General features: G+C 53.4%; 2 protein-coding genes and 1 long non-coding RNA gene across 4 annotated transcripts; 1 reads left to right on the top strand and 2 right to left on the bottom strand.

The window, feature by feature from the left end:
• Positions 1-18,476: 18,476 nt before the first annotated feature.
• FAM43A (family with sequence similarity 43 member A) lies at positions 18,477-21,528 on the bottom strand. 2 transcript variants are annotated; one of them, XR_012661523.1, is made up of 3 exons: positions 21,432-21,528; positions 19,127-21,146; positions 18,477-19,049 (listed from the first exon to the last, which is right to left on the bottom strand). XR_012661523.1 is itself a non-coding variant. In XM_075098926.1 (2 exons), the coding sequence occupies exon 2, from the start codon at positions 20,310-20,312 to the stop codon at positions 19,224-19,226; it is 1,089 nt and encodes a 362-aa protein (XP_074955027.1). In that variant the 5' UTR covers positions 20,313-21,146; positions 21,432-21,528; the 3' UTR covers positions 18,477-19,223. The 2 variants fall into 2 exon arrangements, 1 of the variants encoding a protein (XP_074955027.1); XM_075098926.1 differs by having other exon boundaries at positions 18,477-21,146.
• A 7,767-nt stretch (positions 21,529-29,295) lies between these two features.
• On the top strand, positions 29,296-41,727 carry LSG1 (large 60S subunit nuclear export GTPase 1). The gene is made up of 14 exons (XM_075098927.1): positions 29,296-29,454; positions 29,537-29,654; positions 29,927-30,047; positions 30,641-30,727; positions 31,598-31,684; positions 33,806-33,866; positions 34,583-34,759; positions 35,684-36,109; positions 36,398-36,499; positions 37,332-37,475; positions 37,784-37,907; positions 38,540-38,619; positions 39,277-39,450; positions 40,801-41,727. The coding sequence occupies exons 1-14, from the start codon at positions 29,374-29,376 to the stop codon at positions 40,978-40,980; spliced, it is 1,962 nt and encodes a 653-aa protein (XP_074955028.1). The 5' UTR covers positions 29,296-29,373; the 3' UTR covers positions 40,981-41,727.
• On the bottom strand, positions 39,687-43,097 carry LOC142059810 (uncharacterized). The gene is made up of 2 exons (XR_012661524.1): positions 42,724-43,097; positions 39,687-40,910 (listed from the first exon to the last, which is right to left on the bottom strand). It is a non-coding gene; the product is annotated as an uncharacterized LOC142059810 (long non-coding RNA).
• Positions 43,098-60,948: the final 17,851 nt, after the last annotated feature.

Below are 60,948 nucleotides of genomic sequence, written 5' to 3' on the forward strand. Positions count from 1 at the left end.
TGCCTGCATGGGCAGGGGACCAACAGTCCCCAGGCCTTCCCCTCCCGGGGACCTGCTTATTCATCTGGCAGGGGCTGCAATGAGCTACTTGGGGCTGACTTTGCTCTTTTAGTGGAGAGGATGGAAACAGAGATGCAGGAGCAGGAGGAGGATATAGGACTGAGCATCAGGCTGTGGGGCAGGATTAGGTGTTGAGCAACAGGCTGGGTGGCGGCTGGGTGCAGGGTTGCACAGCACCCGGGCAGTGCCAGCAGCTGCGGAGCCGGCTGGGCAGCATGTGCCATGCTGGTGTCTGCTGCAGAAAGTCCTGTAATTAATGGGAATTTGTTCTGGTGGCACCAACAGATCAGGCAGCTAGGCAGGAGCCAGGCTGAGGGGTAAGGCAGGTTATCTGCCAGAGCAGCGTGGGGAAGAGCCCTGGCTTGCTCCAGCCCTGTGCCTGCGTGAGCATGATCAGCGCAAGAGCGGCAAAAGCGCAGTGGCATTTGTAAGGAGCGGCTCCTGCCAGCCGGTCCTTTCATCCTGGCTTGTCTGACATTAAACGGTGTGAACAAACCTCCTTGCTTGCTTTGATTGCTTCCCAGGGATTCCCCCTTTTGCATGATAATGAAGTGATATTTTGCTGTATGAACAAACCTGAAAGTTGACATGGGAAGGACTTATCAGCTCTAAAGGTATTTGCATGTTTACCAGAAAGAGGGAAAGAGCCACACAGGGATTAAATAGGGATAAATTTCAAGTGTTGGTGAGGACAGTGAAGATTTACAGCTCTCCTGGCGCTTTATAAGAGAAGTTGTGCCCAGGGCTGTCATGGAGCAGCAAGATGGGATGAGTGTCTTAAATGCTTGCCTGAGTCACCCCTTTCAGTAGTGGTGCTCCTCTGGCTGGGTCTGCTCCTGCCTGCACCCAAGGGTGGGATAAGGCAGTGAAAAATGTGGTTTATTCTGAGTGGGCAGTGTCAAACAAGAGTTTTTCTCGTCACACAATCTCCATTTCCCATTGACAACCCAGCTAGGTTTAGAGAGGGAAAATGTACAAAGCACTGACCACACCAGTGCCTGCTGTAGCAGACACTTTGCCATGGGTTGAGGTATGGTTTAGGTGCTCCAGGCAGGCATGTACCAATGTTTCTGGTTTTATTACTTAAGCTTTTTTTCCTTCAGCCAACACTAAGGAGAGCAGAGGAGCCAGACGGGATCAGGTCAAGCTGTGTTGCCTGGCGCAGGGGGGATGACACCACCCTCCCTTGCCTTGCAGATATGTGTGATCATCCCTCCTGCATCCCTAGTGCAGGTCAGGTTGGTGCTCGCTGGATGTGATGGCCACGCCAGCCTGCACTGGGACCCTTTTCAGGACCCTTGCCTGACTCCCACCAAGGAGTGACACCAGTGGCTTTGTGGTCAGGTTAAGACAAAGTGGTACAGCTAACACCACAAATACCTGCGTGGTTGGCGCTTGCCTGTGCTGAATCACATCACCCAAGTGATATTTTTGAGCCTCTCTGCAAGGAAAGCAGTGTGCTGGGAATGATGTCTTATAGGCATGCAGTGCCGCAGCTCTGGCTGGTGTCTGCAAAAGCCACTTCCCTGACCCACTTACTCTGCCGCTATGCATCTCACCAGAGACCAGGTCCTGCTGGTGCTGATGAACACGTGTTTAATCCATGAAAAAGCTGAATCCAACTTTTGCTAAAACACTTGACAGGACCATGGTATTGGAAAGTAATTTGCAAGCGAATCAGCAAAGTGCAACAGCACACCAGCTGCAAAATCAGGCACGTCAACAGATCACAGGGTGAGGACATAGGCACAGCTGCCCTGGCACAGCCACAGGTCCAGCCCACCTGGGTCCTGCTGCTGCCATCCTGGCTGCTGGAGACCAGCCCATGCTCATTCTGTTGTTAATCTCATGGTTTTGTGGACAAGCGGTAGGGGAAAACGTCCCTCTGCAGAGCAGGGTGCAGTGGGGAGTGAGTGTCTCCTCTTCTGGGCTGCTCCTGGCCAGCTTTGGGCTCTCCAGCTCAGGAGGAGACAGGGGAACTGGAGAGCATCCAGAGGAGAGCCGGCATACTGGTTGTGGCTGGAGCATGGGGAGGAGAGGCTGCAGGAGCTGGGCTGATCCGGGGAAGGGCAGGCTGGGGGAGTGTAGACACAGTACCAGTACTTTGCTGCAGATGGGTGGCAGAGGTCAGAGCCAGCTGCTCCAGGCAGCAAGGGGCAGCAGCCCCAAACTGGGGCTTGGGGGGGGTCCAGCCAGGCATTAGGAGAGTGTCTAGGAAACCCCTCCTCTTCCCCAAGGACCACTGCCGCCTGGCCCCATGTTGGGCTGTGCCCAGGTGACCCACATCCCTGCAGCATCCCCACCATCCCTGGCTGTCGCAGTTACACAACCCTTCTACAGCCCGCTGCCTGCACCCTACAATAGGCACTATTTTTATTTCCTTTCTGGTTGTCACAAGTAGCACAAAAGTCCTTGGGGTGGAGGCTCTCCTCCCCCGTGTTGTTATGTAGGACATTTCAGCCACTTGTCCTCGTGCCCTGCTTGTGCCTGTCCCCACCAGCCCAGCACACTGGGATCAGCAGGGGCAGGAGGCAGGGTCAATGTCCTGCAGGGAGTAAAGCCCCAGGCTTGGGCACCTCTCAGAGCCTGCCCTGCCTGCTCAGCCTGCAGACGTCAGCCCAAGAAGGCATGTATTTTTGGGGAGACAGTGCTTTCACCCCTACCCTACTCCTGTGATGGCATCACTCCCCAGAGCAGAAGGTAACAGGAGAGCACCAAGATATAGTATTTCCCAGCCATGGGCCCTGCTGGTCCAGACCTGCAGGTGGTTTTCCCACCTTGACCTCAACCATGGGGTTGCCCGGGCTGGGGCTACCCCCAGTGCCCTGCTCGGGGCAGTGGGCTGGGCCCACTGCGAGGTCCTGCCCTGCTGCCCTGGCGGGTAAAGCCCCCGGCCCCCGCAGCTCCTTTACACTGCCTGATCTTCTGGGGAAACTGCTGTCAGTGGTGGGTCTGGGCACTGGTGACAGCCAGTTACTCAGAGCATAAATTCCTCATGGGCATGATGTGGATGGAGCAATTTTCTGCACAATTACTCCAGTTTATTCAGGGTGATAAACCAGTATTAAAGGAGGAGGCGATGAGGCACGGGAGCGATGTGTCTTCCTTGTGTACCTGTTTCTTGCCATATAACACAGCCTGGACATTTCCTAATGGGGCCGGAAGAAGTGGGGACCTGCAGCATAGGGATTAGATCAGACTAGAAATAACATTCCCGTACTTCTTACAGTAGAGGTCCATGTGTTATGGTTTCAGACTTGGGCTTAAAATTATGTCTCCCTGTGTGCTTCATGCAAGTACCTGATGGGGGAAAAGCAAAAGGTGCCACTACACAAATAGGTTTGCTAAGGAGGAGGATGGGGAAAATGAACCTCTCCTGGCAGACGGTAGTGATGCTATGCGGTAAGCGGGAGAAGGTGCCAGGGCATGAAGATGCAGTGTGAGCAGGGACAGCAGCACATGGCCAGAGTGAGCATGCAGGCAGGCAGGGTCAGTGAGGTACCCTCCTGTTGCATGGCAGTCGCAAAGCCTGCTCCCAGATCTCCCCTGAGGAAGAGCTGATGAGGCTGTAATTCCAGCTGGCTGACACGACATCAAAGCACTTCTCCCCACCAGCGCTGCCTGCCAAGTCATGTTTTGCACGGTGTGATCCTGCACCACCACATTCACATGGTCTGGGCAGATTCTGGGGTGCTTCTTGTATCCCCGGCACGCTGCCAGGCGTGTCCAAGGGGCGATGCAGTTTCCCAAACCTGGGGCTTCCAACACCACTTGGAATAGTCCTGCTCCCCCTGGGGCTTCCCTACTCCCTGTGGAATCTCATGTTTCCCACCTCCTCTGGCTGAAAAATGGGGCCAACATGCGCCTTGGAGCGGGCAGTTTCCTGGGGGGAGCCCATGGTAAAATGCCCAGCAGGGCATGCTGAGGGAGATACGTGGCTATGATTTCATCACCAACTGGATGGACACCTTGTTGGCAAGGGAGCCAGGCGGATGTTGAGGATGAGGAGAAGGGCTGCTAAAGACAAACCCGAGTGGCTTGGTTGTCTTGTGGCTGCAGAAGCTCAGAGGCACGCTGCCAGCCTCCTGCCTGGCTTTCCCACCACTGCCACCTTGCTCTGCTTCTCTCCATGGACACCCTTCCCTGGTTTTTCTCCTCAAGCCTGTATCTGCCCCGCAGCTCCTCAGAGCTGCTCAGAGCCTCCCCTCCATAGGGCAGCAGCCTCCTACGCCTTGCCCTTGCCGGGGGCCTGTTACAGTCTCCCGTGGCATGGAGCCTTGCTGCGCTCAGCAGGAGTTATTCCTCTTTGCCCTTTGATGTGCTGCACTCCACCACTTGGGACTGCTGATGTGGACAAGGCCTGGCCAATGATCAAAGTCTCCCTGCTGAGCTCTGCTGCTGCAGCCTGGCCTGGTCCCTGGGATTTCCAGGGGGGAATCCCTCGGTGTTGCTCTGGGTGGTGGCACAGAGCACGGCACGGTGAGCTCTGGGAGCTGCCTGTGTGCCACTGGGTCCAGAGCCAGCATGGCACAGCACCTGGCTACTGATAACTGGGCACGGAACAGAAAAAAGGTTACTCAAAAAAATCATAAGCCAGAGCAGCCAAACCCAGCCACTGGAAGAAGTCCAAATATGTCAATATGTTACATCGGTGTCTACCAGGCAAACGAGCCAGGAACAGTGCGATCGGCACTTGGTTGTTTGCCGGCGTGTGCTGCTTGCTGAGGCTGGCTGCCTCTGTGCAAACCCGGCTGTGCTGCAGGCTGTTGCAGGGGCATCGGCACGGTGCAGTTCACAGCCCTCTCAGTGAAGGCCAAGTTAAACAATGACCCTGCTAATTTGTTCTACTTCCAGCACTGCATTTGGAGCCAGCCAAGAGCAACCAGCTCTAGAAACCCAGCCCTGCTGCTGTTTTTCTGGGAAAAGCGATCCCTTCGCTTACCCTTGCTGCCAATGCTGGGCTGGTGGAGGCTGATGGTGCAGTATGGGTACTGGCCCTGAGCTGTGGGCTCTGGGGCTTCCCAAGCAGCAAGCCCTGAGGGCAGGTGTGCCCTGCGATCCCCATGGAGAGGGGTGCATTGCCCTGCAGGCTGCCTTCAAGCCCAGGAGGTCCCTGGGTCCCCACAGGTCCCTGAGGCTGGCATAGGGAGCAGTACATGGCAGCTCCATGATGGTGGTGGGGCTGGTGGGACCAACGGATGTGCTCACATCCCGCTCAGCATCTCATGCTTTTCCAATGGGAGAAAACACCTGCCTAATTAAACAGCAGTAACGAGCTTGGCATCCCCAGCCGTGCCTGCACACGCTGCAAACTCCAATGACACTTAGAAGAGGAAATGTGCTGCCTTCTGGGTCTCTCTGCTAATATTTAGAAGGCTGACAGCTGTGTCCCGAGCCCAGTCAGTACACGGTATAATTAGAAAAGCTGCTTGAATAGTGTTGTTATAAAAGTGATGTTAAAATAATGATGTGGAAGGAAAAGCCGAGGCCGTATGTTTCTGGGGTGTGCGTGCTACGCTAGGCACTGTGCCCAGTACGCTGCAGTGATACATTCAAGGCAGCCTCTGCTGAGGGAAATTAGCATCTCTGTGCTGTACACAAGGTACACACTGTTCTTCAGATGCAAGCTGAGAGTCACATTTAAACCCATCCAATAGAACATTTTCCAATTTTTATTTATCAACAAGCATCTACGCATATTCCTGGAGAATGAAATATTTATCCATAGACATACGCATGCAGAATGTGAGAGTGCCAATGTATTATTTATCACTGCTTCCCTCCCATAGCTTATAAATAACTCATGAAGCCTGGTTGCCCAGCACGGCCCATGGCCAGCTACCTAAAGCATCTCCACCTGCCACTGTGTGCCAGCTCCGGGCACCTCGCCCCAGGCAGAGCATTCCCTGCCTCCAGGCCCTGCCAGGGAGAGGGCTGGCAGAGAATGGCAATGCAGGGTAGCATTGGCCTTGCCATTGGACACCTCCGTGCACATCCCTGCAAGTCCTGCTGGCTCTGCCCATGGTGGCTGGTGTGGGCCATGGTTCCCTGCCTGCAGCCGGGGTGATGGGACCCAGGAGCCAAAGGGAGAGTCTGGCAGGGTCTTTGCTGTCGTCCCGTGGAGGGAGCATGGAGGGATGTGGGTGTCAGCTCCTGGCTTAGCCACCAAGAAGGGAAACTGAGGCTGCACCAGCAGTGAGCCAAACACGCCATGCTAGGCTCTATGGAAACGCTGTCATCTCACTGCAGATATAAGATGGTGAGAGCTGTTGTGTAAACAACAGCCTCCCAATATGAGATCCATCATTTGTAATGAAGCTATGAGAGCTGCCACCAAGCAAGACGTGCTGTCTGGGAGGGAGGAAACAGACAGGGGCAACTCAATTAACTCTCTGAATGGGAGGCTGAGGCAGGGAGCCCTGCCACGGGGCTGGAGCCTGGGTCAGAAGCCAGGCTGCTTGCACAAAGCCTTCGGCTCCCTGGCCTCCGGCAGCAGTGCAGTAGGCTTTGTGGACAGCAAACTGGGAAGGGGGAAAGCACCCAGAGCCTATTCTGGTTCTCTTGAGATCAACGGGTGCAAATTGGGCCCCAATGGTGCTGATCTGGGACCTTGTATTTGAAGATACTGTTGGTGAACAAGAGCAGATGGGTGTCAGACACAGTTTATGGCTTCGCACATATAATTCCAGTTTCAATCACATTTAAAAAAAATTTACCCATCTGCTGAGCTCGAATAACACCTTTCTGCAGTGCTTAAGACGGACGCAGATAAAGCAGACACCAGGGAGCTTTTTGCTTCCACTGTAGAGTGACTGCATATGAATCAGGGCTGCTGCATGAGCCCAGGGCCATGAGCTGGGGCAGGTTATGGAGGTCAGGCTGTTCCTACTGCACTGCAGGGGACAGGTCAGGGTTTGGTGCTGAAGGAAGAAGGGGAGAGGGTCCCCTTGGCAAGGCCAAGCAGTGGCTCGCAGTGTTAACAGAGTACACAGCTCCGACTAAATGACTTGATAAATGAATTATCTTCCCTATGTTACCTGCTGACAGCAGGAGCATCCCTGTGTTCTCTGCAGAGAGAGGATGGATGGGTGGGAGCGCAGCTTTCTTGACTTTGAGCCTCCAGCGCTGCTGGTTGCTTGCTCCATGCAGAAACGCTTATGAACAGTGCTCACACAGGTGAGGACTCGCTTCGTTCATTGATAAATAGTGGCCGCTTGGGAAATGAAGTGCAGCAGCCGTTTGGCTTTGCACAGCGATCCTGCACAGCAGCTGAGAGCATGGATCTGGCTGGGCTGGCAGGAGGAACTTGGTCGGCAGATTGCAATTACCTTTGTTGTCCTCTCTCCAGGGCCGAGCAACCAGCCCACTCCTGGCAGTGGTCAGGGCTTCTCCAGCCAGTGCTGGGTGCAGGAGGACCTGGGGGTTTGGGGGCAGCTGCCCCACAGCCAGCTCAGGGCAGTGGCAGTAGCAAAGGGGGTATGTGGAGGGCTGGGAATGACACTGGAGTGGCCTCAGGTCTCATTGCTGGGGCATCGATGGAGCCCCACAGAGTCCTGTGGGGTGTGCAGCCCAAGGCTGGGCAGGACTCAGCAACACCAGGAAGGCACCAGCTGGCACTGCTATGATGCTCCTGCCAAGCACTGGTGTTTTCCCAGCTGAAGGAGCTGCCAGAGCTCAGTCCTGTCCCAGGGTCACATCTCCAAAGAGAAACAGAAACACAACCCTGGCAGCTTGGCGTGCTGAACTTGCTTATGGAGGCAGAGCCCCCAGGGAGGCCAACACACCCGGAGCATTTGCAGGACCAGAGATGTTTGCCCTCCATCCCAGGAGAGGAGCTGCTTGCCTGGCCAGCAGCGAAAAGCTCAGTGCTCATCAGACATAGGTGCTGCCGGCCCTTGAGCCAGGCCCTTGGTGCTGGTGAGCTGGGCGGGGTGGTATGGCCAGGTGGGAGCCAGATGCTGGGCTGCTGCAGAAAGTCAGCAGCACCCATCAGGTTCCTAAGAGCATTGGGTAGCACGGAGTTATTTCTAGGCCATGGCAGTTTTGGGGAAGGCATTACAGAGCTGTGAGGTACAGCATGGCTCTCAGCTGGAGGTACACTCATCGGCTTGGGAGCAGCACACACCAGCTGTCCTTTGGGGGCTTGCTGGCTTTTGACTTCACCCCACTTCAAAGCCCAGGCTCCTTATGTGTGTTTTTGCGATGTTCACACACTTCAGGTTTCTAGGCCAAGTGAGAGCTTTGATTCCATGCTGCACTCAGCAGCTCTGCGTGAAGGTAGCCTGCGGTTAAGTAAGGTGAGAGGCTGAAAGTGGTTCAATTTTGCAACAATAGCTGAGAACAAAGTACAGATTTTGCCATTTAAAACTGGGACAAAACAGAGCTGGAAGGTTTTTGCGGGTTTGTTGTTTTGTTTTTTTTTTTTTTTCTTTTAACATCCAGTAGCCTTTTTTGAGTAGAATTAAATACTCAATGTCCGTGGCCTTTACCACGCTGTAGCATTCCCATTCGCATTCAAATGGTAAAGTCAGGATGGGGCAGCAACACCTGGGAAGGAAATGAAGCAGAAGAAGAGGAAGAGAGGGACCTCAGCTTGGGCTTGCTCTCCTGGCCAGGGCTCACCCTGGTCTCTGCCTACAGCTCCTCTCAGCCCTGTGTTTTTTTTTCTTTTGTTCTCCTTCCACCCTGGGCTGACCTGCAGAGCATCTCTTCACCTTGCCAAAGAGTATTTTTATGTTAAATGGCTAAAAGTCATCATCACTGTAATGGTTCTTATGGCAACCCAGCAAACTGAGCTCTTAAAAGCTCATCTTGCTTAATGCATCTCTCTTATGTGGGCTGTTATGCTTACCTTACCCCTGGGAACACAGGCAAGCCCTGGGCTGAGCCAGCTCCTCTCTGAGCTGCCCCCCAAATGGGATAGGAGGGCTCACCCATGCCCACAGAGAGCATCCGAGTAGCAAAGCAAGCGCAATCACTGCCACCTCAGTCACCCACTGCTACATTCCTTATGGATGCCATTCGGTCCATAAGAGCCTCAGAATCATTTCCCTCCTTAAAATCTTAATTTTAAAACATCCCACAGCCTCCTCCTGAAAACCTGCCGAGCTGAAGGCGCTGCAGGTCACGTTGTGCAATTTGCTGTTGCAAGACAAAGAAAACAAGTTCTTCTTTTTCACAATTACCAAACCACTTCATCGAGCAATTTCCCTGCCTCTGCGCTTCGGTTTCAGTTAACAGTATTCCTCGGGGAGGGAAAGTCTAACTGCACCTCCGAGTGACTTACTGCTGGTTCTGCCATTACAGATGATTCTGAAAAGTTACTTAAGTGCCATAACTGTCAGCAGCAGCTTTTCCATGCCTTGCACTAGAGCCGAACCCAGACGAGGCTTGCCTGGACTGCAGGCAGATGCTGGCCAGAGGGGCCTGCACAGCCTCGCCTCAGGCGCCAGCTCTCCAGCTTTCGGCTGCCTCTCCCCAGGGTTGAACCCCATCTGCCTGCCTCAGTGTGGCTTTTGCTGGGGGCTCTGCCCTTGCATGCAAAAGCCCTGGTCCTGAAGAAATGGCTCCCACTGGAGGTCCCAGCACAGTCCCAGGTGCTTTGGGGGGGTTTGGCCAGCCCAGGAGGGGGAATGTCACCCCTACTTAAGGCCTGAGGGCAGGGAGGGGGCTGTTCCAGCGTCACACAGCCGTTACGGGGAACTGCAAGCCTTTGTATGAAGCAACTCCCTGCGGCAGCTACTCACCACCCGGGGCGTCCCCATCACCCCATGCATGGCACAGCGGGAGGAGCACGGCTCCCCACACCGGAGCAGGCAGCAATGCCAGCGGTGAAGCTTGGCTGCACTGAACCAGGGACACTGGTTTCCTCCCCATCGCCCCACAGCAGGAGCTGGCATTGGGGCTGTTCATGGCGGTGGCTATTCCCGGGTGGGCTGCCGCTGTGCCAGGAGCAGGCAGGCCAGCCCGCTGCCACCAGCTTTTAGGACTGAGTTATGCCAGGGCGTGGGGTCCGTGTCTCTGCTGCTGCCTTTCCCACGCTTCAGGGCTGCCCCACTGCTGCTTAACTGGGGATGGGGCCAGCATCGGGGCCAGGCATGGGGACTGAGAGCCAGCACCCCCCATATCAGTTCTTTTGCAGTGCGAGGGCAGCACCGCCATTTTGCGGAGGGCAGGACCATGGGTCTTGGCTCGCTGCAGCTCAGCTGCCAGCCCCCTGAAGCCCCAGCGGCCCGAGGAGCCCACGGGGGTGCCTGGGCTCCCAGCTCTGCTCCGACCCCTTCAAACTTCCTGCATTTGTTTCGCTCAAGCTATTTGGGGGAAGTAGGGTGTTGTTATGTCTTCAGCTCAGCGTCTGTTTAGAGAAGGATAATGCCGTTGTGGGGAAGGACAACAAGAAAATTAAATGCCTACAATTCTCTGTCTCTCACTATTTTGACTAATTTTTTTTTTCTAAATGGGTATTTCCTTGGAAAACTACAGTGAGATTTGATGAGGCCTGGTGCAGGGGGAAAGCATGAGTCAAGCCACCAAGATGAGCCCAGACTGATACCTGCTTTAGTCCTACTGCAGGCAGGTGAATCCTGTCTGCTGCACATTCAGAGGCAGAACAGAGGAAGGTCAGGTTATGAAAGAGAAGGGATGGCCAGTGCGGGAGCAGACTTCCCTGGGAGACCTCGGTGCAGAGGACTGCAGCCACCCCGTCCTGCCACTTTCCCAGGGCTAAGTTTAGCTCCTGGTTTGCTCAAGGAACCCAGATGAGCACCTGGGATATCTTAATGTCATTGTCCCACCAGAGCTGGCTTTAGGGGACTTTTTTACCTTGCGGGATATAACTAATTGGACCTGACATCAAGAAGAGTCATGTTGGGTTCTGAAATAGCTTTCTGCACAGTGTTACTCACAAAGGTGCCATGGGGAAGCGTGGGTGTAAGAGTCCACAGAGCCACTTCTGCAGGCACTGGGATGCTGCATGGCCATGGAGTGCACCTGAGCTCAGGTCATGTCTCACGTCCTGGCAGCCCAAACTGGGGAGCAGAACTAACGACCATCTATGTCCTGGCTGATGAACCCCAAGTCTGGCTTAGCCCAGAGGTGCAAATAGGACTCTCAAGTCATTCTACCACTGCGCAGCAGGTCCTTGCAATACCCTGTGTCTGCAGTGGTCCTCACTCTTCTGCCTTGCTCACCAGCGGCAGCCTGAAGGGTCTCAGTTCCTCAGCATTTCTCTCTTCAGTAACAGCAGTGAAAGCCAGGCAGAGGCAGTGGGTTCAACTCACTTAAAAGCAGCAGCAATCAAAAGGTGTCTATGGGCTTGGGCTGGGAGTCCAAAAAGGGAGAAGGCAGATCTTCCGGTGGCCTTTCCTAGCAATGGCTGTGTACCTCCTGGCCACCAGCTTCGGCAGATCTTGGTGGACCTTAGGGTCTCCTGCACAGCTGTACCATGCTGTATGCTCTGCTAGAAATCTGCTGAGACCTTGCTCCAGCCAGCGCTGGAGCCAGAGGTTCTTTGCAGCAAAGTCATGCGTGGGGGATAACTGTTGTACTGGGGTGTGTGGGATAACTGCTGTGCTGGTGCAGGGACCCCACTCCTTGACATGCAGAGCCTTTGCATTATGAGATGCTCTCTAAAGCCTGGACATTGCTTAAGAAAGTAAAATTAGACCAGAGCAGCACTAAAGATAAGCAGCTCAATTCTCATCCCACAACGTGCCGGAGGACTGTGGCAGGCAGGAGGGAGGATGGGACACAGTGTCACCTGCAAGGACAGTGGCAGACTGACCTGGGGCAGCTTGAGTTCATAGACCTGCCCCAGCCCTGCATTGACCAGAGCTGGATGTGTGGAGTTATTGGCGACGCTGGGGGACAGATGGTGGTGCTGCAGCTGCTGAGCCAGGGCAGAGCAGGGCAGGGACCTGTGTGTTGTTCCTCACTGGTGATCCCTCCAGGCGGGTCAGGCTACGTCCCGGACAAGGTGGATGGTGGGGCGGGGAAGGGTTCCCCATGGCCCTGGCTGCTCCTCAGGGGTCTGTGCATGATGGAGATACAGCACGTAGCCTGCTCTGCAGCTGCATCCTCCCCTTGCTTATTTGCCTCCTGGCCACAGTACCTGTCACTGCTGGGGCCACGGCAAGCTGCTTTTGGTTCGGGCTCTCCTGGGAGCCCCAGAGAAGGTGGTGGGCAGGCCATGGACCCTAGGACCAGCCTCTGCTGCTGGGAAGCCTCCATTTTGTCCCAGGTGGGTGAAGGCAGAAGCAGGCTGCAGGGCAAACAGGGTCCTGTCTATGTTCAGAAGTCATCATCACTAACGCTCAGCTTTAATTAGCTGTTGCCAATGAACGCTCCTGCCAATAGCTGCCTGGGGCCGCCTCTCCACTCCCACCGGTCTCATCTTCTGGGCCACTGTAGATGTGGACAGAGCTGCTTCTGGGAGGGTCAGCAACCACAGTGTGCACCAAAAACTTGAACTGAAGCAAGCTGCTCTCACATGACCCCACTGCGGATCCTGGAGTACAAGTTAATATCCCTGTGCCAGGCAGAGGGAATTAGGCTTCCCAATGTCCAGAACAAGGTGCTGTGGAAATACAGCCAACCCCATGGACCTGCTTCATACAGCCAAATGAGAAGTCACTTGGCTCTATTGTTTCATAATTATTAGCAGAGAGATTGAAAATATAATTATGATAATTAATCTAAATTGCAATCTTCCTACAGGAGCTATCGAATTATTTATACCAACTTTTCATCCTAATTCCCTTAACCGTTCCCTACCCAGAGGAGGAGGAACCCTTGCTGCTCCGAGCTGCCTGCACTGTGTGCCAGTGCCACCAGTCCTCTCCAGCACTTGCTGAAACAGCAGCGAGCAGCAGCTCTTACTCAGCAGGAAATTGGGATGGGAAAGGAGCTGTGAGAGACAGCAGCCCCGAGGGCTGGAGTGCTCTGGGGGCCAGGAGCCATAGCAAGAGGGAGAGCTGGAGGGGAGCATGCAGAGCTGGGAAAGGCAGTGCCTGGCTGCAGGCAGGGCTGGCTGGAAAGGGCCGAGTGATGCTGGGCAGATGTTCAGCAGGAGGTGGCTGCCAGGGCTGGATTTGGGCACTGCGTCTCCTGTCCCTCAGGACTGAGCATGTACCTGCCACCCTGATTTTTGGAGCTGGAGTGAGCTCAGAGCTCAGCATAGCAGGGCTCGAGGGCCTCGGCATGCCCAGGCCAGGCTGCTGCGGAGCCTGGCTCTGCACACAGTGTGGGTGATCTCTGTCCCCCAGCAGCAGCGGTTTTGGTGCTGTCGCTCTGCCAGCTCCCTCCAGGAATACTGTCAGCTCTAATTAATGTCACAGTTTAGCTTGCTCATGCATCCGAGCAGACCGCATGCAACTTCACCGGGCCACAGGAAGAGCAATTAATCCCATTGCACAGCCTTTTCCTTGCGTCCCCTGCGGTCTGCAGAGTGCCCGTGCCAGAGCAGCAGAGATTTCCAGATCTGGACGTGACACTGAGCGTGTCACCCCTCTGTGCAGGCTGGCAGCAGGATGAGCTGCAGGAGGCAGGCTGGGCAGCTGTCCCCCATTTCAGAGCAGGAGAGCATGGGAGGAGCTCTAAGCTCTATAGGCACAGCCCTTTGCAAGGGGCCAGTTCTCCACGACAGAGCTCACATCCTTCCCACAGAGCTGAGGACATGTTCGGGGCATGGGGACAGATTATGTGTACCATAATGTGCCACCACGGGGTCCAGGGCACCTGTGATGGAGCTGCAGGGCAGTAGCATGAAAGCCCAGATGCTTGTAGCAAGCAGTCCCTCGGCAGTCTTGCGCTATCCCATCCCAGACCTTGCCCAGCTCCTGCCACAAATGGGGCTTGGTTTAAGCCTGTAGATCGGAGCTGTGCTCTGGCTTACTGACGCTGAGCATGCAGAGCATCTCCCAGCTCAGCAAAAAGCATTTAGCAGCCTTTCTCCTGCCTCCAACCTTGAGCAGCAGCATGGAGTGCGGTGACCAAGGCCAGATCCTGGATGGTGCTGGGCAGCTGCAGCCTGGAGCTCAGCTCCTTGCAGAGCTGCCGTGTCAAGCCAAGGGCAGGATTGGGCCCGTGTCCTTCATTATATAACTGTTTCTCCAAGTGTTTTTGTAGCACTCGGCCTTCCCACTGGGCAGAGCCCCCACTGGCAAGGGGGAACATCATGTTTTTTTGAATGCATAGCTTTGATTTCATTCCGAGCTGTAGCAGTGGCCAGTTCTGCCCCCCCAGCTCATGCACCTTGCAGGGCAATAACCAAGATGCACCCCCCCATGAGCCACCAGCCAGCAAGCTGTGGGTTGCTTGTTGGGGTGGGTGATGGAGCTGTGGGGAGAAGCCCTGCAGATGAACTGACCTAGCCTGACCTATAGGACCCCATGCTGTCCGTGCCCTGCCCCAGCTGCCTGCCCTCGCATTCCTGTCCCCGCACATCATCCCCCTCCAGCTGCTGGGGAAAACAGACCCTGCTGCCACCAGCAGCTGGGGTGCAGAGGGGGAGCCGCCTTCACAGCAAGCAGGCTCTGTGGGAGCTGCGGCTGCTGCTGGCCTTGGAAATGCAGATTTTTTTCCACCTGACTCCATGAGAAGCAGGAGGTGAGGCACAGCCGACCGGCACTGTGCACCGCTTGGAGCCCTGCAGATTTTTTTCCGTCACCGATGGGACCCTGACCACCCTAACCCAGGAAACAGGTCCTCACCAGGGGCTGTGCATTGCTGTCACCCACACCCCCTTGGAAGGTATGAAGGCAGAAGACCTGGCCCCGCGCCTGCTTTGCAGGCTGAGATTTGGGGGCTTTCCCCCTAATTAATGGGGAGTTTTCGTGTGATGGCTAAAAATTGGGCAATAGGACAGTTGTGATGTCTTGGGGATGACTAACAGCAGTGGGACAGGTCAGCCTCTCTTCTCCAACACATCACTGAGGAGGAAATCCTCATACTTTCCTGCTTCCCCATGAGTTGCAGTGAGTGTGCTGAAGGTGACTTGGAACCGCCCCAGGGACTGGAGCTGTACTTGATACTGGGTAGACCCCTAGACCTCTAGACCCCAAAAAGCAAGAGGTTTTCACCACTGGCCTGGTGACATGCAACCAGACCTTGCACTATCCCCTCAGCCAACAATTCTTGCAGCATTACCCCTGGCCAAACTGGATGTCACCCGTACAGGCATGTCACCAGACTGACTGCAAATAATTCTGGATCTAAATCAGTACTGCTGTCTGGGCTAAAAGTAATTTTGTGACCTGGCTCACTCCACTTGACCACTAGCTAATTTTTCTGGTTGTAAATGCTATTTTTTCCTGTTGTGGATGAGGAAGACCTAAGGACAGGAGAAGGGCATGCTAAGGGCTGAAAAAAACCAAGAAGCTGCTCGTGGGATCCTGCAAACAGTTCCGCATTTGGGTGGCCCCCTCAGCCTCATTACCTATGTGCAGGAGCAAGTCTGGAGTACACCAGCAAATACACAAAGTCAACAAATAGTATTAGTGGCAAGTGTTCTTTTTCCCTTAATTTCTTCATATCCAGGGAATGGAATTGTTGTTGCCTGGAATGATCACATACTCTGTTCAGCTGTAACATGCTCTGGAAATCTCAGGCCCCTGGTGGGGTACCTAAGCTGACTTGCCAAAGCATCAGACCCATGTGCTGGATTTGAACCAACAGCTGAAGCTTTTGGAGCAGGATCATTGTCCTTCCTAGTGTTGCAGCATGTTATGGGTATTTTCTGGCCAACTCACCACATGCTGTCTGCTAGGTCAGTGCTGTGTGGAGCTCAGTGTTTAACCTTGCTGTGCTGGAAACCTCCAAGGGCTGCCCGAGCCGAGGCAGTAGCACAGCCCGCTGAGCTGTGGCTGATGTGTTGGTGAGGAGGGCAGTGATTTGCACCAGTGGCAGATAGCAATGCTTGACTTCTAATTCTGCAAACATCTGCTCCCGCATTTGACTTCTCCCTACACAGTCCAAACCTCCCAGCAGAGCAATCAGGCTGCCTTTACTCTCCTTTGCAGCCCTGTCCCTGGAGCCAGGGGGGAAAGCAGCGGCAGGACGGAGCTGCTGACTGGAGCAGTGTTTCAGAGGCTGCACTGCTCTTTGTGCAGCCCGCGCGTCTCAGCTGCGTTGGGCTGATTCACCACTGTAGAGCTGAGTTAGCACTGATGGATGGAGCCCGATCAATGGGGGGCAACGCGTGTCTCTGCCAACAGCTGAGCAGATGCCATGCCGTGCTCAGTGGGACGCTGCACCTCAGCTGCGGGGAGCAGTCCTGGTGCAGGGGCTGGCATCAGCCCCAGTGCGGAGCAGAGACCACAGAACGGTTTGTTCTCTACCGATGGGAGCACAGCCAGAGACAGGAACAGGCTCAACTCAGTCAGCAGAGGCTGCATGTCCCACAGAGGCCTTTCCCAAAGCCCTGCTCTCCTCCCAGGCTGCCACCCCATCAGCCAGCAACAGGCTTTTCAGATCTGCAAGAAGCTACTTCTTTCAAAGGAATATCATGAGCACCTCAGCCCTTTACTTGAACCTATTGCAGAGAAGGTCTCACTCTCTCCTCCTTCTCTTATCCTAGGGAGATGCTCCTTCAAACTTGCTGTGCAGAAAATATAATGACCTTTTTCTCCTCACATGCACTTGTTCTCATTTGCAGGCCCATGCATGCTGCTACGGGGAGGACACAGCAGTTAAGCACACATGAATAACCTCGCACTACCACTGCAGACATCTGTCTGAGTTTTTTTCCTATGGTTCCAGTACCAAAATATCCCAGGCACAAAGGGGTTTGGAACCTACATTTACAGCTAATGATCTGTACTGGCCTCTAAGGAAACTGCACAGTAGCTCTGCTAATGGCTTCAAGGGGAAATGCTTCAGCCCTGGCTGCTGCTGGTGCTGCTTGGGGAATTCTGCTTTCAGCTCCGGCATGCGATAAAAACCTTTCCTTTCTGCTGCAGACGTGATGGCTCTTCTGGAGCGAGGAAAGGCATTGACAGAGCTAATGCCATTAGCTGCCTTTAAGCACACACAGAGAATGTAAAAGCAAACACTGCCCGGTCATTCAGTGACTGGGGTTAGCTCAAACCAGCTGTGCATCCCCCGGCGTGCCCTGCTTTCTGGGTGTTGTACCACTGCCCTTCTCCAAGTGCTGCCTGCTCCCCCCGCCCCAGGAGAGAGCAGTAGCAGAGCATCCTGGGTCTAGACCTGCGGCACTCGCGATCTCCAGGTGCTGCAGGTCCCCCATGCAGGCAAGGCAGCCTCACAGCCCCCACCCTGGGGAAAGCCCTGCAGGATACACTTTCCTGGGTGTTTCATTTCCCCCTCACCACCTGCCCTTCCCCTCCCCGGGAAAGGCGAGGGAAGAGCTGCAAGATGCGCTTTTTCTTTTGTGAGGTGTGTCACAGCAGTGCCAGCCTGAGCGTGCTCAAATCCAGCTGTGGCCACTGCCACCTGCTACATCTTGCTGCCCATCACGGCTGAGCGTGACCTGGGCAAGAAGGCGCCTGCTTCGAGGGGGGCTCCCTGCTCTCACCATTACCCCTTCCCAGGCAAAATGCCCCAGAGCGACTACCTCCTCAGCTTGACTCACGCTGAGGCAATGGTAGAAGATTCTCACTGGTTCGGTGGCAGATTTTGCAATCTGTTTTAATGAGATATTTGGAAGTCTGGAGGCTGGCTCCTTGCACAAGGAGCATGGCCTGGCCCTGGCAGCTGCTTGGGCTTTTCATTGACATTCCTGCAACTCACCTGATTGCAGCACAGGCACAGTGGAAGACATTTAGACATCAGAAATGCCAGATTAATTATCTCTTAATTGATACCTCCACTTGGGGACAGATGAAACCGGAACATCTCTACTACCCTGGGAGCCTGCTCTTACAAACAGATTTACAGCTAAAAATACTGCAGCAGCCCCATGGCTAATCAACTTCACTGCTTACCCCGGGTGAGGTTATGAATTTTTCTTGGGCTAATGCTGCAAGCAGTGATGGATCATCTGCAGCAGTGGTGCCACGAGGGCTGCACAGCGCTCCCTGCACCCATAAGCATGCTAGCGAGGGGCAGCTTGCCCCGCGCGAGCCACACAGCAGCCTCAGAACCATGCCGTTAGGTTTCTTGAGCCTCCAATTTAGCCAAAGCGAGCCCTGACACAAGGCTTCTCGCATGTTCCTGTCCCCGTCATTACAGGCTGCAGAGAGAAAACCTCATCCCTGTGTCTTATAAGAGATCTCAAGTGCCTGGTGTGTATCCCCACAGCGTAAGATTTCCAGCTGGCTCAGGAATCCCACTTGGTGCTTGCAAGGGCCTTTCTGCGGGGTGCCCTCCTGCAGCTACAACACATCCCAAGGGATCTCCCCCCACCCCCATCTCCTTACAGTTAAGCACACGCAGACTGGCCAAATTGCCACAGCGAGCCGTTTCTTTTAAATTAGTCATCTTTATTTTCTTCACGTTATGTGCAAACAGAGGAGATCACAATGGTGGTGTTCTTAAAAATAACAAAATGTATTTGCATACATTTCCCTATGTACAGGTGAACAGCCACAAGTAGAGTCTTCTTTTGCACAGCAAAAGATCTAGAGCATTGAGACTGGGGACAGGGCCAGGGCCCAAAAAAGGGTCTAACATAAAAATAATAATTAATAAAAAAAAAATTTCACAACAGTGCAAACCTCTCGGACACGACAGCACGATGGAGTGACTTTAATGGAGAAAACGGCGGGGGGGCCGTCTCGGATGTGAGATTTCTGTCTGTAAACAAGGCGCAACACCTCCCTCCCGCCGCCCTCCCCGGGGAAAGCTATTCCAGGAATTTGGCAGATCTTCAAGGGCTGAGCCGGAGGTAAACAGCCCGCGGCCGCCTCCCCTCCTCGGGCCACGGCGGGCTGGGGCCCGGCTCCGGCCGCCGCCGGCACCGGGAAGGGCGGCCGCTCCCCGGGATGCTGCGGGACGCGGTGGCGCCGCAGGGGTGCGATGCGCCCGGGGGGACCCTGCACGCCCGGAGGGCCCCGGTGCGACCCGGCGGGGCCGTGCATGCCCCGAGGGGACCGTGCACTCCGGGAGGGACCCGGTGCGCCGCGAAGGGAGCGTGCACGCCCGGAGGGACCCGAGCGCTGCCGGCGGGGCCGCAGCGGGGCCGCGCACGCCCGGAGGGGCCCGAGCGCTCAGCCGGTCTCGGGGTCGCCGGGGGGCGGCTGCTCGGCGCCGTTGCAGGGCGGGGCGGCGCCCTCCGGGCCATTGCTCTCCAGAGAGGACTCGCTGCCCGTGCTCTCGCCGGAGAGCAGCCGGCGGACGCGGAGGTCGGCGCGCAGCGAGCGCAGGTCGTTCCCTAGGCTGAGCTCGCCCAGGTCGCGGAGGAGCTGGCCCAGCTCCGGGCCCTCGCCGCGGCCGGCGCCGGCGCGCAGCAGCTCGCCCTCGGGCTCGCCCAGCGCCTCCAGGATGTCCTCGCAGTCGCAGTGCATGGCCCGCTCCTCCTGCTCCTCGCCCAGCAGGTCCTCCGTGATGGAGCCCAGCTTGGGCGCGCTGCGGCTCCGCTCCACCGGCGGCTTGTAGCAGCACTGCCCGTTGAGCAGCTTGCGCAGCGGCACCAGCGGGATGCTCTGCTCGCCCACCAGCTGCTGCTGCTGGTGCCGGGCGTCGTCCCGCTTCTTCAGCCGGCGGAACTCGGCCAGCGCCGTGGCCGAGGTCTGGTAGAGCAGCAGGGCCATGGCCTTCGCCTTCTCGGGCTTGGAGACGAGCACGGCGTGGCAGCGCAGCATCACCGCTTTGTGCTTCAGCTCGTGGCGGTAGATCCAGGCGAAGACGCGGGGCAGGCGCGGGTCGGCCACGCAGTAGGTGACCCGGTGCAGCAGGTAGAGGTGGCCGGGCCGGCGCAGCCCCTTGTCCTCGGCGTGGGCCATGCGGATGCCCTGCGCGCTGATGGTCAGCTTCATCTTGGTGCCCTGTCGGCCCGCCTCGCTCTTGCTCCAGATCTTGCAGACGGCCAGGTCGGTGCAGCCCTCGCCCTTGGACTGGATGGTGGTGGCGTTGCCCAGGTAGAGCACGGTGTACGTGGGGTCCTCGCTGGTCACGCGGAATTTCCGCCGCTTGGAGCGGAACATGCTGCCCACGCGGTGCAGGGCGCTCTCGGGGCAGGCGCGGGCCAGCGAGGTGAGTGCCGAGTAGTGCACGCTGACCGCGTACCCCTTGGGCTTGCTCTGCCGCCGCGCCTCGCCCGCCACCAGCTCCACCTTGCTCCGCTTCCAGGGCAGCATCGCCCCGCCGAGCCGCGGCTAGGCGCCGCGCCGACGGCTCCGGGCGCGGGGGGGCATGCCACGGCGGCGGCGGCGGCTGGGCTGCCCGCCCGCCTCACATCCTTGCGGGCGACGGGCCGCCGCGGCCGTAGATATAGGCGGGCGCCGGCGCTCCGCGGGCGCGGAGAGGGGAGGCTCCGCGCACCGAGGGCGGAGCGCCCGCTGCCCGCCGAGCCGCCGCCGAGCTGCTCGCCGCGGCTCCCCGCTCCCGCTCCCGGCCCCGCTCCTGCTCCCGGCCCCGCCGCGCCGCGCCGTGGGGCGGGCGGGGGGCGGGCACGGGGCGGTACCAGCCCGGACGGGGCGGACCCCCTCGGCCCCGCTCGCTCCGGTCCGTGGCGCGGCCACCGCGGGGGGGCACCGGCCGCCGCCGGGCCGCCGTGGGTCCCCTCCCGTGGCCCGCCTGCCTCCCAGCTGGCGGGGCACGGCGTGGGGAGGACCGGCAGCTCAAAACCTCCCAAACCGACGAAAATCCCGAGTCCCCACGCCCGGGAGAACGCAAACCCCAGCAGCCTTCCCGGCCAGGGCGTGCCGTGCAGGAGTCCCACTCTTGCAACATAATCTCTTCCCTTTGATTTGGTTAGGCCGGCTCTGAGAGCTGAAGGGCCTGCAGCAAATAAAAGCTATTATGGATGAGTAATGCTTTGCTCTTTATCTGAACGCAGCAGCCGAATAACAAGAAGCTGTCTTGTAATTTCTTGCTGGGGTTGCTCGAGTACAGTCACAGACATAATGAGAGCTTTGGAAAGTTGGTCTCTGTGTCGTTGCTATAGCTTCTCGTGTCATGTATCATATCCTCTGCCAGAAAGAAGAGAAATTCCATGGTTGCAGAGAACAGCACTTCATCAGGGTTTTAGTAAACGCCCGACAAAAGGGGAGCGGTACGTACTCGTGCAGTGAAATACGTAAACACCTGCTTAAATTATTTGACAAATCATTTCTAGAGTTTGGATCAATTAAAACAAACCCGTGTATCGGTATAGGTATTTCATTATTTTTATTATTACATTATGCCATCTAGCAGATTACTTGGGAACTGCAAGTAACCACAGTGACTGGTGCCAAATTATTAAAAACACTTACCCATCTGCTTACATTTCAAAAATACCCCCTCATTGGAGGTCAGCGTCATCAACACCATCTCCTGAGGCTTCTAAGCCACAGCTGGTACCGGGGACGCCTGACTACTTCTATGGTTTCCAGAGGCCGGTGGTGGGTGTGGAGCTGTAACACGCTGCATTTCCTGTCCTCGGCAGCTCCAGCACAGCAGTTTTGCAGCGTTAGGAAGGATGTTGTTGGCCCTGAGATGTTAACGCTCCTGCTTTCCTATGGAAAAACTGCAGTTGGCGAGCTGCATGGGCCGGGGGCGCACTGGCCAGCGCACACGAGCCCTTGCATGTCCGGGGCAAGCTGGCTGGGCCCCTTGGCATAAAGCCCAGCACCCATGGCGATGCTCGTCTGGGCTCAGCACCGAGCTCTCTGCCTCCTGGGCAAAGTCCCACTGGGACTCTGCAGGACGGCAGGTGAGGGGCTGAGGTCTGCCCCAGCTGGTGGTGCCCAGCAGCAGCCCACCCCAGCCAGGGGGTCCCTGCTTTCAGCCCTGGCCGGCCTGACACAGGCTGGGGGCTGGGAGCCCCCCCAGCACTGTCAGTGCGGTGGGCAGAAGGGGCTGTGCGTCGTGCTGCAGCCCACTGCAGATAGCTCCTGCCAGCCTGCAGGACCATCCCGCTGCATAACAGGGAGAGAAAGACTTTGGTTTGTACGACTAATTGATTTCATCTCCAGAAGCATCCAATGTGCTTTTCCTTTGTCGTCTTTGTCTTGCAAGGTGAAAACAGAAGACACTGCTGTGCACATAAAATAAATCCAACGGCTTAGGGTGACATGCAACACTCAGACATGGTGTGGCACTCCCACAGCGCCCACAGAGCTGCCTTCTCCCCTTGAGGCATCTTGCTGAACCACTGCACTGAGAGCCTGCAGCTCCTGGCTTGCACCCCCAGACCCACGTGTGCCCCGTGCTCAGTGGCTGCCACCTCCCTGAACGGCGTATGTGAGCTGCGAGGCTGAGAGCAACCCCGACTGCTCCTCTGAGATGTGTGGGCGCAGCAGACACTTCACAGGAGTGGGACTTGCCTTGCCAAAGCCCTGCCTGCCTCTGCCTGTGGGCAGAGGAGTCTGTCCTGGGTCTCAGGCTGATGGGTCTGCAGGCGGGTGTTTGCTCCAGGTGGGATGGAGTGGGCAAGGAGCCCCCCACGCCTCCCTGCGGCACTGCCTCCAGAGGGAGGTTAGCGGCAGCCGGGGCTGGCACTACCACACGGACACTTGTGGTAATTACTACCGCAGAGCTGTTTGCAGAGGCGTGCTGGGCAGGTGCCTCTGCCACCTCGATTAAAGTAACCCATGTTAGAAATGAAGACCTTAAATTTTCACAGCATGGCTCGCACAGGCTGCTGAGCCCCATGTGTCTCCAACAGCCCTTGGACATATCTGTCTGCAAACCCCAGCAGCATGAAAGGTGAGGAGCAGCTCCAGTCCCCTTGACCTCCCCACCACCTCCCCAGTCCCCAGGTGAGCAGCACTTCCATTTTGGCGTTGCCTTCTTGGGGCAGAGGTTTCCTCATCAGCCCCTCTGAGGCTCCCTGGGGACTCCAGGTGGTGGCTGGCAAGCAGCAGCACCCCCAGCATAGCTGCCTCTGCGCCAGCTGGAAGTGCAGCTGCAGGAGGGTGTCTTGTGGTTACAGCCCTGCTCGAGGATAGAAGCTGTCTCAGCTCAGTTCCTCACTGTGCTTGCTCACCAGCTGGTGTGCCAGAGACCACTGCAGCCTTCCTGGCTTCACTAGTGGGCCCCATTAGCTTCAGGATCATCTCTTTCCTGCTTCATAGCAGCTACTTCAGTTCTGGGCGTGGAGAACCCCCACATGCTTCAGCAACAGAAAAGCACATTGCAAATTGTGGCCTGTGGTGGCAATTCCCGAACAAAATGCTGACCCCTTCTAGTCCCGTGCTGGGCTGAGGAGCTGTGCCACAGTGTGTGCGTGATGTCTGGCAGCAGGGAGCAGCCCAGTTAAGCTTGCAGCACCTGCCCTAAGCGTGGGGCTATTCCTGGGATGCTGGATGTCCATCTTTTGCTGCCAGGAGGAGAAGCTGAGGCACAATGAGAGGGGAGCCTGCCCCGCAGGGCCAGGGCATGCTGCCTGGTTCCCAGCGAGCACGAGGCTCCCTCCCCACCTGTGAGGCCAGCAGCACCCATACTGTGTAGGACATGGGCGCTGCGGGGGGCTTATCTGCCCGGCGCTGTAGCCCGCGGGAAGTACAGCAGCCTGCTCTCTATTTATGCAATACACCAGCAGCTACTGAGCATCACCTGCCTGCATGCACCCGCCTGGAGAGCTTGTATGAGCCGTGGGAAAGTCTGTAAGATACCATCTCTCCCCTGTGGCCCAGCCTGCCCTGTGCTGATGGCGCAGCGAGTGCTGCACTTGGCCCTTGGCAGACCCCCTCCCTGCCCCGCTCCATCCTGCTCCTCCCCTGGCTGCTCTAGTCTGCGCTGGAGCCCATGGTTGCACCCCACCACAAGCCTGTAGGCTCCAGGGTGCATGCTGCCCCGCCGGGGTGCTCGCAGGCAGGCAGCTGCCCCCTGCCTCCGTTAGAGGGGGATGCCAGACTGCCTGTGCTGGCTGCTCTGCTGTGGCATGGGGGGATGTTGGGCCTGCCTGATGGGAGAGTGTAAAACCCTGCAGAGAGCAGCCCTGTTTCAGGGATGGTTTTCACGCCCAGCAGCTGGAACTGGAGCTGATGCTGGTCCCTGGTTGGGGAGAGTAGTGGGAAAAAGGAACTGGGAAAAGCTGATATGACAAGAGCAAAATAATCAATGGGAATGTATTGATTTTGTCAGTGTATGGAAACATCCCAGCCTTTCTCCTCACAGATAGCAACAGAGCTCAGCATGCCACAGCAGCCAAAGTGACACAGTCAAAATGAAACATTTCATACCGGTGTTTCAGTGTTTTCCAAAACAGAGTATTTCAGAGGCTCTGTAAATATGCTAAACATTGAAGTTTCGACTCTTTGTTCTGAACCGGGACAAAGGAAACACTGAACTGTCAGGACTTTCCACAAAACGGAAAGGCTGAGTGGCACCTGGGCCCCATGGGCCATTGATGGGGGTAGGCAGAGTACCATGGGCCCCAGCCCCACCGGCTGCCAGCCAGGTAGGTCTCACAGGTAGAGTCTGCAGATGGCTGCCTGCTGCTGGGAGCTGGAGCAGCCTGAGAGGAGTTGGCAGGGCAGGGGACAGCATCTCCTGCTCAGGGAGAAGCATCCTAAACAGCCCTTAATGGATGCCTCATGCCAGCCCTGCTGCCATCCTGCCTCTCTGAAGGGGAGCAGCACGCCATCTTGCCGGTGGCCTGCCCTGGTGGGGCTCTGGCGGTCAGTGCTGGGGGCATAGGTGATGCCAGGATGCCCTGAGAACCACAGGGGGTCTACATGGCAATGGTCATGGATCTCCCTGGGTGCACCGAGGGCGATGCCGTTGCCGCTCAGGGTGCCACGGCCCAAGGGCAGTCCCAGGGCCAGGGCTGTGCTGCTCAGCGGGGCCGTGGTGGTGGCGGCACACCTCTGCTGCAGTTGTTTTTCAGTCACTGAGGGTGGCACACCCCACTTCCTGCGCAGGCGGCCCCGGCGCTTCCTGCGCCTGCAGCTATAATTAGAAGGGCAGCCGGCGGCCAGGGGTGCAGAGCACTCCCTCGGGGGCCACGGCACCCTCGGGGGGGCTCGCCAGGCCAGCGGGGCTGAGCCAGGCGCCCATCCACCCGCCATGCTGCCAGCCAAGGGGTGCAGAGGTGGTGTCAGGGCAGCATCCTCTGCTTGACACCCCATCCTGGGGGCTGCCACCGTGGGGCCATCCCTGCCAGTGCAGGCATCAGTGGGCAGCAGGGACAAGCCTGCCCAGGCAGAGCCAGCACGCCAGGAGCTGGAGAAATCCCCTGCCAGCTTCCCACCTGGCACTTTGCACCTTCAAAGGTGCAGGCAGCTCTCTCTAACCTTCCCCCACCCTGCCACACAGGGAGGTGATTTTATCTTCGTAGGGCTGGTGGAAGAAGTGGAGTCTAAAAAACTTGCCTAAGGGCCCCAGCGGAGTCGGTGCCTTCTCAGGGCTCAGCCTTGGCCAGGCAGCCCTGCTTCAGAACCTCCCCAGGGTGCTGCTCTTCCTAGAGGGGACCGAGACCTTCACCAAAAGGTGGGGGAGCTTGTGGAGTGGGCTCCCCTTTTCCCTACGGTGTCAGCATGCTTCTGAGCATGGCTGGAAAGAAGGGGGTTCAAGCAGCTGCAGTTGTACACAGAGCAAAACTGTCTTGGTGTTCTTGCAGGGGTGCTTTGTGGGGGGTTTCTTAGTGGGTCTGCTTGTCAGGCTGAGGCTGGCAGTACCGCTGAATTGAGCATTGTGAGCCGACATGAATAATGAATAGCTGTCACATGAATATTTTAGAGACACAGTCCTGAGATATCCCAGTGCTGCCTTAGAGGAAAATGGAGGAAAAGTTGTCCAGAAAGAACAATGTTTCCTTTAGGCAAAAATGCACTGGTGTCATTGGCTTTTAAAAAAGAGCTGCTTGCTGCTGCTAAATAATTCTCAGGATTTGCATCAAAATCTGGAGCAGTGGTTTGGCTCCAAGGCAGAAGAAGTTGGGAGGGAAGCCAGCCCTTTTGACACAAGTTGATGATTAAAATTCTCTAGAAGGACAGCAGATTTTACTTCATCTATGCAATGGTTTTGCGAGAAGTCCCAAAGCCATGGCCACCCTCCAAAGAGCCGGCAGTGCTGGCACTCAGTTAACGCACTTCAAAGGAGCGGTGAGAGGTTCAGTGATGCACAGGGGTTGCTTGCTCTCCCAGGACAGCATTGCACTCCAGCCCGAGCACTGCTGTCAAAGAGCTGAGTTGTAAGAACAAGGCCCAGCAGCAAAAATTGTGCTCATTTTGCATGCCATGGTAACTGCTACATCGTACAGGAGCAGGCTGCAAATCAACAGGTTTGTGCAACAGGAGAGCATGCCTCTCTCCTCCATGGTCTCCTTGGCTGTCCACGCTCTTGGCATGCACGCAGAGGTACCAAGCTGCCTCTGATAGCTCTTGTGACAGCATCTCCTCCTCGGTGGCCCTTTTCACTGTGTGCAATTAATCCACTCATAAATGTCTTCCAGGAGAAGCAGGTCGTTGTGTTTAGGTAAAACCAGAAGAAGCCTATCTTGGTCAGGTAGGCACAGCAGAGCAATAGAAGTGAGATGAGAGACACTGCAATTAGAAATAGGCAATTAAGACCCTAGCTGAGGCTCTGATGTCTCTGTTACTTGTATCACCCAATCTGTATCTCCTTCAGCATTGCTCTGTCTAAAGCTGTGCTGCTGGCATCAGCAGACAGAGATAATTCCTTAGTGTTCATGAAGCACCCAGAAATGTATCTGTTGCAAGAATGAGGGCAATTTGGGTATTTCTTCAGCAGCTCCCACAGAGGTGGCAGAAAATATCTGCAGTGGCTGTCCCTGGAGCGCTTCAGTCTGGAAATGGGGAATGGCTTGGGAAAAAAAGGACAACGTGTGGGGAAAACATCCCAATCAAAATGCACAGATCTTTGCTCTTCAGGTTACTCTCAAACCTCACCGCCCCCAGGATGTGCAGAGGGTTGCAGGCAGTGGAGCAAGCCTGAGTCTCCTTTTCCCACCATGCCAGCACTTCTGCCTGTCCCTGACTGTCTGTTTCCAGTTCATGCCACTGGCCATGGCTGCCTCTGTCCCACGGAGGTCCGTTGAGCTCTGTGCTCCACTGGTGGCTGTGTCACCAGCCAAGGACACTGGCAGGGCCGAGGCCACGCTTCTGGGGCTGTGCCGATAGGATTATTAAAGTGTTTCACCCCTGGTTGGGGAGCCTGGGAATGGCATTGTGCATGCCTCGGCTGTGGGGTTAGAAGTGCTGCCAGACCCAAGATGTGCAGAAAGGCCGGGCTGGCTGGCTGCTCTGGTTGATGATTATGCAGTGTAGAAGGAAGGTAACTTTTAACTGAAGTATAAAAGAAATACAATAATGAGTGCTTATATTGCTGCCTTGATGCCCACATAAAGACCTGAGATGGTTTTATTAAAGACTTGATTAAAAATGAATTTACTAAATCGCTGCGTGCTGTCTACAGCCCACCAGCCTTCCACTGAAGCACCTTTTGTAAATGAAAAGGTGAACACTGAGTCCCCTTTCATCTGTCTTATTTGCCTTTAGGAAGCAAAGGAGGGGCTAGGCCAGGCTGGCGGTGGTGGCAGAGCCTGGGATAAGCATGGCAAGGGTTCAGACGTACTTGGGAAATTATGGCGTATGGTTGCCGGCTTTGAAAAGGAGAAGAAGGGAAAAAACTGTGTCTTCCTAATGAGTGTTTATCATGGGGAGGTATCATGTAGTGCTGAGCGTGAGAAAAGACCCCTGCCCACAGGGTTTTGCACGCTGCCATGCTGCTGGCGGCCAGCACCTGAAGTTAAGCTTTGCCTACCTGTGTAGGCAGTGCCTGTGTTTTCCAGGGACTAGCTGGGTTATTCTCCGATTACAACTGATACATGTTACAGTTATGGTAAAAAATGTCTGGCCTTAACCCAACACCCATAAAGGAGAAATGGTTCATAAATCAGTTCACTGTGCAAGAACAGGTCGAGTTGTTTATTAATTTAACCTTCTCTCCCATCTTGACCCAGACTGGCCACAGTGGCTGCTGCTGAAACCCGTTTGATGGTTCCCTAGCTGGGTGGGCAACGTCTTCCATGCTGCAGATGCCCAGGCTCTGGGTAGATTTTGGCAGCTACCTCGCAGCACACCTTCCACCTCTGCATTCAGGATGCCTCTTTGTCTCCGTCATATGCACTATTTGCTGTGGCAGGATGATGGAGGCGGGGATCCTGCACTGGGCTGGGTGCCTTACAGGGTGCAGGGGCAATCTCAGCCCCCGGCAGCCAGCAGCTTCCCCCGGGGGGGATGCACAAAACCCCGGCCCCCATCACCAGCTGCCGGGACAGGGTTTCGCATGCCTCACTGCTGGCGTTGTTTGCTTCCTGGAGATAGCATCTGTGCCAGGCCGAACCGGCAAGCGAAACCGGCCCCAGCAGCTGTCGGTGCTGCTGCCGTGGGCTCTGCCGGGGCTGCTCCGTGCAGCGCCATGCGTTGCCTCTCCACCAGGGCCTCCTGCAGCAGCACAGGCCTCGGGGTGCAGCGTTCAGAGGTGTCCTGGGTTTATTGAGTGCCGTGTGTTAATGGTGGGGCTCGTGGCTGCTGTGGGAGTAAGAGGGCTGGAGCTGGGCTTGGGGAGCACTGGAGAGGCATGTGTCTGTGCTGAGAGCCATGGGGATGGATGGATGGATGGGTAGATGGATGGGTGGATGGAAGGATGGATGGACAGATGGACAGGCAGGGCAGTATGGGGGTGGATGGACAAATGGGCAGGGCAGCGTAAGGAGGGATGGATGGATGGGCAGAGCAGCATAGGGAGGGAGGGAGGGATGGACGGATGGATGGATGGATGGATGGATGGATGGATGGATGGATGGATGGATGGATGGACAGAAGGGCAGGGCAGTGTGGGGGTGGGTAGACAGATGGGCAGGGCAGCATGGAGATGGAAAGAGGGACGTGCATGGGTGCAGGTGGACAGCTGGACAGGCATGCAGTGCGTGGATGGGTGCGGAGGGACGATCCGTGGGCGCACGGGGCGATGGAGAGGCAAGCGGGATACGGGCGGCCCCGGGGCGGCCGGTCACGGAGGGGCCGGTCACGGGCGGCCCCGGTCACGGCGGGGGCGGTGCCGATGCCGCGGCGCCGCCCGGCGGCGGGCGTGGGGAGCGCGGGGCCGCCCCGGAACCCTCCTTCCCGGAACGCTGCTCCGCGGGCGCGGGGCGCGGCGGAAGAATCAGGACGGGGCCGCGGAAGTGGGGCGGCTGCCCCTGCCCCTTCCGTCTCGGGCGGCGGCGGCGGCGGCGGCGGCGGCGGCATGGGCAAGAAGCGGGGCGTGGGGCTTGGCCGGTGCCTGCAGCGGCAGCGGGGCTTGCAGCGCCGCGGTACCTCCGCGTGGGTAGGCCGGGGGGCGGCGGGAGCGCGGGGCCGGGGGCCGGCGCGGCCCGGCCCGGGCTGACGGCGGCGTCTTGTCCCGGCAGCTGCATGCCAGCGAGGTGGAGGGCGAGCGCGGCCCGGAGCTGCGGTCTGCGCCGGAGCAGAGCCCGCTGGAGGAGTTCCTGGCCACGGCCGAGCTGGCCGGCACACGCTTCGAGGCCGGTGAGGGGCCTGCGACCGTGGGGCGGGGGTCCCGGGCAGGGGTCCCGGGGCTGGGGGGCCAGGACCGGCTCCCGGAGTGCCGGGGGCGGGAGTAGGGCTGGGGCTGGCAATGGGCTTGGTCAGGTGGGGGACCCCGGGAGCGGCCCTGGGGTCCTGAGCCAGGGCTGGGGGCCGCAGGGGCAAGGTAGTGGGGGGCAGCAGCGGCCAGCGGGGCTGGTGGGGATCGGGACAGGGACAGGTGGCTTTGGGTAACCCTCTCTCCTTTCCTGCAGAGCGTCTGAACATCCAGATCGTGTCAGCGCAGAGCCGCACTGGCCTGCTGACGGCCCAGGAGGCCCACCACGTCCGACAGATGCAGGAGGAGAACCGGCAGTTCCTGCGCATCCCACGGAGGCAAGTCCTGCAGGGCCGGGCCTGGTTCCTCTTCTGCTGAGGGGGCCCGGCCCCTCGCTGGCTGCAAGCCTAGGGACAGCCCCCTGCTTTGTCAGTACCCTGTTTTTGGGAAGCCATGCCTAGCCTGCATGAGACTGCTGTAACATGCAGCACAGGCGCCTGCCTGCATGCGGGTGCTGCCAGCCCCAGTCCCTCTGTCCTGAGTGTGTGGGTTTCCTGCTCAAAGCCTGGTGCTGCTGGAGCATCCAGGCCACCTAGTAATCCTTTCCAGAGGTCTGTGTGTGGTGGACAGAGAGATGAGTCCTCCATCTTAAATGCCTTACGAATCTTATCTTGAAAAAACAGCTTTGTGAGATCTAGTGTGCATAGGGGAGCATCCTTTTAGTTTGTAGAGTTTAGAAGGAATGAGGGGAAGGGACACCCTTTTAGGTGTACTTAAAGCTGCTGAAAACAGGTGCACACACATCTGGAATATAACCATCTCAGTGTAGCTGAATATGTGGTGCTTGTGTTCTTTATGGATGTTTGCTGCAGTAGTGTAACAGGTCTAACTGCTGCTTCTGACCACTCAGTCCAAAATGTGCTTGTTACAGGCCACAGTGGAGTAGGACAACCAGTGCGGAGGACTTGAAGCAAGCTGAGAGGGAGAGCTTTCTTGAATGGAGGCGACAGCTTGCCCGGTGAGTATGCCACTTGTGTCTGGGTGAGTAGCTGGTGGTGTTTGGAGGCACAGGAAGCAGTGGGTTGTATTTATCCTTGCAGACTGATGAAACTAACGTCTTGTCAGTAGCTCCCTGTACTTGTTGTGGAAGGCTGGACATCCCAGCCACAGTTCAGACATGTCTTTGTGGTGAGCTCTGCAAAGCTGTTTTGTGTGTGCATGTTCTTGTATTGGTTACAGTTAAAATTCTTGAGGATGGAGTGTGATGCTCTGTTTTTACCTGTGAAGGTGAGGAGTGGTGAATGTCTTCTAAGAGCAACAGCGCTGCTCTGAATAGAGTGTGGTGCTGCCAGCCTGTGTACAGCAGCTTGTGCTGGTCTGGCACTGCATCTGCTGGCCTGGAGAGTTGGTGGTATCTGCTCGCACCCTGCGAACCCACGCTTGCCCTAGGTGAAGTCATTCAGGTGTGGTATACGCAAGTCAAGGGTTGTACAGAGCCGCTTCAGGTACTATCTCCAAAGTCATGATTTTTTTTTCCAGGTGGTACTTGATTGAGTAATAATTGCTGGCATTTGGGATAACTTCTCTGGTCTATTCCTGCAGCTCTGAAATTTCACGGGCAGATATTTGATGAGTTTTTGCTCTTTCTATCGTTTACCACTTTTCCAGTGGTGCGGTCAGGAGTCACTGTGTCACTGCTGAACCAGTGTCACACCAGTTTACCCAGGCACTTGGTCTATTTCTAAAACTAGCAGAAATAGGACCTACTATATGAGTCTGATTTCGTAGCGCTCTCTGAAACTAAAGCCTTCTGGATCTAAGGAAGGGCTGGTGATGTACTTACTGTCTGACATGAGTCAAATATGTCTTTTTTTCTATTTTGCCTTAGCCTTGAGGAAGAAAAAAAGTTAATTCTAACTCCGTTTGAAAGAAACTTGGAATTTTGGCGTCAGCTTTGGAGAGTCATTGAAAGAAGGTAAAATATATTAATGTATGCTTTTTAAAAGTAACATTTAATATGTTTTCCTGAATTGAAAGGTTTTGAGCTTCAGGTCTCTGAACACAGGAAAAACAATTACAGTCAATAATATTCTGTTATCAGCACTGAAGTGATTTTGAAGTGATCAAAATGTGACGTGAAGAAGGGCAGCTGCTTGGTGGTGCATGCTAGCTGTCAGCACTGTGATTCTGCAGATGGTTCGCTGTGAGACCCTGGTGATTCTTCAGATGCTGCTGCTCTTGGCTTCTTCCAGTAACTTTGTGTGGGAGGCCTCTTTTGAGAATGTGTCTCTCAGGTCTTTTGCCAAGATTTACCCTTTGCTGTCTTTGTCAACCACACAGCTGCAGCCTGATGTTCAGGGGCAGGAGGCAAGGGAGATCAACTAAATAACATTGGGAAAGAAAGAGCCTCTTGATCCTTGGCCTCTTGCCACACAGAGAAATTGCAGCAGTGCACAAAAGACAACAGCCTGTCATATCACACAAATCATTTTGTTTGCTCTGCCAAGCTGTAATACAATAGGAGTGCTATCTGCTATGTTAATCTAACTGGGGCATTTAATTTCACTACTAATTAAGTTTGAGATCATCTCATCTGATTTTCCTAAAATTGAAAAATACTTCACCAGTGAGGTCATGGTGAGCTGGTACTTTAACAGAAGTGGCTTTGTGCTGGGTGCTGCTCAGCCTTTGGCTGGGAGAGGGCTGCATAGGGAGCATCCAGCAGAGTATCATGGTGTGCAATGTGAGTGTATTGTGTGTTTTGAGGTGGCTGGAATGTGTTATTAATGCCTTTCTACTCCTGTTGGAGCTTTTTATTTCATGTAGAATGAGGATGCTGTCTCAGAATTGAATGGAGAAGTTGTCCAGTCCCTTACTTTGCCAGATAATTTGATCTGTTGCCAGCCTTTTCTTGTGTTTGCTTCAAACTAGCTCCCAGTGGTGGGGTTCAGTTACTTCTCTGTGTCCCATCCCAGCACCATGGTGTCAGCTTTCTCTTGTATTGATCTTTCAATTTCTGTAACTGTTCAGTACCTTTTTGTACCCATGTGGCTTTTAAATTAATCCCTTGGGGGGTTTATTGATCTTTTTTGTTGTTGTTCTGTTTATATGTAACCAACTGCCTAGTGAGGCATGAAATTCTTCCATTCAATTCATGGTGTTCTGAAGCTGTCCTGAGTTAACAGAAGTCCCTGTCAAACAAATAGAATCAGCACATGGCTACCAGTATTTTAAATTACCTGCCTGGAGAAATTCTAATGGAAGAGGCTGCAGTTAAATTTTCCCCTTCCTTTTGAAAAAAGAAGCATGGATGCATCTGGTGTCTGAAGCCAGTGCAGTTTAATTCACGTGTAGAACCGGTGGGCGTTGCTCATATATGTGGTAAGAGCCTGGTGTCTGGATTTGGAAAATGTTACCTAAAAGCACTCTTGCGAGGCCTTGCTTGCATGGGGGATCAACATATTTTACTGGAGTCTAAGAATATTCTTTCACTCTTCTATGCTTTTTGTGACAAGAAGAGCACAAAGGAAGTTCTGAAAATGCCTGATAGCAAACACTTATAATGTGCAGGTCATTTGTGGGAGACTTTGTACGTCTTGCTCCATGCAAAGGGGGCAACAGTGTTCTAGAATATCTCGCTGTGCAGAAAAACCACCTCTTCTTCCTCTCTGTAGGCACCCCGCTGCAGTTTGGGGATGAGACTAGAAAGAATATCAGAAATAAAATCACAGTTTTTAGTAATGTTCTAAAGGATAGAATACCACTACTCTGGTTCTTGGCTGCTGAGCATTTCTGAAGGGTAGATGGGTTGGCAGAACTCATGTGCTTCCTTTCCCCTTGCCGGCTGTACGGGATAATTAGCCAACTGAGGCAGAAATTCTGTGCAGTAGTACTGTCTTGTAGCATGAGCGTTGCTCTGTTGGGGCATGTGGGATACTGAGGTGCTTCGTTAATTCAGTAAAGGTACTTAGTAGGATAATACAGTTAAAACCATTAAAATTCCAAGCAAAACCTAAAAGCAAGTAACGTGCCTTGCTGCTTTCTTTGAGGCAAGGTAAGGAAGAGTACTTTATGGGGCTTTTTTTTATTTTTGCAGTGATATCGTAGTCCAGATAGTAGATGCTAGAAATCCCCTTCTGTTTAGATGCCAAGATCTGGTAAGTAAACCACTTTCTTGAATGTTGTCTTCATTTTATTTCTTAGAGTTTATATGATTTCTTTTTTGTTTAACACGTTCAGCCACCTTGAAGCTGGTCTGCTGTTGTGCCTAACTGGATATCTTATTTATTTGTGCAAGTATTCTGGCATCAAGTTATTTTTCTTCAATGTTTTTTGATATTTCACGCAGAATGTTGTGGATTTAGAGGCGTTCTGCAGGCGTTGTATTGCAGATATTACATTGCTCTTTATTTCCCACCAGGAGTGTCTGCGCTTACAGGAATTGTTCTGTTTAAAAGCATAGTGGAATATGAAAATGGATGAGGATTACTGCACTGAAAGTGAAGGATGAAAAGTTATTGAAATGACAACTTTCTAATGATAGACTATAGAACTCCGTGCATCAGTGAGATATGAAATCGCTCAAGTAGTTGATCTTAGGCGTTCCTGCTGTGAGGTCTGATGGATATCTTGTCGTAGCTCTAAGCAGACAAGGTGTTTGCACACATGGCCAGAAACAACCCCTGCAGCATGCTCTGATCAGTCCTTGTAGCTGTCTGCTGAGCACCAGTCCCATCTAGCCCAGGGGACAGCAGGCTTAGCTACACTTGTGTGGAGCTGGATGGGGTAACTTGTCTTGCTGCTCTTAGATCACCTTATGGGGAGGAGTTGTCCAAACCAGAGCACGAGCTGATCCTTCTCTTGTTTTCTTCAGGAAGGTTACGTTAAGGAAGTCAGCAATGACAAGGAGAACATGATCCTGATAAACAAAGCAGATTTGCTGACTGAGGAGCAGCGGGATGCTTGGGCACAGTTCTTTGAGAAAGAGGGCGTTAAGGTGGTGTTCTGGTCAGCTTTGGCAGAGTGCAAACGGCTGTCCGGAGAAGTAAAGGTATTGTACATGACCAAGTCCAACTGGATATGTGCTGGCTGCCTCTGATAACTTGCTTTGTAGTTATGCTTGTGATATACACCTAAGCACCTTTCTAGGAAAGGCACAGTATTTGTCTCAAGGAAGGATTATTCTAAGGACCTATGTGACTGTAAAACAGCATTTTAATGATGGATTCAGAGAGAAAAGTGAGGAGAGTAAAATGGTGAACGAAGTTGTACTCCATTCAGTTGCTGTTCGTAGTGCTTGCAGTTTCTGTTTCAAAGTTAACGATATTATAAATAATACTGAAGTAGAATGTAAATTTGTTCCTTAAGGCTATGAATTCATAGCTACAGAAACAGCCCTTGTAGATATGTTTGCAAACTCTTAACTCATTGACAGAACTGGAGTCCTTTCCAAGAGGGATGGATGCTGTGAGGGATGTGGTTATCTGTACAGAGGATTTTTTTCTCTCAGGGAGGGGAAGTGTTTCTTAGAGAACGTAAAGCATCTGCAAGCTTTCTTTGCCCAGTGGAACAAACTCTGCTGCTGCCCTGAGTTATGTGTTATCAACAGGTGCCACACGCAGGTTTTACTGGATTAATCTGTTACAGCCATCGCTATTTGGCTATGGAATATCCCATATCTCCTTCCAAAAATACCTCATCTACCCAGCTGGGTTACAGTCCTTGGATAAAATGTTTTTTACAGATTGGTTTAAAAGTGAGACTGAATTGTTGGCTCTGTTTTCTTTTTTGGAAAGAAATGTCAAAATACTGTTGTTATGAAAAGGTCTTCCTTTTTGAATGTGAACTGTTTGCAGGGAAGAAATGTAACGAGTTGGACTGAAAAGACAGCTTGAAATTATTTTAAAGAAATGTTTAGAACTAAAGCAAAATGGTTTTGTCTTTACATTTCACCTATGAAATACTGTTCACACAGGAACTAGACACTGAAGATGTGGCAGAGGACTTGAGTGATTCTGAGGATGAAAGCTCCAGCCAAGAAGAAGACGGCACAGCACAAGATAGCACAGAAAGCATATCCACAGGCAGTGCTTTGCAAACTGTAAACCAAGTTCTGGTTAGTGATGATGATAGTAGTGATGAATATGAAGACTGTGAAGATGATGAAGAGGAGGCCTGGCAAACCTGTTCTGAAGATGAAGGTGGGGATAAAGTAAAGGTCCTTCACCCAGTGAGGATGGAAAGCAGGACTGATGGTGCTGCAGTGCAGCATGTAGTGTGGGAGCAGAACAGGAACATCAGGAACTTCAGCCATCTGGTAGAGAGACGTGAGCTGCTGGAGATATTCAAAACCATGCACAACGGACCAAGGGTGAAGGATGGGGAAGTAAATGTTGGGCTGGTGAGTTGGACTTTGTGCTTAAATGGAACTTGCTTAAACTAAATTTTAATTCCACATGCCTTCCTGTAGCTGGGCTTCCTATAAGGTTAAAAAAAACTAGGAAGCACAGATCACTGAGGGTTTTGTGCAAAGATGAATTCTGAAGGTCCTGGAGCTCAATGTTCCCCACTGCTTGCCTTAATTTTTTTAGTATGTTTTATTAAAGTATTTTTGTGTCAGAGCTCTGCCAGTCTTCTGGCATCGTCCTGCCTTATATCACTGTTACCATTCCACTTTTTTGTCATCTAGGTGGGTTACCCTAATGTTGGCAAAAGTTCAACCATCAACACAATCCTTGGAAATAAGAAGGTGTCAGTGTCTGCTACTCCTGGCCGTACGAAACACTTTCAGGTATTGCTAACAAAGAGCATTGATCTGTTGGGGGTTTTTTCCACCCCCTCAGTGAAAGAGAGTGTCATTATCAACGAATTGTAACCAGGTGGACTCCAAGAACTCTATCTGCCAACCTGAACTCTGCCCAGCAGTTTAGGTTGGAGAGGGGTTCGGCTTGATATATATAATTTTGAAACTATAGTTCTTGTTTCCAAACTCTTGCTGCAGTTTGAGAATTGCTCATGAGAGCTGCTGTGCAGTGGGAGATATTTTCCACCTCCTGATTTTATATAGGTAGCTTGGCCCTTTTTTTTCCTCAGCATCAGTCATGAGGAAAGAACCTCTGAAAAGTGAGTGCTCCTCTCTGTAGTTTAAGGTCAAGCTTTCAAACCATCCTTCTTGTACGCAGTCATTGCTGTGAATAAGTCTATGCTGACGTTTTCGTATTGATCAAGCTCTTAATTTTGAGGTAGCAACTCCAGTGCTATAATGAGCCTTGTGGGACTTTTACTTGTGTAATCTCCTACCTTTTTCAAAAGGTCCAGCACAGTTAAAGGTTTCTGGAGTGCTTTCTGCTCTCCCATCAGTTTGGAGAGCTGAAGATCTTGCTGCCCCTATCTGGACACCTTATTTATGAACCTTGGAAGCGCTGCTGTCTTCTACATCGCATTGCCTTAATTCATTGGCTGGGGCTAGCAGGGCAGATGTCCATGTTAGTAGAATTTTTGCTTATTCTCATTTGCATCCTTGTTCCATGTGTATGTTTGATATTTTGGTTTTTTTGTTCATTCCTTTTTCCTCCATGGACACTGACTTGCCTTGGTGAACTCATCGGTTATTTATTGTGTAGACCCTGTATGTGGAGCCTGGCCTGTGCCTATGTGATTGCCCTGGTCTGGTGATGCCATCTTTCATCTCTACCAAGGCAGAAATGATTTGTTCTGGAATTCTGCCTATAGACCAGATGAGGGACCATGTCCCACCCATTTCTCTAATATCCTTTGCGTGGGGTTTGTGAGAGAGTCTGCAAGCGCTGGATCTGGAGTACGCAATGTTGCGTGTTCCAGCCCTGCTAGGGGCACATGTGCTCTTCTGATGAGGGTGGTGGGGACTCATATTGGATAAAACAGCACTGCTGTGTTGGTCTTTACCCATCCCATTTCAGGTTTGTCTTGTTGTCAGCTTTGCGTCATTTTTCTAGTGTGCAACAAAATCCAGAAGTCAATGTGTGCTCTTGGAGTGACTAGGGCAAGGTTAGTTCTGTAGCTGAAAATCACCAGGTGGTTTCCTTCACTAGCTTACGTTTGCCAGCATATCCCACGAAACATTTTGGAAGCAACCTATGGAATAAATATCATAAGGCCAAGGGAAGATGAAGATCCAGATCGAAAGCCAACAGCTGAAGAGCTGCTAACAGCATACGGATGTGAGTGATGATCCCTTTAAAACCTGTCACCTACACTGTGTGCACAGTCCTGAACATGGAGAACTTTTTAAAGTTAGGCCCAGCTTGGGTTTGTCATGCATTGAACTTCCCCATTAGAACTTGCCCTCTGCTCAGGAAGGGCCTTTGTTAAAAGCTGATCTCATGTGTTTGTTGCAGTGTGCTTTGCCAGTTTTGTCCAATAGATGTAGTGATTGTGTTGAGGATGTTGGTGAAGTGCCTTGCCAGTCTGTGTAGTGTGGTGCTCTCATCCTTTTAGATAGCCTCCCATCAACTGTGTCTTGAATTAGGCTTCAAAGAATGCCGTGAAGGTTTATCTCCCTTGTCAGATTCTCTGATCCAATTAATCTTCTCTGGCCTTAAAACAAAAATAAAAGATCACCAGAAAAACTGCTGGTAGGGAGATGTCAGGTCTCATTCCTTTCAGGTTAGGATGTTTCTGCAGTACCTCTACAATCAGCAATGTTCCCTTTTTTCCCTGCTTTCCCCAACAGAAGCCTCTTTCTAAGGGAGCTTTTTGAGAAGGGATACAGATGTGCAGTTAGGCAGCAGAGATTAGCGTATTAATTCTCTTGTTGTACTGACACAGAATGTGCTTTGGAATTGTTTTCCAGACATGAGAGGCTTTATGACAGCTCATGGACAGCCAGACCAGCCAAGATCAGCTCGATATGTGTTAAAAGACTATGTCAGCGTAAGTGCTTCCTACATCTGGGTTTTCTTTCCTGCTAGGAGGTGAATTAAATGTTTCACTGGAGCAGGAAGGAGCACGAGAAAGTGAATCAGTGTATGTTAAAGTACTCATTACATCAGGCTATTTTTATGTTTTAAAGGAATAAATGAAATTCTCCTGCTGCTTACTCTTAAAAAGATGATTGCTTAAAAATAAGGTGCTAGCTAAATAAATTATCATATCCCTAAAACAGGCAGCAGATATTCAGGAAACAAACCCACTTTGTACAGTTGGATCAGTTTTTGGTGCGAAGGACTGCAGTTACAAGTACTGTAATACTTCAAGCTACTCCAGCCCCTCTCAGCAACTTATTTTTGAGTATTTCTTAATAGGATCCTTCAGTACTTCTGAGAGTTTTGCACTGCATTTTTTGCACTGCATTGTTTGCAGCTGGATGTCGCGGCTGGAAATGGTCATTTGAAGTAGAGGTAGAATGGTGCTTTAACTTAGAAGTCAAGCCACTTGTTGCCTGGGAGGAGGAATAAAATGTACTGATAGTCTGCCAGCCTGAGGCCCTGGACTTCCAGGGCCCTTCTTAGGTCTGGACTTGTTTTCTTTCCTCTCTAGGTCTCTCTCTGAGTTTTTTTTTGTAATAACTGTATCCCATTGCTTTCACAGGGGAAGCTGTTATATTGCCATCCACCTCCTGGCATTGACCCAAATGATTTTCAGCACCAGCATCAAGGATGCCCAGAGAGCAGAACTGTGCAAGCCAGTGGACACGTGAAGCCTGAGAAGAATACCAAAGCAAAACAAATTGAAAATGTGGTGGACAAAACATTTTTCCACCAGGTAAATTCTGGAGGAGATTTATTCTAGGAGTTTTTACAGCAGCACATCTGTTTCATAGTTACTGTAAAAAATAACTCTGAGGGTTGTTAATGGGGTTATATGCTGTTGGCATCTCCATGTAATTTCTACCCAAGAGCTCTCCGTTCTTTTTATCTCCTAAATCACTGGGAATGTCCTAGGTGACTGAAAGATAGCTAATGAAGGGCGCATAGTTGATTTAAAAAAAAAAAAAAAAAAAAAAAAATCAGTGAAGTAACCCTCATCTTTATGGGCCTAACATCAATCCTGAGCAAACAGGAGAGTGGCTGGGAAGAAAGACAAGGGAGGGTGGTGTGAAACAGCAACTGACCAGGAACATGGGTTTGGACTAACAGGTCCTTCAAACTAACTTTCCTTTCATCTCAGTGACTTATTTAGGGGACATGATAAGATTCTATAAGACAATTGATTTAGTACTCCCTGATTGTTTTGATTCAGAACCTGAAATCAGATGAAAAGAACACAGATTTAAAATCTAATTGAGAAATCTCAAAATTAAGTGGAAAATGGGAATTTCACTTGTATGCTTCTTATTAGGTCCACAGGGATCTGTTTTGCCCCTATGCTACTGAAAAGATTTATTAATGACTCGTCAGATCCATAACTGATTATGTCTGCATACCTGACAAAGATCAGAACAGGGTGTTTAGCAGTGAAGAGGATGGGTCACAGATAGTGTGGTGCTTGATGTTCTGCTTCGTTAGCTGGATATGAACAGTATTTGTTTCAGCACAGCTAAAGATAGTCATGCATATTGAAAACAAGAACTCAGGCCCTTTTCAAAAAGCAGTGAGCTGTTTCGGTAAGCTACAACCTGAAAAGAATTTTTGGGATTGCCAGACTCTTCCTCTGGCTGCCCCAAATGCTGGAATGAGCTGTGAGCCCCAGCAGTGCTACCCACGCTCCAGACTTGAGCAAGCTATTTTAGTCTCTGGCTTTCACAGACGCCAGATTTATTTGCAAAGACAATTTGTTGTGTGCAAAGCAGAGACTGTGAGAATCAGAGAATCAGTCCTAGTGCCGTAGCTAATGTCTGTCAGAGCTCAGTGTCTCTTGACGCTCTGCCCCTGCTTGCAGTGGTAGACGCCGAGGACCTGGCACAGCGAGGCATGGCTGCAGACAGAACTGGAGCGTGCTGGCAGGCTTTGACTCATCTGTCTGGTGTGACCTGCTCAGCCCCCAGCTCCAGAGCTGCAGGAAAGGTCTTTGCAAGGTTTGAGCTTGCCTGTGTCTGGTTGTAGTCATATATCGCAGTTCCTTGTGGTTAAATACCTTCTCATCAGTCACTGGTGATTATGTCTCTTCTTCCAGGAGAACGTTCGTGCCCTGATGAAAGGGGTCCGGGCTGCAATGGGATACCGCCCTGGCAGCGGCCTCCTCCCTGTGACTGCGCCCAATTCTGGGAATGTGGTAGGAAAGCCCTGGAAAAAACATGGAAACAGGAACAAGAAGGAGAAAATTCGCAGGATCACTAAGCACCTAGAGGCTTAGCTGTGGCACCGGTATCTGGCGTTTACAGGGCAGGGACTGCACTGTCCTGCGAGCCTGAACTGAGGGGAAAAAGGATAAGTGGGCACTGCTAGCTCACCTGGGAGCTCTGTGCTGTGGATTGGCCTGGGCAGGGGATAAGAGTGGGGTCTGATTGCTGGAGCTCATCCCTTCCAAGAACAAAAGAGACCTGGCTGTTCCTGTTATCTGGAAGCCAGCCCAGACATTTGACTGCTGCTGAAACATCCTTTCAATGGGAGCAGATGGAGCCATCCAAGAGTGTGTTTTCCTTCCATAAAGGATGTATTTTATAGCTGTTGGGATCAGAGTAAGCCCTGTAAAACTGGCTAAAAATCTTTAAACAGTTGAATCTCAATGAGTGATGTTTGTTATGTTTTGAGATGCTATTGCTCATCTTTTTTTTAACATACATTTGTTGATTTGACAGAACATCTTAGCGTGATGAAAATTGAGGTAAAAGGATCTTCATTTCCCTCTTCCTTCTCTGCTATACCAGCCCTATTCTGTAGAACCTGGTGCTGAAACTACTCCCTGTCTCCCAGCTTAAGGCAGGGCAGAGCACAGCACACCATGCAAGGAAAATGCTGCTTTTACCTCCTTTACATTGAGCTGGCATCAGTTGTTTTTCTGTGTGACTTCCCGTTGGTATTTTAAAACATTAGCTCTGTGTGATTAGCCAAAAATCTGGAGCTAATATGTCCTTAAATATATCTGAGATTTTACTTCCTATATGGCGTCATGTTTTGCCTTACTGACCTGTTAGGCATTGACCTAGTTGCAGAAGTGTTGTAACAGCAAATTTTAATGCGTACATTAGTAGTTGACACTAAAAAGACTGTACTTAGGGTCATACTTAAGCAAGATTTACTCCTTGGTTGCCCTGCTGAGAAAATGTTTGTCTGCTTGGTCAGTGCTCTTCATTCCTAGTCCAGAGCAGGGAGTAATGATAGGACTGGAAAGGCTCGCAAAGATTAGTTGTGTTTTCTTTTTAGGTGGCAAAGCAGAGTGATGGACAACACTGGTCTCTGATACAAAAGAAAAAAAAGGATTGCTGTCTTGTAATTTTGTACTTTTCAGGCCTTAAGTGTGGGTGGAGGGATGAAAGCCACTGCTGAGCAAAGCCACAGCAGATGTGGGGCGTGCAACTAAGCTGATTTTGGCTTTGTGACCCTTTGTGCTTGTCCTGTATAGCCAGTTTGCACTGTGTGTGCAGAGGGTCCCCTGACAGCAGAGCTCTCACCTTGGCTCCTCCTTCCCCTAGAGCCCCTGCTCTCACGTTCTTAATTACATCACTGGAGGGAAGATATTTCCCTGCCACCTGTAAAACTAAAGCATAATTATACTGAATGAATATGGTATTTTAGGTCTGTGTACCATAGTGGAAAGTAGATTCTCAGGAGAGACTATTTAATCTGGTTCTCATGGAGAAGGTGATTTTTGCCTTTGTTTCCTGAAGAGGTTGTGCCCTAGCCAAATCAGTCTCTGATCAGACTTTCTCACCCTCCTAGGAGAAATGGTTTCTGCTTTTGTCTGTTATAATACTTTAGGAACCTGATTGCTTAGAAATGCCCATTTATTTTTGTCCTGTCTTTTGTGAAGCTACTATCTGTCAAATTGCCCATCAAACTGAAGTTGTAGTATCCTTTATTGAAGATTTAAAATGTTTTTTCTCTACTACTTCTCTCCTTCAAAGCATTTTCAATTCTTTGTTCTCATTGCACATACCTGAGTCGTCGTCTTCTGCATTCTCAGCCCTTTCCTGCCAGCTGTGCCTCCATGAGCCCTCCTTGCTGGACAGGCTGGGTCCTGGTGTAGACCCTTCCAAATCTAGTGAATAACAGCAATCTGTAGGGCCTGAGGCTCAGGATGACTCTGCTTGTTGCTCTCAGAAACCTTTGGCCACAAGACCTGCCAAACCTCTTGCAGTGTTTGCGTGAGTGCAGGGAGGATAATGTAAATACGACTGAGCAAATAATGTTTGCTCGGGTTTGTTAAATGCAAACTGCTCCTTGCTGTGCTAAAGGACTCTTGCCTTGATAGAAGGAGGACCATAAACAAGAGTTGTGGACCTAAACGATTGTTAGTATTTTATGCAGCTATTGAGCAGTGAGCAAACTAGGTACTGGGCAAGAATTGTGGTTAAAATAATGCTTTCCTGTGGTGGTTTTGTCTGTTGCTGTACCACATCTGCTCTGCCCTACCCTTGCCAGGGAATGCCAGCCAGACTGTTGACAGCTCAATACAGTGCATGCAAGCAGCTGGCAGGTGTGAGGCAATGTGGGGGCTGCTCTGTTGTCAGGAGCCTGCACAAAGGAGACCTTGTGCTTTGCCCCGGCCACCTGCTGAAGGAGCCTCTCTGCTGTTCCCGTTGATTTCCACAGAAAGCAAGTTTCCATTTTTGAGTGTTGCTTTCTTAAAGTGCCTTGAGCATGTAGAGGGAGTGTGTGGGCTGCAGCTGGCTCCAGTCTGTTCTTTGGGATCCACAGCACTTTCAGCACCCCAGCAGTCTGCCCCTGTTTTAGGGGGCTTTGCTTTATAATGCAAACAGTTTGGTTTTCTGGCTGATGATGTCACCTGCTGCACTGATATCTGCAGCAGAAGCGCAGAGCTGGTTTGGGAATAGGGTTTGAAGCTGAACTTCTTTTTTAGTGTCTTGTACATGCATCATGAAGTACAATTCTCCCTGCAGGGCAGGAGCTGGAGCTGCCATTCTCCTCCAGGTTTCTTCCACCCACTTTAGGGAGCCCTAGTCTGACCAGGAGTCTGGCCCTCCCCAGGGGGAGCGGCTGGGTGCTGTGCTGCGGGCAGAAGGTAGTGCTGGGCGCTGTACCTGCGGCGTGGTGTCAGCAGCCTGTGGTGGCACTCCCTGCCCAAGGGTGTCGGAGCCAGCCATACAGGGGATGCTGGCTGTGCGGCACAGTGGCTCTGCTGCCTGGCCAGTGGCTCTGCTGCCTGGCCAGTGGGCCAGGCTGTGTGTCCTGGGGCCTCTGGATGCTGGCTATGCTGTGCTGGATTGCCGCCCACTTGTAACTCCCCGGGGCTGGCCTGGGCTGCAGGAGGCTGTGGGGCTGCTCTGCTCTGACATCCTGTAGCAGTGGGCATGGCTGGGGCAGCCTGTCCCTCTGCCCTAGGCTGTCCTGTGGGTGCCCATGGCAGGGCCAGCAGCAGGCGTTCGTCCTCTGCCTCCTGTACAGCTTCCTGGGCCACATCTACAACACAGCTGGGCGCTGCTCATCAGCCCACTCGATATCCCGGTGGGCAAGGCTTTGTGTGGCAGAGTGTGGGCACCCCCCTGCACCCTGCCCAGCCTCTGTCGTAGCCATGGGACCCACATCTGCCTGCCAGAGGTGCTGCTCTGCTGCCCTGGGGTGCTGAGCCTGGAGGGGGGCAGGATTTGGCAGCCTGGCTCAAGACAGCATGGCAAATGCAGCGCCTCACATGGGGAGCTCTGAGCTGCTGCCTGAGGTTTTGCATTTCCGGGAGGTTCAGCCTCCCTGCGCTGTCACGCCTCTCCCCAGATCCTCACAGGCTCACGTGGCTGTGGCTGACATCATCTGCTTCGTGCCCACCCTCTTTCCCCCGTGCCCACCCTCTTTCCCCCGTGCCCACCCGAGTCCCAGAAGACAGCAGGTTTGTGCAGAGGCGCCCCTCCTGCCATCGCTGCGGGTCAGTGGCAGCCTGCTGTGAGCTGAGGGCTTTGCGGGGCACCGCATGCCCCCGGCTGGGCAGCTCAGCGCGGGCACCTTGGGGATGGCAGTGCCTGGGGAAGCGATGTGGCACTCTGGGCGAGCAGAGGGGGCTGGGTGACCCCTGGGATGGGCGAGAAGTGGGGGACCCAGTGCAGCCTGTGAGGGTGGGATGGGGCAAAGCCTGTCCCTGAGGATGACACCCTGAAAGAGGGTCTGTGTCCTACGCAGATCTGCCCCACGGGTGGAGGATGCGACAGCTGTTGTGAGACAGCTTGCTCACCCTCACCCTGCCCCTATCATGGGTGCTGGCAGGTCTCTGCTGGCACCCAGCCCTGCTGGGAACAACTCCAAGGATCCTGTCAGAGGCTGCTCGGGGCAGTGTTTGAGGTGAGCTGCCCGCTCCTCCTGGGCAGCAGGCAGAGCCTGGGCGAACACAGGCAGAGATGCCAGGCTCTGAGCACCAGCAGGTGTGGTTGTATTTTCCCCTTTAGCACCCTTGGTGCCACCCAAGCTGGTGTCTCGGCTTCCTGGGGCTTTATGTTCCTGGGGGGCCCTAGGCTGGTCCAGGGGTGCTTTGTGGTCTGCCAGGTCTAACCCCAGCCCCTGCACCCCTGGGGATGGGGCCCAGGAGAGGCAGCCCCTGCACACTGTGGCACTTCTGGTCTTGGCAGGAGGCGGGTGAACTCCTTGGGATCATTGGAGGGCCTGGAGCAGCTGGTGGGGATGGGGCTCCTGCTGGGTGGTGTGTGCTGGGCACTCCAGGTGGACTGTGATGGAGGGCTTCCCCTGCCTTCCCTGTTTCTTCTTCCCTCAGGACAACAGGAAAGCGCTGGGGTTTGTCCTGGGGCTGCTCTCTGCCTTCATTTCCCTCACAGCTAGGATCCCTGCGTTCTCCAGGGCAGTAAGTGTCTTCCTGGCACAGCTGCCCTCATGCCCCCCAGTCCCAGGCAGGGCTCCCCAGCTGTGACAGTGACTCCCATGTCCTGTTGCAAAAGCTCTGTGGGAACATGGGGTGCCATGCCCCCTAGAAAATACCTTCCAGCTGCTTGGTCCTCAGGGCACCTGCAGGGTTTGGCCCAGCAGCCCCCTTTCCAGTAGGGTGCAGTGTCCCCATGGTGGCTGCAGCAGGGTCCCAGTCTGGGGACGGGGTCTGTGGCTCCAAAGCAGGCTCAGGGTGGCTCAGTGCAGGGGGAAGCCGTGCCCGTGGAGGTGGCTATGGGCCACCCTCTGCTCAGCTGCAGGCAGCATTCTGTATGCAGCAATGATTATCACCCACAACCAGGAGCCGACACACATCCTGAGGGTCCTCCCTGGCTCCTGATCCCCCTGGTCTCAGTTGCCCTGGATGTGGCCGTGTTCTTTCCCATCTCCTTTTCTGGGGCTCTCAGCTGGGATGAGGAGGTGGATGGGGCACAGCTCTTCTCCTCCCCCTGGTGCCTGGGCTGCAGGAAGGGGGCTCTGCTGACACTCCAGAAATACCCTTAATGCGGCCTCAGCTCCTGTTCCTTGCCTGTATGGCCAAGAGCCAGATGGGCCAGCAGCTTGTACCAGAGGTCCCCAATGCCTGGGCCTTCCTGGCTGGAGAGGAGGGGGAAAAGGATGGGAGAGCAGAGGAAGAAGAGGTTTTTTTCTTTCAGGTTGAAGGGTGGAAAGGAGAGCTGCCCTGCTCAGTAGTGTTACTGCTTTGCCTTCCCAGGGGAGGGTGGTATGGAGGAGTAGTAGTATACAGGGTTAGCAAGCTGCAGGGCACAGCTGGCACTGGGAGTGTTGCCCTCATCACAGGGCCACATGCATTTTCCTGCTGTGCTGACCTGGCGCGGGTTGGTACTGTTCTGTAGCTCGTAGATGCTCCCCTGGCCGCAGCAGCTGCTGTGAGGGGGAGGTTGGTGGGGATCCATCGCTCTGGGAGGTGGGGAGAGCCTGGCTGCAGGATCCGACTGTGTCAGCTCAGCACCATCTTGCACCCACCCAGGACCCCAGTTATTGGTGTGGCTACAGTGACACCACTGTTGGAAGGGGATGGGCGCTGTCCCCCTTGGCGCAGGCTGTAGTGTGGGCGCAGCTCTCCTGGTTGTAGCTGATGTGGCTTGCTCTCCTTTGCAGGCTGCAAACTGGGCCCCACTTAACACGTTTCTAAAACCCAAATCTGGGTGCAGGATGGTGGCAACCAGCCACTGCCTAGACCTGATGATCAGGCTGGTGCAGCAGGTGAGAGGCTGCCACGGCTCAGTGCACACCCAGGGCTAGGGCAGCATCCGTGGGGGGGGTCAAGGATGCTCCTGCCCCTCTGGAGAGAATGGGCTCTCTGCAGATGACTGTGAGGTGTGTGCCTGGATGTGTGCGGAAGGAGAGGATGCATCTGCCTTGCTGTCCTGCACAGCATGGAGAGTCCAGCAGCTTGTGGATGCTGTTGCAATGTGAGTCCTGATGTGCTGTGAATGCACTGGGGCTGTACCAAAAAGTGCTTTCCCCAGGGGTATTTCCCTTTGACCTCTTGCTTTCTGTCCCCCACTCCCAGACCTGCATGCTGTGCTCTCCTTATCCAGCTCCTCCAATGCTGACTCCATCAACTCAGAGCCTGAGGTCAGTGCCTGCTCCTGACTCTTCAGATGCTGTTTCTTCTCCCTTTGGGACTCTGCCCTGGTGTAGTGTGTACATTAAGGCATCAACCCCATACGGTGACAGCCTTGGCACTGGGGGCGGGTCAGAGCACTGTTCAGATGGGTCTGTCCCAGAGCAGTGCCCAGGACACTGCTGAGGCACGTGGGCTTCTTTCTAGAGCAGAGCTCAAGAAAGGAGCGTGGAGGCTAGTTTATTCTACCAAGGTGTGGGCAAACCACCGTGGCATCTCTGCATCCCCTCACGCAAGTGTGCTAGCCCTGCTTGCAGCCTCACCTGCCCAAGCAAGGAGTCTCCATCCATGGCTGCTCCTGACAAGGCTGGAGCCAGGGTGAGCTCCAGGCTGTCTCAGACTCACTCAAAGGTCTTTTTACTCTGGCTGAGCTGTAGCTATCATGGCCCTGCAGAGAAGCTGCTATGAAATGAGGGATTTCACAGGGCTCTGTGGGTGGTCCATTGGCCCTTCTTTTTCCACTGTGCGTACTAGTTAGTGGAGTTTTATTATCAGGAGATAGGCAAGACTTCTATCTTTTCAGAGCTCCTTTGCTACCTCCTGGTAGTCTTGCTTAGTTTCTCCTAAGGGCTTTTCCCACTTGGGCTGCTGCTGTTGGCTGCAAGAGGGTTTCAGTGCAGGTGTCCCTGGTGCAACACTGGCCTCAGTTCTGCCCTGGAGGTTCAGAAGGCTGTCCTTCACACCCAGGACTTGCCATTGCATGTCAGAGCTGCTGCCTAGGCTGCCCATCTACTAGAATATATGCTTTGCAGGGTCTGTTTTGGGGGAAAGCAATATTTCTTACTCTATCAGTGAAAACGAAAGCATTGCAGGTGAGGAAGTGAGGGGGATGCCAGGATGCACTACCAGCTGCAAACCCCTGAGCTTCTCTGCTGTGGGGCACCATGGCTTTTCTAATGCCGCAGTCCACAGCAAGTGATGAACAAGACTCACTTCCCTCAGCTTTGCAGAGCCAGCATTATACAAAAAAGTCCTTTTCCCATCTGCAGACCAGACATTGTGGCTGGGCGGGGTCACGGTCGTGTTTCTGTGACCTTTTCCCGACATCTCAGCACAAGGATCAGTGGGACAGTGACTTTTGCACCAGGGAGTCCCTCTGTGAGGGACTGCCGCGTGTGCATCTCACCAGCTTTCTGCAGTCACAGCCTGGATCAAAAATACTTCATTATTCCCCTGGAGGAGGCTGAAATCCTTCTCTCCTGCCGTTAGGGGCCGGCCTTTACAAGGCAGAGGGAGGGCAGCCCTGGCCATGCAAGCGGGTGTCCCCAGCGCAGCAGTGTTGGGTCCCGTTGCAGTTAGGGATCCCAGCAGAGGTGCAGGTCCCCAGGGACTCCCCTGGCAGTGCCCCTGCAGAGCAGCGCGGGAGCCAGCTGTCCCAGCCAGCCTGTTCAAGAAGGAGGTCAAGAGGACCACAGTGGGCAAAGCAGCTTTTGCCCTGGTAAGTCAGGGGCTGGGTCCAGGGCCTGTCAGGCTGCTTCTGCTGAAGTTAAGCAACTTTTTCCTATCGTCCTGAAACACCATTGCTTTAAAGTAAGAAGCAGCCTTTTGGGTGGGGCTTTTTTTTTTCTTTGCTCAAATCTCCTTCCCTGCTCCCTTGAGCTTTAAGCCATTGCCAGGCCCCAGCAAGTTCCCCAGCCCTATGTGTCTGCAAGGGGCAGTGTTATTCTCTGCAAGCCACCCCCCCAGCATGGTGGCTTCTGTCCAGTTTTTTTCCTGAGATTTTTTCAGCAGCAGAAAATATTGGGGAAAAATATCATCAGGCTGCTGGGAAAGAGGCAGGGAGCTGTTCCCCAGGGTACCTTAGAACATTAATTTCAGGGCTAAAAGCCTGAGGTGTTCAAGAGATCTTGGGATGTGAAGAGAGGTCATGGTGAGGACAAGAGGAAAAGAAACCACTCCTGAGTCAGAGGAACTCTGCCCCAGTGTTTTTTCTTGCTGTGGCTGTGGGAAAAGGGTCTGTCCTGTGGGTCATGTCAGGACAGGAGGGCTGTGCTTGCTGGGTGGAGCAGACTTGGGTTTGCACTCCTGGAAATGTCCTCCTCTGATCCCCAGCCCCTTGTCACTCGGGAGTCAGAGCAGTTGAGACAAGAAAACAGAAATGTCGTCTGTCCCTGTTGGGGAGTTCCCATGCTCCAGCCAGGCTTTTGGTGCCTGCGCAGAGCAAAGGGAAGCTGGAAGCCTCTGCAGAGCCTCTTTGTGTTGGCTGGTGTTGGTGAACCAGCTGTGCTTTGTCTGGGGCTTCATGGGGTTTTTAGCAAGGGTTGTCTCTGCTTGGTGGCTCTTGGAACCAGCTGTGCTCACAGGAACACAGGGGAGCATGCGTTCAGGAACTGTTGCTCTGGGGTGTCCCAGAGAAAAGGGATTCTCCCTCTCTTGACACACCCCATGTCTTGCTCGGCCACTGCTCCATGTGCTCCTGAGCCCTTTCCTCACGTTGCCTGGGTGAGGAGGGAAGTGCATGAGAAAAATGGAAACCAGTGGTGTTCTGCTTTGAGCTTTGCTTGCATTGTTGTGGAGAAAGGGAGAATCAAATAGTTTATAGTTTCAAATGTAGCCAGTTCCCCTTTCTGGGAAGAGGTGGCACAGGCCCTGTGGTACTGCCTGATCCTTTCTCTTTGCAGTGGGAGTTTGAAGACGTGATGGTGCAGTGGAGCCGGCCCAGCCCTGCTGCTCAGTCTCACTCCATGTTGTGCCCAGGCACCTTCAGACAACCTACAGCCCCTCCGAGACACCCTGAGCACCCATTCCTCTGACTGTGCAAGCAGTGAACAGCAGAAGGTGCTTCCTCAGGACTCCCCTGGGAGATGTGATAAGCTTTGGGGTGCCATTACAGGCTGCTGTGCCATGCCTGGAGCACTGCCTGGGTGGAGCAGTGACAGCTCCCATGATCTACTTTCATCCTTGTCCTGCTGTAATGGAGTGGGTGGTTTCACGTTCCCTGCCACTGTTGGCCACACTCTCTGGCATTGGGGCTGTGGGAGGGGGGCAGTCTCACAGGTAGGTTTAAACCCAGCAGTTTCCCCTTTTGGTTGGGTTGGTGTTTTCCTCAGCGTTGGGGGTTACAAGAGCCCAGTCATGCTCTGCAGGCTCTGGAATTGAAGCATCCTGATCTGCCCAGCAAGGCAGGAGATAGGGACAGTCCCTACTGTGGCTTCCCGCTGGTGGTTGCCATGCTTCCCAGTCATCTCTGACTGCTGAACACTAGCACTGTGAACCTGGGACCAGTGAGACAAAAACCCGCCTGGAAAGTTATGTATGTCTTAAGTGCTGTATGTAGGGGCCTGACCTATCGTTCACGGTCTGCCTGGCAGATACTATCTACTCCCACCAGCTGCTATAAGGCAGAGTGCTGCCAATTCTTGCAATGGGGAGGTGAATTTCTTGTCCTGGGATGATTTTGTTCTTCAAAATGTGTGTGGTGCAGACCAGAGGAAGCTGCAGAAACACAGGAGCCCACACAAAGGTCTGGAGGGAGCAGCCAGTTTGCATTCAAGTGCCTGGGCCCCATGTGCACTGGTGAGGTTGAAGCTGCAGTGCAGGAATCCCCAGGACCCTGCAGACCACATTGAAGGTTTTGTTGCACTTGAAATGCTGCTTTGTCTCAAACCTCATCTGTATCTTTCAGATCAATGGGCTGTGATCTGCTGCACCAGCCCTGGGATTTTGGGAGGGGAAGCCCTGGGTGTGTTGGACACTCAGCTGGAGCAAGAAGATCCAGGATGGGGACTTGAGGACCTGCCTGGCTGCTCTCCTGCTTCTCTCTGTTATGGAGCACAGGGGAAGAGAAGAGCTTCCCGGGCAGGAGAGCAGTGGAGAGCACAACTGGGACCAGTTTGCTCCCGGCAGCCAGAGCTTAACACTTTGCTGCAGGATGGGTGGTGGCAGCTTCTACAAGGAGCACATCAGCTACAGCCCTAGGCTGACAGTGTCTCACATAGGCTTTTCTGAGGTGCTGGTGGCTTGTTGCTGTCCTTCTTTCCCAATGGCATGCATCCTGCCCTGGCCCCTGGGCTCTGCTCTGGCTGAATAAACTGGAAGGAAGAAAGAAGCAGGAGACCATGGTGTTTCAATGCAATGCTCAAAGTTCATTAAGCCATGGTCCCTGGCACTGCCATCGCTCCAGGTGAACAGCTGAGCTGGCACCTGACTCAGGCAGTGGAAAATGCCTGAGGGTAGTGAGACCCTGCCTGGTTTGCCTGCAGCAGCAAAAGGAGCCTTTGCAGAACTCCTGCTGATAAGAAGTGCCTACATTCATGTTTCCAAAGGCCCGAGTGAATTGCTGAGTGGTGAGGCTCAGAAATCCAGACGCCAGACAATGGAAAGGCTGGAAACATAAAGGAAAGGAAATTCTTCTGCTGTATTGCCTTTCCTATGGCGATAAGATAACCCAAAGTGAAACAAAAGTCTCCGCTGCAGACGTTGGGGTGGGCACCTCAGTTGCTTTTGAAGGCAGGAGGATGTCTGCATCAGGGGGGCTCTCCTGTGCCAGTGGGGCACAGCCAACATGCATGGCTGTCACACAGCTGTGCACTGCACTGCAGTGTTTGCGGTGCTTTGCAATGAATCTTGAAACAACAGGTAACCTGCCCTGCTCCAGCTCCATCCTATGAGCCCTTCCATGCCCTTCATTTATGCACTGACAAGAGAAACCTTACTTTTCTCAGCTCTTCCAGAGCATTTAAAGTGAGGCCACAACATTTGCTAGTGATAAATAATTATTGGGTGTGTGAATATCACAAAGCTGGTGGCAGAATGTGTTGAAGGTGTTTAGTACTGCTGCATGGCTGGGGGACAGTGACAGGTTATATTGCATGTTAGGGAAGTGGAGACAGGGACAGAGAGCGTTTCCTTGTGAGCAGGGCTGGGAGCAGGATTAGCTGCTGCCATTGAGGAGGCTGGTCGTGGGAGTGTGGTGCCTGCGAGGGCATGTGTGTGTACAATGCTGGACATATCCCATAGCGCCCAGAGCTATGTCAGCTATGAGAAGAGGAGCAAGGGGCATGGATGGCATCTGAGTAAGGAACGACTATATGGGGCGAGCCTCTGAAGAGGTGTCCTGTCCTAAGGAGGGGATGCGGTGGGGTGGGTACCATCGGGCAGCAGAGGAAAGGACAAGTGCTGCATCTCAAAGCACAGGGGCAGGGAGTTCTGAGATGAAACTGGCCAGAGACAAGTTCAGGCTACAGCCTGCATACTCAGAGAAAGCCCAGATTAACTGCGGAAATCATTGTGGGCTATTTTGGGCAGTAAGTCTGGGATGAATGATGAGAAGAGTTCAAGGAGGCAGGCCAGGGCTGCGGCTCTGGTCCAGGGAGCCTGCTGGGCTGTGGCCTCTGGGAGCAGCAGGGCAGGCTTCAGGAGGTCACCCTGCACTGCCCTGCTCCACTCTGGCCCCAGAGGAGAGTCTCTGGTCTGCCCCATCATTAACAATTAAACTGCAGACAACAGCAGGATGGGCGCTGTGCCCAGCAGGGCAATGCCTACTCCCTTCTTGTGGAGGGTCCCAGGATGGGAGCTGTGAAGGGGTGCAATGCTGTTTGCTCAGGCTGTGGGAAGGGATGGTGCAGGCTGTGGGGACCCTGGCGAAAGGAGGAGCTGTGGGGGAGGGTGCTGGTGCTCAGGTACATCACACATTACTGTGGTTTGTAGCTCTGCAGCGACTGCACAAGCTCTCTGCCCTGGGGCACAGCGAGGGGAAATCAGTGGTCTCAGCCCTTTCAGATCTTGCATTCAGTCCACCTGGGTATTTTTCCCTTCAGTTTTACACTGATGGCCCAGCTTTAGAAAGCAGAGGGCTGAGCTGTAGGTATAAGGAGATGTGCAGGAATCAGGACAGCAGCAACTTTGGTCAGATGGTTGTGATGCTTCTTGTAGCACCTGGCAATCTGTCCCTTCTTCCTGCCTTGGGAGGCAGGACCTGGTAGCAGAGCAAAAAAGGGCACAAAGCACCATAATACCATGCAGGATTGCACATCTGTGCAGCGTGGTTTGCTGTAACCTCTCTGCCCATTCCCTGTAGCCCTCTGTGACTGGCACTAACATCTCTGGTGGAGATCACCCCTCCAGCAACCAGCATCATGCTTGGGAAAATGAAGAGCTTTTCCCCGTGCAGAGCACGCTGGAGCGTTCCCAGCACTGCTGCCAGGCCAGAACTGCTGTGGCCACATGTTGTACAAGCAGTCACACAATAAGGTTGGCTGCCTGCACCTGGTGTGGCCCCTGTGCTCCTGCCCCTCCCGCACAGGTGAACTGAGTGGGCCAGGCAGGCATCCCCCATGGGACATCACTGGGGGCTTGTGCTGGCTGTCCCGATGGCTTCACAGCTGCCTTTGGGATCTTCTCCTGCCCTGTGGCTTGCATCAAGGTTGAGCTGAGCGCCTGCTGCTCCCTGCTGTGCCGAGGCAGATGGTTTGTGGGTATCCAGACCCACTCAAGAGGCTCTTTTGGCCCTCCCAGCCCTGCTGGGGAGGGTCCCCGTGTGGCCTCGCAGCAGGGAGGAATGGAGTGATGACAGGAGTGATCTGCTCTCCTGCCTGTGGGGATGCTCTGCAGGCAGAGGTGGGCTTGTAGGCTGCTCTTGGACTTCCTGGCTCTTCAGGAGAGGATCCTCTTTGCCCTGGGACTGGGAACAATGTGCCTCCTGTTGCAATGTGTGTTTCAGGGACCAAGCTGTCCCTGGGGTCAGTCTGAGTGTCCCAGGGTCAGGATGGCTGCTGGGTCCCTTGTACTGTGGCGGCATGAAGCTGAGTGCCTTTGAAGTACCCTGCACTGCTCTCTGCACTGCTGCTCAGCAGGATCTGAGCAGCCATTGTGCAAAGCAAAACAAACCCTTCCTATCGTGTCAGAGGCTCAGAGGGTGGCTCTGCTTCCAGCTTTGGGACTGAAGAGCAAACACCCTGCCAGACCCAGCTGATAACCATCTCCCCTTGCAAAAGAGTTCAAGTCCCCTTGCCTGGCAGGTGATGTGACCTTATCAGCACTTGAAGTCTCCTGATAAAGGGATCAATCTAACTCCAACGGCATCCCCACCGGGGCTGCAAACACAATGTACGGGGCGCAGCCAAAATGAGCACAGCCGGGGCCCTGCGTGCTCTTTTGCCTTTGGGAGGGTCGCAGCTGCCCAGACCCCATGTGGCGCAGTGCCGGGGCTGGGAACAATAGCAGCCGCAGCAGTGCTGTGGCCAGGGTGGGTGATTACCAAAAACCATGTGCTTACCCCGGCTGCAACAGAGGCAATTTGTCAAAGTCCCATTTTCCTTTCCCTGATAAGATAGGACTCGCAGAGTACAATAATGCTTTCCTGAGATACAATTGTGGCTCTTCTACCCGGCACACACGCAGGGGAGGCTAATTTTGGTCTCGCTGGGCTGGCGGGGGCTGAGAGGAGGCCTCCGTCTGTGTTGGCGCTACAGTCCAAGGGGCAGAGCAGCTCTCTGAGCCCCAAAGTCCAGGACAGCCCCAGGGTCATGCTGGCTCCCACGGGCTGGCATGCTCACTCCCTGCTCCTGGAGGGTGCCACGGCTGCAGAAAGAGCTGTTACCACTAGCTTCGTGATATGGAGCTGATACGATGCAGCATGATGCCGCAGTCCTGCTGACGCGTGGTAACCCGTGCCCTGGGGTTGGGGCATCCAGGGCCACCAGCCCCCCCTTACCCTTGCAGGCACCCAGTGCATATAGCTGTACCCTCATGCCCTCTTCCCCTCCATGCTGTCCTAAAGATGGCACTGTGATGCGAGGCCAGTGTTCATGTCCTGGCAGAGGAAAGCTGCCCGTTCCCAGCTGTCTGCACCACAGCTTGCTGGCCAAGCGCAGGCAGGAAGGCAATCTCTGCTGCCTGCTACAAGGCAGTCCCTCTGTGGGCAGCTCTGGTGCAACCACAGTCTCAAGAAGAAAGCAGTAAATGGCACCACTGACGAAGTCTGACCTTATGAAATCCCTGGCCTCACTGGGAGCCGGACCTTTTAAATAATATATATAATATTTGTAGATGCTGGATCTGGCCTTTCTTGGGAGGGTTAGGAGCAGCACGCCCCTCCGGTGGAGCCGATGTTTCCATTTTGGCATATTGCTTGGGATGCACTTTCTGCGCAGGCTGAAATCTGAGCCTGAGATAGTATTATTACTATCTTCATGAACCACATTCACCAGTCTGATAATGTGACCCAACAAAAGGTCAATGGAAAAGCTAATATAATTTATTGGCTGATTTTTTAAAAAATCTAATCATCTGTTTTTCCTTTTTCCTGACCCCCCCACCCGCACCCAGTGCCCTGCTGACATTTTCCAGCCATTCCCAAAACAATGGCCAGGGTGGGAATGCTCCGAGTGGGCGCAGCTTTGGAGGAGGCTTTTCCTGAGGGGCTGCAGCCGCATCTGTCTGCTCACGCACCCCCTCCCTGAGAATTGTGCAGGGGATGCTGTGCTCAGCTGAGGTCACTGGCCTGGCCAGGGACAGGGCTGGCGCCAGGTTGGGTTTGGGCAGACATAGTGGCTTCGTGTGTTTGCTGGGCGTCCTCTGCTCCACGGGGTGACTTGAGCTCACCTGCTTTGAGCTCCAAGGAGGACCTTCACATCTACTGGTTCTGTAGCTGTGGACAGGAGGGAAGGACGGTCCAGCCAGGTCCCCAGGTGTCAGGCACAGCTGCTGGAGCAGGGTGGCCCGATGTCTTGGATGAAGCCATCAAGGGCCCCAAGATCATCCTCTCCATGTACACAGCCCTTTGGGGAGGTCTCCATCAGCACGTGCTATGCTGCCTCACGGGAAGGCTGTGGGAAGTCCCAGTGTGGTGCACAGGTGTGTGCACAAGGGTGCATTCCTCTGCATGCATGTGTGAGCAGGGAGGACTCGCTGTCATGCAAGCACCCCTCTTTGCAAAGTCCTCCCTTCAGGTTTCTCAGCCACAAAGAGCATGCTGCCGCTTGCTCAGCCCAGGGCAGAGTGCTGAAAGCTGCTTCACCCCGTAGCTACTCAGCAACCACTTCTCTCCTCATGCCTGCACTGGCTGCAGAGCCCCAAGAGGTGTCTGGAGCAATCAAGCAGCCAGATGGTTTGTCAGGGCACAACCTGTCCAGAGGAGGAAGATGAGCTTGCTTCATTAGGGTTGATCTGCAAAAGTAACCAGTCATTACTTATGCTAATACCTTAGAGATGCAAAAGAAAGGACCCCAGAGGGCAAGGGATGGTGGAAAGGATCCAGCAGCTTCTCATTCAGCAGTAGCTGATGCTTACAAATGGTGGCTTTGGAGCTGCCTCTCCGCTGAGCCATGGGAGGGAGAGCACAGGGAAACCATTTTCTGGCATGGGTTGGGGGAAGGCAAAAGCCCAGAGCTGCCCGTTTCTGTCAGGCTGCAGCACTGCTGAGCTCTGTCATGGTGCTACCATGGCCTGGCATGGAAAACCCTGGCTCCTGTCAGCAAATCACTGTCTTCCTTGGCTTCTTCGCAGGTCTCCAGGTCCAGCCGTTGCTGAGGAAACGCTGGAGAGATGGAGGGATCCCAAGCAGTATGGCTTGGAAAGCATCTTCTAAAGTTTCTAGTTTCAGAAAAGCAAAATAAGCCTCAAACATGACCTCACCTTGTGTTTTGTAAAGCTGGTTTGAGCATGTTTGTGCGTGAGGCTGGCTGTAGCCTGGGGGCTCCTTGGTCATGCAGCTCTGCCTGCTGCCCATTCTGCTTGGTGCTTTGGGCTGTCGCTGCCTGCCAGCAAACGCAGCCTCCCAGACACGGGGGAGCTGGGCTCCCAAGCTGGGGATGCTCCTCTGCCTCGCTTGGGGAGCTCAGGAAGGGAGGAGAGCTGGAGGCAAAAACCCAAGGCTGGGCTCCGTCACAGGTAGCCCTGGGTTCTTCAAGCCTTTCACAAGCAGGAGCCTTTGGATGCTGTTGTGCCCAACAGCCTAGCGCACAGGTACCCCTGGCCAAGGCCAACAGCAGACATCCCTTGTGCAGAGCTGCCTGCCTCTTGTTGCTGTGCAGTTACCAGACCGTGCTGCTTGTGTTCCCAAGGCTTACTGCTCATCCTAGAAACTGCTTTTCAGTGTCCTGTGGGTGAGCTGATCTTCTCTGGCCTTTGCACAAGACATTCTTTGCCCACCAGCACATTTAACTCCCTCTCTGTTCCAGCTGGTGCCAGGCCATGCAGGCTGGGCATGCTGGTCCTGATGGCAGCGATGCCGCTGGTCTGCGGGGCGAATTGGAGCCACTGGGGCGGCAGAGGGCATTGCAGAGGCACAGATTCTCAGACCGTAATAAACTTGTGGACTTTATCCATTTAGTTGAAACAACAGAGAAGAAAAAGTTATTAGTGACAATGACTGACAGTGGGCCAAATGACCAGGCAGCGTAACCTGCCTAGCCTCCTTCTCCAAGGCACCATGCCAAGGAGAGGAGAAGCACACAGGCTCTGACCTCTCTGAAAGCAGGCACGACCCAGCCTTGCTCTGGAGAGCACGAGGCAGAAAAAAGGCTTCTCAGCCCTCCAGTTTGTTGTAACAGCACCAACCACCGGTCTGCCGGGTGGTTTCCCAGGAGGTGCTGTGAGAACAAGGTTGCATAAGTCACTTCAGCAATAACTCTGCTTGCTCTGCCCTGGACCACACTGTTAAAATCATGTCCTGTCTCCAGGCACAGCAGGGGTTAGGAGTTGTTCCTTACCCTGGAAGCACAGGGAGATCTTTGGTTTGAGTTCTGTGAGAAGCTGTGGATGCCAGTCGTCCCCCATCCTGCCCATGTTGCATTCCTTGGTGGCACGGCAGTAAAAGGGAGATTTGTGTTTGATTCCCTGATGGGAGGGTACATAAGCTGTCTCCTCACCCTGAATTTCATTGTGCTTTAGCTCCTTACTGCATGCTTGCCCGCTCTGGGCCAGCCCCGGTCAGAAATGGCCAGGATGGTGGTCTGCATGGAACTTCAGCCTGGCCCAGGATGGCTGCAAGAGCTGCTGCTTCTCTGAAATTGATGTTGAAGGACAGAAGGTGAAAGCAAGTGTTGTATATGCTATAAAAATCAAATCCAGTTTTTTTTGTTGTTGTTGTTCAGTAGGGAAAATTTGCTATGATAAATATGTCTCGGAAACTGGGAATCCAAACAGCAATTGTTCAAAGACATTTTTCCGGTGCTGCAGATCTAAAGCTGCTCATCACAGCACAGCCCTTGTCAGGCTAAGTGTAACAGGGATCGCGTCCTCGCTTCCCGCCAAGGGTATAAAAGCAAGGCACTAATTCGCAGATCTTGAAGAATGTGCCAGTGGTATTTCAGCAGCTCTAATGCTCTGCAGCCTGTGAAGGCTGCACGGTAACTGAAAGGAAATATCTTTGTTTTAATTCACTTGGCTTTATTCCTAATTCACTCTTTGATGCCATCAGCCTGGGATAATACATTTTCAGAGATATGCTTGAAATTAAGGAAATGAGTCTGATTAAGTCCTTTAAACATACTTTGAGGGAGAAATGTACAACAATAGAGGTATTAAAGGCCCTGTTTTCAGGCATTTCTAATATGAAATCAAAACATCGCGCTGCTGGATGGTGAGGTCCGTTAGCGGTGTGCGTACATTCTTCAGCTGGAGAGGGTATCTCCTTCTCCAGCTAGGAAAGTTGCCAGAGAGCTTGAATCTGTCCTCTGTGCTGGGTGGGCAATGAGAGGCAGATTTATTTCATAACCCCTTACTTGCAGCAAATAATAAATGCACAAGCACTTGCCCTTTGCCAATTGTACTCTGCTAGGTAAAAGTGATGGTTTCTCAAGAGTCTTGCATCTGAGGCTTGCCTGCATGGTTTCTTTAGCTCTGTTTACATAGGTGCTTTATTTTTCTTGGCTGTCTTGGGGTAGTTTATCTGTAAATAAGTTACCTAGTATGGTGTTTACGCTGTCCATTGGTATGGGTGGAGCTCTCCCTTTTTACTGGAATACTTCCCAGTGAAGTCAGTAGCTTTGCAGGTACCTGCTGGGTCCCCTTGGCAATTTTTCCCTCTGGCTGGGGCAACGGCTACTAAATTCAAACCTCCTTCATAATGCCTTTGCACTGCTGTTACCACACCAGCGCTGCTGTTGTGCCCAAGGATTTCAGCCCGGCCCGGAGGCTGGATGTGACAAGCCCTGTGCAAGCCATCAGGAGACGGTGTCCTTGGTGGAGACAATCCATCAGCGAGCTTTTGGGTGCGCGCTGCATGGCAGCGTTAAGAAATAACAGAATGCAGGTGTGAAAGCAGGTAAAGGCATTCAGATCCCACTTTTCTTTAGGTATGATATGGGCTAGGTGAAGTCTGACAGTCCTATTGACTGAAAGACTTCTGCATAATTCCAAATAAAGAAGGGGGGGGGGAAGGGACAAGCACCAATAAAAAAGACGTGCCAAGTAGCTACACAGTGATTCAGTTATGGCTTTGTGGCAGCAGGGATCCAGGAGAGGAGAGGGGATGGTAACTTCTGGGGAGGGAATAGTCTTTAAAGGCCCTGAGATGTAACCTGGAGACAGGCATGACCTCCTTTACTGCTTCCCATGGCAGTCGTGGGGCTAGCAAGAAGACTGGGAAAGCACAGTATTATTTATTCCATCTGCTATAAAAAGTGACTATTTAAGATATTGTTTCAGTAAATGGAGCAATGAATTCCCCTTTCACTCTCCTGCTGAAAGCATGTGACTTATGAGATATGCTGCTATTGTAATAGAAATAACTAGCCAGGCTATTTTAAACCAAGAACTGGATGTCTGGGGAAAAGGGGGAAAAAGGATTGGGTGGCATGAGAGAAAAGAGAAGCTTCATCTGTGACAGTCTTGGGCTTTTTGTACAATTTGCTCTTTAAGCTGTTTCACAAGCTCTTCTGGCAGAGAAGTGATAATAAATTGTTTAACAACTCAGGCTTGCCAAAGTAGTTTAAGGAGCTTTCAAAGGAGACTTTTAAAGACTCGTGGCTTTCAACTGCATGTGAATCACCTTCTTGAAGACTGAAACTGTAACTGCAGGCTGCTAACCACTCTTTCTTGGGTCGCCATATACCTGTCTGTGCTTCCACAAGCTCTGGCACTCAGTTCAAGAGTCAGATGTTCCCATGCAGACCCCATGCCCACGTCCCAGAGCCCAGTGCAGCAGCAATGCCATTGTTGTTGCCAACCTACTGAACTTGAAAATCTCAGCTGGCAGAGCCTGCAAGCAACTGAGGTTCAGGAAAACAAATAAAGGTAGGAGGACAAAAGACACGTCCACCCACAGCCAATTCCTTCCCCTCTGTGACTTGGGGAAGGCATGGAGACTTATCCATTCTCAGCCCCTTTTCTTATAAGGCTCTTTTTATTTGCCTAAGGATGTATGGGGATTAGACAGAGAGGGCCATGGGGACTTCATCCCCTAAGCATGTAACACCCTTGCCAGGCAAGTCAAACAAACAAGGCCAGAGATGTCCCACAGGAGGCCTCACGGCTGTCCCCGGAGAGGGCTTGGTGGCATGGGACCAGCAGAGGTGTGCCTGTAGCATTGTAGCGTCTGGGACCAGATGTGGCCAGCTGGGCGCCTGTGCACTGCAGAGGTGGGCCTGTAACCTCCTCTGAGCTAAGGCACATATTTATACAGCCCTACCAGAAAAGGCAGGGTGGAACATGCTAATATACACACATTAAAGAGACTGAATAAAT

This window comes from Phalacrocorax aristotelis, chromosome 7, assembly GCF_949628215.1.
Source record: "Phalacrocorax aristotelis chromosome 7, bGulAri2.1, whole genome shotgun sequence".
NCBI lineage: Eukaryota > Metazoa > Chordata > Aves > Suliformes > Phalacrocoracidae > Phalacrocorax > Phalacrocorax aristotelis.

What these genes read in the sequence shown, in the direction of transcription:
- FAM43A (XM_075098926.1), bottom strand. Translation starts at nt 20,312, where the DNA reads ATGCTGCCCTGGAAGCGGAGCAAGGTGGAGCTGGTGGCGGGCGAGGCG.
- LSG1 (XM_075098927.1), top strand. Translation starts at nt 29,374, where the DNA reads ATGGGCAAGAAGCGGGGCGTGGGGCTTGGCCGGTGCCTGCAGCGGCAG. An exon ending in TGGAGGCGACAGCTTGCCCG is followed by an intron (nt 30,728 to 31,597) that starts GTGAGTATGCCA and finishes ATTTTGCCTTAG; the next exon opens with CCTTGAGGAAGAAAAAAAGT. An exon ending in GCTGCTAACAGCATACGGAT is followed by an intron (nt 37,908 to 38,539) that starts GTGAGTGATGAT and finishes ATTGTTTTCCAG; the next exon opens with ACATGAGAGGCTTTATGACA.